This window comes from Oryx dammah, unplaced genomic scaffold (assembly GCF_014754425.2).
Source record: "Oryx dammah isolate SB20612 unplaced genomic scaffold, SCBI_Odam_1.1 HiC_scaffold_1, whole genome shotgun sequence".
Lineage (NCBI taxonomy): Eukaryota > Metazoa > Chordata > Mammalia > Artiodactyla > Bovidae > Oryx > Oryx dammah.
The window spans coordinates 21,993,951-22,066,039 of NW_024070185.1; the positions used below are offsets into that span (position 1 = coordinate 21,993,951).

The 72,089-nt window shown below is 39.9% G+C and overlaps 3 protein-coding genes across 4 annotated transcripts; 2 read left to right on the forward strand and 1 right to left on the reverse strand.

The window, feature by feature from the left end:
• Positions 1 to 8,882: 8,882 nt before the first annotated feature.
• On the forward strand, positions 8,883 to 13,811 carry CDKN2B (cyclin dependent kinase inhibitor 2B). The gene is given in 3 exon segments (XM_040238273.1): positions 8,883 to 9,265; positions 11,653 to 11,742; positions 11,744 to 13,811. Coding segments are annotated over 3 exon segments (531 nt in total). The 5' UTR covers positions 8,883 to 9,130; the 3' UTR covers positions 12,050 to 13,811.
• Positions 13,812 to 19,811: 6,000 nt separating this feature from the next.
• On the reverse strand, positions 19,812 to 23,120 carry LOC120865211. The gene is made up of 4 exons (XM_040242267.1): positions 23,086 to 23,120; positions 22,345 to 22,986; positions 20,885 to 20,977; positions 19,812 to 20,089 (listed from the first exon to the last, which is right to left on the reverse strand). Exons 1-3 carry the CDS (start codon positions 23,118 to 23,120, stop codon positions 20,914 to 20,916), a joined length of 741 nt encoding a protein of 246 aa, XP_040098201.1. The 3' UTR covers positions 19,812 to 20,089; positions 20,885 to 20,913.
• Positions 23,121 to 23,214: 94 nt separating this feature from the next.
• Positions 23,215 to 47,605, forward strand: LOC120862141 (cyclin-dependent kinase inhibitor 2A-like). 2 transcript variants are annotated; one of them, XM_040238261.1, is made up of 3 exons: positions 23,215 to 23,299; positions 44,512 to 44,818; positions 47,401 to 47,605. In XM_040238261.1, the coding sequence occupies exons 2-3, from the start codon at positions 44,515 to 44,517 to the stop codon at positions 47,424 to 47,426; spliced, it is 330 nt and encodes a 109-aa protein (XP_040094195.1). In that variant the 5' UTR covers positions 23,215 to 23,299; positions 44,512 to 44,514; the 3' UTR covers positions 47,427 to 47,605. The 2 variants fall into 2 exon arrangements, with proteins under 2 accessions (XP_040094195.1, XP_040094185.1); XM_040238251.1 differs by lacking the exon at positions 23,215 to 23,299 and adding an exon at positions 41,216 to 41,341.
• Positions 47,606 to 72,089: the final 24,484 nt, after the last annotated feature.

Below are 72,089 nucleotides of genomic sequence, written 5' to 3' on the forward strand. Positions count from 1 at the left end.
GGCTAAATAACAATATTCAAGAGAAAATGAAGATAAAGTAAAATTCTCAGTTGATTTTTTTTTTTTAGCATATTTCAAGAAATTTAGCAACTATCTCTACTTTGAGAAAATGCTTTTCAGGTAACTCAACCTTTCATTCCCTTTCCTGATATTCCATCTACAATAGTAAGAGCTGTGAAATTCACTAGATACTAACATTAAAACTAGACAGTCAATATAATAGAAAGAGAGAGAACTTCATGTCACAAATAATTACTGACTCTGATACTGCTGTATTATTCATCATGTCTAACTTGAGCAGTAAGTCCTCTGTAAATTCATGTTGGTGAAAATGTACGTAAATATTCTGATCTAAGAAACTATGTTTAATGTATAAACACAAAGGCCTAAAAATATAATCACTGACTGGGTAGCAATAAAATCCGCAGCACTCAGACTGTGTTTTTAAAATTCCAATTGCCACTAAAAAATAATCAGTGCTCCTTTGAGAAATGGTTGATATCATGTATAGTGAGGGAAATACACAAGATAAAAGTAGAATATATTATCATGCCAGAAATAAAGGATTCTGTCAAAGACTACTGTAGTCATGTTAAAAAGACTCAGGAGCCAAATTTCAGGAGCTCCCATTGGCCAAAGATAGGGCTTGAGGATCAGTAGGAATGATAATTACAATAAACTGAAACATACCAATTACGTTTAAATGCCTACATCTACAATAATTTAAAAATCAGTAATCACCTTTGGAAGAGGTTAGGGACTCAACTCATCATTTTGAAAACTTGAAAATAAAGTATTCATTCTGTCTCTTAGATGTACCTGAGGGCAACCAAGTAGATAATAAAGAAAAATGTCTCTTTATAGAAGTAGCCCAGCTAGTAGATGAAGAAGTATTGAAAAGATTAAAATATCACCATTTTGCAACCCCTAAGGAAATTACAGATATAAGAAATAATTATTAATGACTGTCGAAGTTGTAGAAAAAGAGACAATCAGATTATCTGCCTCTTGGTGGAAGTTTATAATTCTACTTATGAAGTATTTTTGCCAAAATATCAGGCCTGAATGACACCCAAACTCTGGATATAATAACAAATGATAAGAAATACAAGTGACAGAGAAAAATGTGAAATGTCATCATGAAGAAGCACTCTGCAAAGTCCAGACTTTAGAAAACTACAAAATTAGGAACCCAATTACTGCAATAAATAAATTGAAAGAGGGAAAAAAGAAGAAAGAAAGAGGGGAGCTGATAAATTAGAAGAGACAAAAGAGACTAGTAAAAACTTCAACCAATTTCAATGTGTTGATTTTACTTTCATCCTTATTCAAATAAATAAATAACTGACAACAGTTTTTTATAAAGCAATGAAAAGTGATATGTGTAAAACTTGGAAGAGACTCCATATGAACTGAATTGTTCATATGTTAAATCTCTAACCCCCAGTATCTCAGAATGACTGTATTTGAAGACAGTGCATTAAGGTGATTAAGTTAAAACAAGGCTCCTGCGGTGGACTATAATCCAATCTGACTAGTATCTTTATAAGGAGAGGATTCTTGGACACACAAAAGAGATACCAGGAACTTGTATGCACACAGGGTGACTATGTAAAGCTGTAGTAGGAAAGAGACCATCTGCAAGGCAAGAAGAGTGAACCAAAACTAAAAAATAAAACCATGTTGTTAAAGCCACCTTGTCTGTGGTGGTGCTAGCAGTAAAGAACTTGCCTGCCAATGCAGGAGACATAAGAGATGCAGGTTTGATCCCTGGGTCAGGAATATCCCCTAGAGGAGGGCATGGCAGCCCATTTCAGTATTCTTGCCTGGAGAATCCCACGCACAGAGGAGCCTGGTGTGCTACAAGTCCATAGGGTCCCAAAGAGTCAGACATGACTGAAGCAACTTAGAATGCACACACAGCCCCAGAAAACTAATACTGATGATAAAATGATATATATGCCCATCATTCAATTAAACTTATAACCATATATGGAGATATAGAAGGAGCTGTACTGTGGGTCCTGGGGCAATAAATCTCAACTGGTGAAATGGAGAGAATTAAGTCTCCTGGTGAGATGTGGGTCATATACACAGTAGCTTGAAAAAGCCATGAATATGATTCTGTATTTCTTTCTCTCCCAACTTAGAACCACCATCTTAGATTAAAAAAGAAAGAGACAGTTATGAGGGCATAATTATGTCACTAATTCTCTTGGTCACTCAACTGATTTTATTCATCCTTCTAAAGTGAGTTCATATATAGTGTTGCTTCAATCGTGTCCAACTCTGCGGGACCCTGTGGACTGCAGCCTGCCTGGAGCCTCTGTCCGTGGGATTCTCCAGGCAAGAATACTGGAGTGAGCTGCCATGCCCTCCTCCAGAGGATGTTACAACCCAGGAATCAAACCTGCATCTCTTATGTCTAACTTGCATTGGAGGTGGGTAGTTTACCAGTAGCTCCACCTGGGAAACCCTGTAGTTTCATGAACTAGAATACAAACATCTTCACTAGGGATCTGAATTGTTTACAATATTGGAACTGATTCTACTCCTTCCCTTCTATTAACTTCCAAAATTCTATGTCAATTTACTGTTTACTTTCTCTCCCTTCTCACTTGCAAATAATCCACTCTATTAAAAGGCAGAGCTATTTCAATTCCTAATTTCAGTTGCCCACTCTGTTCCCATCCATTTCATCTCTTAAATGTGTTCAAAGCAATTAACAACAGGTTATATTTCATCCTAGAGACAGCTGGGTTTCAGGAAGAGGTAAAGTGTTTCATTATCTCCCTCTATTGCCCAAGACAAATGTGCTGCTGTATTATGTGTGAAATATCATCTTTGAAGTCTATTAAGGATGTGTTATGAGGTGAGCCATCTGGAAAACACAGTGTAGACTGAAAAATAATTATAAGCCAGTTTGTTGTGCTTTCTTTCCAGTTAAGCCTATCATGACAGCTGCAAAAAACCCTATGTAGTGTAAATGGTAGAGGCTCTGAAGCCACACAGGTTAGACCATACCTCCAATGATTAGCTCGTATGCAAGTGACTTAACTTCTCTTTTGTCTTTCCTGTAAAAGTGAGATACAAGTGCATGTTGCATAGGAATTTTATGAGGATTGAATAAAATAATACTCATAAAGCATTGGCAACATAGTACACAATAAGTGTAATTTCTCCTCTCATCTTTCAAATATAGAGGATATTTAATATTGTCTACATAGAATTCTCTGTGTAGATTATCCAATAATACTTGGAAACCAGGCTGAGCACGTTGGTTTTGTAAAAGACGTCCATTGAGCTTCCACTGGTTTCCTTTAAATTTCAGGGGAGCAAGGGACTTTGGAAAACCAGGTTTGCAGCTTCCTCAGGAATTCTCAGTCTGGAGTGGGTTAGGACCACCAGATTTTGCTTAATAGAGAAGTGCTGTCCATGGTGCTAGTAACCGCGCATACCCCTGGCAATATTTTCCCTGTGCAAAGTTCTTTTCCAGTCAGTCTGTTTAGTGCACATATCTGCTTATCAGAAGATTATCAGTCATTCTGCTCTTTGGACTTTCCCTGTCTTAACATTCTTTATCTACATCTTCTTCAACAACAACAACAATTCTCTTCCATCTTATCAACTTCAAATAGTTTTTATTTTTTAGACACTTTGACCGTGCCTTACCATTTAAGAAGACAGCTCAAAAATTGGCTCATGCTCTATTTTACTAATCTTTTGTTAAATTTTAGAGAAATCTAAGGCTTGAAGCAAGGATACAGGAAACAATCAACTTCCAATGCATTTTTAAAGACTCTCTTCAGCTGCAACATCTCTAAGAAAATTCCCTGTATTTCTTAAGTTCCCCTATTCCTAACTCCCAGGGTACCTTATAGATGCATCTCTCAGTAAGATTATTACATTAAATGGAAGCTCTTTGTTAGTTTTGACTGTCACTAGAAAGAGTTTCTAAAATCTAGGAGCCTTTTTAAATTTTTTTAAGCTCTGACCATCTTGTACCAACTTCACTCTCCCTCTCTTCTCCACAGGTCATATCTACCTATGCTGATGAAGCATGCAATTTCAGAAGACTAGACTAAGAAAGTCTATCCAGTTTAAGGAAATTTTATGAACTTAGCTATCATGGTCAACTGGGTTTGTAATTTTGTGCCATAATTTTATGCAATCATACTAGCACTCATTTTAGAATAGAGTTAAAATTGTATACTTATATAATAGCAGTGATAGTCATAGTAGTATATTCAAGCACTATATTCATCCATCCCTACATCTACCTTTTCAAAAAGGAAATCTGCAAGTAATCTGTTTTTCTACATTTGAATTCTTGAGTACCCGAATAATCATATCCATCACTAGTAGCGTTTCCTTCAATTCCTCAATCCCAATGCTTCTTGCCCAGTTCTGTGTCTATTCATGAACTAGGATTCTATTTCATCCTGGATGGCCCTCCTCTGAAACCTAGACATTGCTACCTCTCTGACCATTGCCAGGAGTAGCTTATCACATTTTGTAACCCACATGAGAAATTTATATTTTCCACCCTTACAATTCTAATACCTGTGGCCTGGAAATCCAGGGTCCTAGAGAGAGAACAATTTCACCATGAGATGTTGGAAGAGTCCCAATTAAATTCTAGATGCTGCCCGATCACTTCAGACCCTTCATGCTAAGAGACCAGTTAGGATGTAAAGGAATCATCTTTCCTACAGGGGATAATTGATCCTGTTTATCAGAAGAAGATGGGACTTCTGAATCTAAGAAAAGGAAAAAAGCATTTGATATTCAGATAACCCATTGGAATATCTTTTGATATTTGTCTGCCCAATTGTGACAGTAAATATACAAACATACCAACCATGATCTGAAAAGAGCATGAGGACTAGTCACAGCTCTCAGGAAAGGGGGGTCTACTTGACTTGCTAAGTTAGACACCTAGATCACCACATGTGCTAAGAGGGAGGGAATCTAGAATGGGTACTCGAAGAAGGAGACAAGGATTATTAGCACTGGCTGGGCAAACAGCTGCGGCAAGAAAGGCTGGATTTTGTCCCCCTAACTTCACAAGTATTCTAACTTGCTGTAGAGGTGAACAAGACTTCAAACAAGAGGCTATACCAAAGGAGAAATTGTAGAGCTGACAAAGATGAGACTGCTGTTACAATAGAAGTGGGAATAAATTTTTTACATTTATTTAAACAATTTAAAGCTAAAAAAAAAAGTTCACCCATTTTTCACACAGCCCCTACTCCCTGTCTCTTGCAACCAACAATCTGTTTTCTGTAGTAATGAGTTTGATTATTTTTATTTTGTTTTTTGAGGGAGGGATTCTGTTTCATTTTAGACTCTGCATATAAAAGAGATCATATGGCATTTGTCTTTGTCTGACTTATTTCACTTACCATAATGCCCTCAAGTTCCATTTATAGTATCACAGATGGCAAGATTTAAATCTCTTTGTAGCTAAAATATATATTTGGCAAGTTGCTTATCCATATATCCATCAGTGGACACACAGGTTGTTTCCATATCTTGGCTATTGTAAATAATTCTGCAGTGAACATGGGGATTTATGTATCTTTTTGAGTTAGTATTTTCATTTTCTTCAGATAAATATACAGAAGTAGAATTGCTGGATCATATGGTGGTTCTATTTTCAGTTTTTTGAGGAAGCTCCATACTGTTTTCCACAGTGGCTACATCAATTTATATTCCATGAATTGTGTACTGGGGTTGCCTTTTCTCTACATCCTCACCAACACTTGTTATTTCTTGTCTTTCTGATAATAGTGATTTTAACAAGTTTGAGATGATATCTCATTGTGGTTTTGATTTGCATTTTCCTGATGATTAGTGATGTTATACATCATTTCATGTTCCTGTTGGCCATCTGTATGTCTTCTTTGGGAAAATGTCTATTCAGACTTTCTGCCCATTTTCTAATTGGATTGCTTGGGGTTTTGCTATTGAGTTGTATGAGATCTCTATATATTTTGGATGTTAGTCCCTTATCAGATAAATGGTTTGGAAATATTGTCTCCCAATCATAGGGTACCTTTCATTTTGTTGATGATTTCCTTTTCTGTGAAGAAGCTTTTTAGTATGATGTAGTCCCACTTAGTTATCTTTGCTTTCGTTGTCAGAGTCAAAAAATCATTGCCAAGTCCTGTGTCGAGGAGCTTACCACCTATGAGTTTTACCACTCCTTACCACTCCTTTACCACTCCTTACCACTTTTAGGAGTTTTATGGTTTAAGGTCTTACATTCAAGTCTTTAATTATCTTGAGTCAATTTTGGGGTATGGTGTAAGATAGCTGTCAAGGTTCATTGTTATGCACGTGAGGCTTTACAGTTTTCCCAACAGCATTTTTTGAAGAAACTTTCCTTTCCACATTGTATATTCTTGGCTCCCTTGTCATAAATTAATTGACCAGATAACTATGTATTTATTTCTGGGCTTCCAATTCTATCCCATTGATCTTTATTTCCTTATTTATGCCAAAGCCATTCTGTTTTAATAACTGTAACTTTGTAATGTAGTTTGAAATCAGGAAAGTGTGATGCCTCTTGCTTTGTTGTTCTTTCTCAAGATGGCTTTGGCTGTTTGGAATTTTTGTGGTTCCATAGAAATTTTAATATTATTTGTTCTATTTTTTTGAAAAATGCCATTGGGATTTTGATAGGAATTGCATTGATTCTCAAACTCTCTATTTGTTGGTTTAAAATTTAGGACCAATATCTTGTTCAACTGTGAAAGGTAGTATATAGCATATGCTGAACTAAGTATTCTTGAACTAAATTTAATTGCTGGATTCATTAGCGGGAAGATCCAACACTCTTCCCTCTAATGCCTTGTTGCATCTGGCTGTGTACTAAATTTCAGAGTAATCAGGCTGTTCGGATGAAGATATTTTTGTCTGAGCCCATTTGCCACCATATCCGCCAAGATCAGTCTAGTGATTCAGCTCCTCAAGGTAACTTGCAGAGACCCAATGCCATTCATTTCAAAGTCTCTGGCTTCCTACTGTCCATCTTTTCTCTTCCTTCTCCCATTCAACCTGCACACCTGTAATCTCAAATACACTGGGCATGGGAACTGGCTTCTAAGACAAAAAGAGTTATTCATGTTTTTCATCCAACAGCAGACTTCTGTTCTTCTGGCCAGACTAGGAATAGAATCATCACCACCAAATAAAAGGACAAGGTTGTGTTTTTTTTCCCCCTAGATAAGAGTAGAGGTTCAAATAAGAGTGAAAGAGGAATTAAAACCGTGAAAACTAAGAAATGAGGGTGTGGTGAGAGAGAAAATAAAATGTTATTAATGTTGCCCCCTTCCTTTCCCCATCCAGGTGAATTTCAACCCTGTTGAGACTCAGTCAGCAAATCTATAGGCCTAACCACCACACTTCCATGCCACCCCACCCTTCCATGCCACCCCACCCTGTCCATAAAGAGCTCTTCTTTATTCTACAGTGGATTGGAACCAAGAGCGTCCAAAATGAGATACACTATAGAGGAAATATGTGGAGTCTCTTGCTTCAATTGTCCTCCCTTTGTGTTTCTCAGCACTCTAAACCAAAAAGGATGTCCAAGATAAGAGCTGTTAAATGTTAGGGGCATTATAATGTAGCTCCTCACCAAAGTTTTGTGAGGAAATACAAATACATAACTTGTGGTTCTCTTATTTCAATAGCGCATCAACTGTAATTTTTTTTTAACCTTTAAAGCAATGCATCTGTTAATACAAACTCACGAAGATTAGGAAGAAAAGCAAAGCACTTGGCCTTTAAATCTTCAGAAGCGGGTTTAATGACAGGTTCAGCCTGTTTAATGACAGGCTCAGCACCACACCCCTGTTTTATTATGTTTCATTATTACTGCATAATTTCCTTTATTACCCATGATAAATGGAAATCAAATACTTGCTGAGGTGGGCTTAAATAGGTAAGAGTGCAAACAAAAATAGTTCAAATATCATGAAACTGAGATCTCAAGTTCTTAAAATGTATATTTATATTTTTTAAGTGTCCGACGTACCAAGCTCTGCAACTCTCAAACTAGGTGTGTCGGGGGGGGTGGGGGAGGGAGGGTGTAGTTGGCTAAGTTTTTTGTTTTTGTGGGTTATTTTTATTTTTTAGTATTGCATCCATAATTTAAAGATAAAAAGAATAAAAAGCACCTTCAAAATATGATTCGCGGGATTTTTCAGTCAGACCCATTTTTGGCTGAGTCAAATAGACACCCCCTTCCCAACCGCTAAATTTGATGGAAAATGTGAAGCAAGTGAAATTCAAGTACAGCCTGAGGATGAATTTAACCTGCCTGAGAGGGGCAGAGCTGTCTCTTTAAGACATCTTGAGACAAGGTTATTTCAAATGCCCGGCCTTTTGATTACACAGGCAGAGACTAACCTCTCCAAGTGAGAGCGGCTGGGCCGGGACTGAAGAACTAGAAATCCTCTGCTCCGCCTACCGGAAGGAGGAGATCAGGAGCTGAGTACACTGCTTCAATTGCTCCAAAAAACTTAACCCAGAATTGCTGGGTATCCCACAGGCAGTAGCACAGCGGGCTCTGCTCGGCGTTGTCCGGCGCATGCGGCCGGGCACCTTCTGGACTGCTCTCCCCCGCCCCTACCCTCCTGGCCTGTAACGTCAGCCGCGGGCCGGGTCTCCGCGCCAACACAGTGGGACGTGCCCGGACCCGCAGGGGGCGGAGCCTAAGGAGGTTGGAGAGCGCCTCTCGACAGCCCAGCTGGGAACGGGTTCAGTCCCGGCCGGCTCTCCGCTCCGCCGGAGGGAAGCTCCGCGGTGAGGGCTCTGTGACGCGCCCGCACTGTGCAACCAGAGCGGGTTCGCGTAAGGTTGCTGACGCGCGAGGCGCATTTTCCTGGGAGCCATCCGGGAAAAGGCCGGCTTTAACTACCTTTCGGCCTTTGTACCGACCCCTCTAGCCGCAGAAGGACGGCAAAGAGGGGCTGAAGTTGAGCTAAGGTCTTCCCGAGTGGGGAGAGCCCTCCAGGGCGAGGTGGGAAGGGAGTGTAGGGTGTTGCGAAGTTCACGGCCAGCGGTGGATTATCCGGGACAGTTTGCGCTTGGGGGCTGCGAAGTGAGCGAAGAGGACAAGGGCATGCTCAGTGGTGGTGGCGGTGATGCGGACCTGGGCAACGCCGCGGCGCGGGGCCAAGTGGAAGCCGTGCGGCAGCTCCTCGAAGCCGGTGTGGATCCCAACAGACTCAACCGCTTCGGGAGACGCCCGATCCAGGTAGCTGGGGGCCCCGGGCCTCGCCGGCAGGGGGCGCACAAACACGGGGCCGCTGCCTCCGTGGACGCGGCTGGAACTGAGATCTCCACGAACAGACCTTTGTCTCTTTGCTGGAGTATGGAGCAGCAGGTTTTCACTCATCAAAAATTCTAAAAGAAAGGGACTGGAAACCTCACTACTTCAGTTTGCTTTTCTTTTTAATAGCGGGGGGTGGGGGGGTAGGCCAGTATTCGCTGTCCCATCTCATAAGAGATGCATGGGAAAGGTTCAACTGGGCAGGAAAGGAGAAAATGAGAGGCTATTTGGGGAGAACTACTTTGTCTTATCTGTTTGTCTTTAAACAAATAGCGATCAACTTTCAACGATAGAGATAATTAAATTACAAGTTACGCAATTTGGATTGGATTTAAGGAATCCTACATCACAGCACATGAAAAAAAAATCATCCTGAAGTTTTAAGCTGCGATATGAAATGTTATATTCTTTCCTCATGCAGGCGAATTGAATACAAAGTAATAAGTCAGGATTCCTCAACCACAGTACTTAATTCCTTTTATTTTACGTTAGCAGTGTTTCTTGAGTGTTACATAAGAAAAAATATGCTTCTATAGATTTTTATCATACTGAATGCTTGGATTACATAGACATTCCTTCAGCTCTGTTAAATGGCAAAGGGTCTTTATAATTAGCCTCTTGTTAAAATTCATTTATTCGATATGTTTAACTATTAATCCCACTTTAATCAGTGCTGATATATTTTTTTAATTTCTTTAAAATCTAAGGTAGTACTTTGTGTTTTACTGTTATCATGTAGTCAGCAGTATTAAATACTAAAAATTAGTATTCACCTCACAATCATCTTCCAGAACCAAGTCATTAGTAAGAAATTTTGTTAATCATGCAATTTTTAAATATGGCATTCATTCATTTTAAATTCATAGAAAATGTTGGAAGAAATGAGGGATTATTTAAAGCAGCAAAAAATATTTTAAAGTAGTCCTTAAAGACTTCAATTATATTAGTAACTGTAAAAGTAACTGCTTTTATTTGTCATTTTAATTCACCATATTCTGAGATATTAAGAGCCACTTTTTCTCCTCTATATATGAAATGCCCTTTACATCACTAATAGAAAATATATTATGGTTTTTAAGGGAGGAGATGGATGTTTTCAATAACTATGGAACAGTGAAAAAATTAGCATACTATATTTTGATTCCATGGTACATTTTAAAGCATAAACTCACAAGAACATATAATTTCATTTTGAATATTTATCAAAAATTGTTAAAATAAGAAAGTAATTGCTGGCATAATGTACATATACACAAATGGATACTGTAGAATTACTGCTTCAAAACATCGTTTTTCTAAGTTATGCATTGCTCTGATTTGACTGCTAAAATCCAAGATCCTTTTTAGATAGCAAAATGTTTACTATTTAACAATATAAAATCCTAGCACATTATAAAATACTGTACAATGCAAATATAGTGTTTATTTTATGTTACATCAAATATCCTCTAAACTTTAGCCCTTATCTATAATGTTAAATATTAAAAGTGGTGAATCATTGATTGAAAACAAATAGTTTGTTTTCATCGTCTTATAAAACTATACACGACTTTACTTTTCCCCCTTCTATCTCCCATTGTGGCTCAAATTATGGGACCATATATACACCCTTTATGAGCAAAGACATATAACAGTGAAAAGCAAAAGCCTTCCCACAGGGGATTTACTACAAGAAATAAAGTAAACCTTGTTTTAAATGTAGTTGTTTCTTATTTTCTCTCCTAAAGCATTACTCTAACGCCCAAAATAAATTATATCAGCTGACTGCCTAGTAAATTATTTAGATGGGGATTATGGCTGGGGGAGAGGGGAGAGCAAGCGAAATAAATTTAAGACTTTAAGTCTTTAAACTTAACTATGCCCATACATCATTTAACAACATAGATTCCCCTGTTTCAATGGAAATTTTTTTTTTTTTAATTTCCCACAACGGCGATAAGCTCTTCCTTGTCTTCCCACGTTCGGAGAATAAAACTGTACGAATTAGGTCTGAGTAGAGTATAAACTGGAGAAGGAAATGGCAACCCACTTCAGTGTTCTTGCCTGTAGAATCCCAGGGGCGGCGGAGCCTGGTGGGCTGCCGTCTATGGGGTCGCACAGAGTCGGACACGGCTGAAGTGACTCAGCAGCAGCAGCAGAGTATAAACTGGGGCTTCTGCGGGGCGGGGAGCTGGGGGGGGGGGTGTGGATTTGCGTCAGCAAATCAAGCCTAACTAGACTTCCGAGGCTTCTAAGGGCCTGGATGAATAGGTATTTTTTTTGAAAAGACTCTACTTGCCCCTGCGTCCTGACCACTCTGCTCTCTCTGGCAGGTGATGATGATGGGCAGCGCCCGCGTGGCCGAGCTGCTGCTGCTCCACGGCGCGGACCCCAACTGCGCGGACCCCGCCACCCTCACCCGACCGGTGCACGACGCCGCCCGGGAGGGCTTCCTGGACACGCTGGTGGCCCTGCACCGAGCCGGGGCGCGGCTGGATGTGCGCGATGCCTGGGGCCGCCTGCCCGTGGACCTGGCCGAGGAGCGGGGCCACCGCGACGTCGCCCGGTACCTGCGCGCGGCCGCGGGAGATTGAGGGCGCGCGTACACAACCGCCCACAACGACTTTCTCTCCAGTTCGCCACCCCACCTTAGTTGAAAGAGGGCTGCAAACGTGGAGCAGCGGAAGTCTTCCAGGGCGACTGGATTCCCGGCAGCGAAGGAGGAGCTGACTGGGAATAATTTTTTCTCCCCACCCCGACCCCACCCCCGATACCGCCCCTCGGCACTCACCGTGAAGCAAAATGAACAGAGGTGGGGCACATGGATTTCCAGTAGGAGCCGAGTGTGGAACTCCCAGGTTTGTTTTTCAGGGTGTTCTGGTAAAAAGCGGCATGTGAACAAGTCCATGAACAAACCCAAGTGCTGTGAATCTTCACACAGAAGGTGCTGGGGCGGAGTGGGAGGCGGCGGCAACTAGCCTTCGGGTGGGGGGCAGACGAAAACGATCGCCCCACTGACCTTGAAGGACCTCCCCTTAAGTCCCCACGTCGGGCGTCGGGCCCTGAGGGAAAATCTGGAGCTGGAGGACCACACGATGACAGGGACGGAGATCGACACGGGCTCAGTAGGCGACCAACGCTTTCTTTACAGGCTTGAGGACCCGGCAGTCGCGAGCAAAAAGCTACCTACTGGAAGCCTTGGGGCCTCTTGCCCAGCCCCATCAGATAGCGATGGGTGAGAGGGGACCCGGAAGTCACCTCGATTTGCCGGCTTATTCTAAAGTCCCCAGGTCGAGGTGATGCTGAACAGCTCTCCGAAAGGGGCGCTCATTTGCTGTTGTTACGGCGAGATTCCTGCAGTGTTCCCTCCTCGCAGACTGAAGTCCGGGTTGTATCGAGAGCGATTGTAGGTAGACTGTTAACTGTAAAGATTTGTTTGATCTCTATACGGTAGGATTCAGAGAGCCTACTTGAAAAGATTTCGTGATATTTTGTACTTCTGGGTTGTTCTCCAGTAGCAGTCTTAATTCGGAGACTTTAAATAACAAAGTAACTCGAGGCCCTTGGGAAGGAAGTGAAGAACTACAGCTTTTATGCGAAGCTGTGGCACAGTGCCATCTCCCAGGTTACTTCAGTCCTTAACCTATTTATTTCTTTGTTAAAGTTTGTTTCCTTTACTGGAGTGTCTCCAGGGTCAAACTATGAAATATTACAAATGTTTTTTTAGAAGATCCATGCCCTTACCCAGTAAATGATCTCAGGATATTTCCCAAAGGTTTGCTGAAAGAGTACACTGAATGTGAAACTGTTGAAAATACATCATGATGGTTCGTGAAATGTCTTAATATCTGCTGAACAAACTAAAGGTGTACTGTTTGGGGATTTAATTTCCAGTGTTGCTTGATTCATTACAGCATTGGAATAACTGATATTTCACTGTTTTAATGGTAAAAAGAAAAGTTGAGATTGGACACCAAGGTTTTGGCTTAAAACATGTGAATTCCATTCCTAATTTAAGGGAGTTGTGGAATCTGGTGACAACCTTATATTAATGGAAAGTAAATCAAGAATATATGGTTGGGTACTACAGGGTACTGTGAGATTCATATACATATATATATATGCCACAACATCATACATTATTGGAAAATCAAGTACCCCCTGATTGCAACTGAAATATTTATCATGCATGTAAAAATAAATTCAGATTTCAAATCCACCTGGTAGGTAGGTATGGCCAATGTGTTTTATCAGCCGCACAAGAAATACATATGTTAAATCTGTTTAAGATTTTACTTTGAAGGATACATGCAAATAAATATAGCTTTATATACATGAGCCCTGCTTCTGGCTCCATTTTACAATTACAGAAAAATATATATGTTAATTTATGTATCTAAACCTAAAATATTACCAAGGTTTGTAAAAATCTTATCACCTGACCTTCACTGCAAGATCTGGAAGTAAAATAAATTTATAATTCAATAATATATTCATTTGGCCTCATTTTTATATTTCTTTTTTCAGCTGAGTGAATGGATGAGAAAACGAGGATGCTTTACTCTGAAAGCAAAATCTATTTAAAATTTCCTATGTTCTAATGGCTAAAATTAGTGATTTCAAATATAAGGAATGAAATTAATTCTGAGAGCTCAAGATCCATACAGCTCCTAACAGTTTTGGGAAAGTGTGTTCATAGGAATGCCTTAATGATATTTTATTTCTGTGTTATGACAAAAACAACATGAATATGGTGTCCAGGACCAAATAAGTTCATTTTATAAAGCTAGGTAACTGACCTTCAGCAAATCAATAAAACTTATTTAACTTACACCAATCACACTGAGATTCTATATTGCCCTTCCTTTATGGGAGATGTTAAAAAACAAATTACTTGTGTGTTAATATGTAATAGTCAATAGGGATTTTTTTTTACCACGTCTGTAATTATCAATTATTTTAAAAAACTAACACATGCTTATTTTTCTTTTCCAATGTTCAAGATGTTGCCACTCTACCAAAAAAAAAAAAAAAAGAGCAATTAGAATTAGTGATTCTAAAACCTTAGAAACACTCTTGTGGACTACTTTCTGAAACAAATGGAAAAGCGAGTGTCATCTACAATATAAGAAAACTGCTTCGGTATTTACATCAGCAGCTAATCATAACCAAAATCTGATATGAGTACTAGGTTTTCACTATTAACAAACAATTTCATTATCTTGTGAAAACCTAGGTTGGTGTAATTTCATTGCATTCAGTTACCAGATTTAAAAAGACGGGAGGGTAAATACATAAGAAAATAAGAATATTTTAATTTTTTAAATTGAAGAAGCAACAAGAGTTGAATCACAATACTTTCAACATCTTTTCCTGTTCTATTTAAAATTCCAGGGAAGAAAGAGGGAATGAAGGAAAGAGAAATTAAATAGGAGACCTGGATTCTGGTATTGGTTCTTCAACTAATTCAATATATGATCTACTAAATTAAATGACATGACTAGCCCCAATTTACTCATCTATAAAAAATGGGAGTGCTACTAGATTATTTTTAAGCTCTCAGCCATCACTAACATTTTATCCCTTTATAAGTTTGTCATATACATGACTGTAATGGGGTCTTATATTTTATTAGTAATGATTTTGCCATGGTCTGTCTGAGCCAAGAAAAGCTATATAAGGGAAGAGAGAGAAGAGATTTATTTGCTGACCTTCAGCAAATAAAACTTATTTAACTTACACCAATCACATTGAGATTCTATATTGCCCTTCCTTTATGGGAAATATTAAAAAACATTATTTGTGTGTCAATATGTAATAGTCAATAGTTTTTAAATTCTGGAGCCCTGGGGAATGGGGGATCTTTATAAGTACCACCTCTACCAGTTAATTGAAAAGTCTGTCACTATTTCCATTATTTCCCCATCTATTTGCCCTGAAGTGATGGGACTGGATGCCATGATTTTTGTTTTCAATATGTATAAGTCAGCCATTTCAGGAGGGCAGAGAATGAGATGAAAAGGAATAGAAGGAGGAGAGGCATGTGGTGTTTTGTGGAAAGTGGATCAGTGAGTAGCTCAACAGAATTAATCACACCAAACCAAAACAAACTGTATATGATCTACACCCTGGTAGGGTTTGTGAAATATCTCCAGGCCTAAAATAATGGGAATCTGCTCATACGCTACTGTCTGGATTTTCTATAAAACTTTTCTCAGGATCAGCTTTTACAAACGGTATGTGTGCATGTGTTAGTCCCTCAGCCATGTTCAACTCTTTGCAACCCATGGGCTGTAGCTTGCCAGGCTCCTCACTCCATGGGATTCTCCAGGCAAGAATACTGGAGTGGGTTGCCATTTCGTTCTTCAGAGTATCATTGCGACATAGGAATCAAACCCAAGTCTCCTGCATTGGTAGATGGATTCTTTACCATCTAGGCCACTAGGGTAGGAGTCCTTTTTACTTTGTGGAAATAACTTGTATATATCAGCCCTGTGTTAATTATGTAATATAGGAAATTTTGCTTTGAAGCCAATACTACTGATGAAATAACACATAACTGGCATGGATTACATATTAAGCACAGTATTTCCCAACTGAGCACCCAATTCTGATTTTTAAGTTTTAAATTTTATTAGTAATGATTTTGCCATGGTCTGTCTGAGCCAAGAAAAGCTATATAAGGGAAGAGAGAGAAGAGATTTATTTGCTGACCTTCAGCAAATAAAACTTATTTAACTTACACCAATCACATTGAGATTCTATATTGCCCTTCCTTTATGGGAAATGTTAAAAAACATTATTTGTGTGTCAATATGTAATAGTTTTTTAAGTTTTAAGTTTTGAAGTTTTAAATCAATATAAACCAACTATTTTTCTGGGGGAAAAAGAAATGGAAAGAGAAGTATGAACATGATTCGATGACTGTCTCACAGACATCTACATTTTCTTTGAAGTTTACAAAGAACCCCAAACACCTGTTAATCCCCTTCCCATTCAGAAGCCCCTGACATTAGACCTCCAGCAGATTTATACAGTCAGTGCTGGCATGTAAAATGTTTTACCACAGAGTTAAGGTGAAAACTTTTAAGACCAATTACAGTAATTAAAACATGCCTCATTTCCGTTTCAAATTTGGCCTTCTCCCAAAATGCATAATCTGTTTTCTCTCTGGCATACTCTATATTCTGACAGGATTGGAGCTACTTCCTTTGAACTCTTTTCTTGTGTGACCTCTGAGTCTCCATTTCATTTTAACCAAACTCCTCTCTACTTCCCTATCCCAGCACAAATTTCTTCATCCCTTTGCTTTAGTTGAAAACTGCATGTGACTGATAATTCCACTTTCTTCTGACAAGATAATAGGTGTGGCTAAGAGTGGGAGTTAGAACCAGTCATGAGTGTCTGCTGTTTGAGTGGTTTTCAATATACCCCTAAACCAGATAGGTAAAAATTATCCACTGTTCTTCAGTTTTCACTCATCTCTTAATATAAGTAATTGCATTTTGTTTTCTTTATCAGATTAAGCTGTAAATGATTTTAGTATGTGTCATTACATCTTTAATAATATGTTTATAAGAGATAACATATAAACATAAAATAGTAAGCACTTTTTCTATTAACAAAGCCACAGGTAGGTCAACAGATTATCAATAACACACACAGTTTTCTTCTGTGAATTCTGGGAAATTGGCTTCTCATTCTGTCTGTGGGTTATGAGTTACTAAATTCTATCACCTTTCCTAGAACACAAGAGTAAGTACCCTGTACCGTCTTCTGTATCTGCTTCCAACATGCCAATTTAGAATTATAAGCTATAGCCTTGCCTAAAATATTTTGTCATCCTCTACTGCTCTCTAATCTCTGGACTGCCTTTGATAGTTAAAGATATTATATATGGATCTATTCCAGAGCTTCAGGAGCCTTTTGATCTATTTAAATTCCATCTTGAACAGAAGACTATGCCATCCCCTTTCTAGGGAAAAATTACATGACATTTCATTTTATATGTGCCCCAGGTATTTATTATATCTGTATAAATGATGGTGTTTTCCCCACCAGTCATTTGAAACCAACACGTAGGGAAGTGATTCTCAACCCTGACTCTCAATCATTTGTGTTCCAAATTTTGAAGTCACTGACCACTTCAGGATTACAAAATTAGAATCTCTAGTTTTGAAGATGAAAATTTCTGTAGTTGTTATTTTAAAATTCTGGTTCATACTAAACTTTCAAACAGTACAGAAAATAAACAGAATTAAGTAAATACCTCCTGAAGCTTTCCTACCCACCATTCTCACTATCCAGGAGTAACTACTTTTTTTTTAAATTAATCAACTTTCCAGAAATATAAGTACATATAATTGTAAACACCCCTTCCCAACATACACATTTAGAAAACCATTCTGCAACTTGTTTTCTTTGGTAGTAGATCTTTGACAACCTTCATTAGGAAATAAAGATGCACTTTGTTTTTTGTATAGTTGCATAGTTTATATTTTATGGATAAACCCAAATTTTTAAAAATCGGTTTCTTATTGACAAACATGTAAATTGTTTCCTGTTTTTTTGCTACTACATATGATGCTACAAAGAACCTTTTTTTCACCCCTATATGAGCAATCTGTAGCAATTCATAGAAGTGATATTGCTAAGGTTAAGGGTACATCTCTCTTTTTCCTCTCACACACACAAACACACAAGCATACAGTATATGTCTGCACATATATGTGTATAAAATCTTTCCATACTTATGTTTGTATATATGTGTGTGTGTGTATATCTCCAATAATATATACACATACACTTCTCATACTTAGATGAGTTATAGGAGTAGAATTGCAAAGTCAAAGGATAGTACATATATACATATATATGTAATACGTATTTCTTTCATACACATATAAACCCTACACAAATAGTATACATATTTCCATACCTATATTTATGTATGTGTATATGTACATACATAAACTTAGTGGGATTGCTGAGTCAAAGGGTATGTTTATGTATGCAGTTTTAGTAGATACTATAAAGTTGCCTTCCAAAATGAATGTACCAAGTTACAATAGTATGTAAGGATGATTGTTTTCTGACAACTTTCCCAACGTTATCACTCTTTTTATTTCTGCCATACCTATAGGTATATGTCTGTGTTTTTGTTACATTTCTTTACTAATCAATAAAGTTGAATATATTTTCATAGTTTTTTACCATTTAACTATTTTAATATCTTCTATTCTAAATTGCCCATTGTATTATTTGCTACCATTCTTACTGGGTTATTTTTCTAACTCACTTATGTATTCATATATTCTAAGAGTTAATCTTTTGTCATATATGTTCAAATAATAGTTTTAAAATCTTGCTTATAGTGTCCTGTGTCTTACACCTTTGGGATTTTTAGTTTGAGCATGGAAAATTTCTCACAGAATTTTGATAATCAAGAGATACCTAAGGGAAAAAGCTAGTTGTCTCTAGGACATCATGGCTGGGGGTAGTAGAGTTGGATGGTACAGACAAATCATTAGTAAAATGCCCACTCTTATCTCTGCCTGTGGAATGAATTCGCTGATCCAAAATAGAAATCATTTTTAAAAAATAAAACATCATTTTCCTCTGTTCAAACACTCAGATCTGTGAAGTCCAGTTTTAGGCCAAAAATGACCCATCAATAGCTCACTTCCTGTTGACTCTAGCCTGCAGAACAACAGAAAGGGCACAAGGATTTTAGTCCAAAGACTTTCTTAATGAGTCCAGCCTTGGCACTTGCCGGTCATAAAGTATCCAAGATTTTAGTCTGTCTAGGCCTCAGTTTTCTCACCTGTAAGACAGGGTAGTAATCCCAAATTCAAAGGGCCACAGTGAGGATAAAATAAGCAAAAGAAGCCAAAGTACATGCAAATAACACTGCCAAGCTTTCGGTCATACTGTTTTTGAAGAATACATAGCTAAAGTCATGTGAAACTCCAAACGTCTTTGGAATGCCACAAATTAATTGTATTGGTAAAGATTCATCTTCATAATTATATTTTGCTTCGTCTGAATATTAAAATTAGATAGAATCCCCCTGTATACCACAACAAAAAAAAAACACAGGTGTTGGGCAGCAAGGGAAAACCAAGATGGAATTTGAGGTTTTAGTTTTATATTCATTGAACTGTTCATTCACTACTATATAGAGCTTATTGTATAGCTTATCATTTTACTCTGTGCTGTCATTCAAATGGCATTCCTCTGAAGTGGGTATCTCTCCTTATCCCCAGAATAAGTTTAGGTGAAGAGGAAATGGTTATGGGTGAAGCTATACAGGCCAAATCAATACAGACAGGTCCCTGAATTTAAACGTGGGATCTGAAGTCTAAAACTTCCTTTGGGAAACTGAAGCTCAGCAGACCTTTTAGGAATAATAGGATACTGTGAGCTTTAATTTTATGTGTCAGCTTGGCAAGGCTATGGTATCCAGTTGTTTGGCCAAACACCAGTCAAGATATTGCTATAAAGCTATTTTTAATATATAATTAACATTTAAATCCATAGACTTTAAATTAAGTAAAGCAGATTATTCTCCATACTGTGTGTAGGCCTCATCCAGTTAGTTGAAGGCCTTAAGTGAAAGAGAGGTTGCCCAAAGAAGAAAGAATTCAGTCTCCAGGCTGCTGCTTTCTAACTCAAAACTGCAATATCAACTCTTCTCTGGGTCTCCAGCCTGCCTATTTGTCACGCAGACTTCAAGTTTTGCCAGCCCCCACAACTGGGGTAAGCCAATTCCTTAAAACAAATCATAGAAACACACACATTTGATTCTGTCTCTCTAGAGAACCCTGACTAATAATTTCAAGAAATGATAATACAGAAATGTGTAATACAGGTCTTCTCATCCTCACGCACCATAGTTTACTGACACAGCTAATAACACTACCTGGGTTCACTCTTCCACATCTCCAGGGTTCTTAAATGATACTAAGCTGCAATTGGGCTTCCCTGACAGCTCAGCTGGTAAAGAATCCGCCTGTAATGCGGGAGACCTGGGTTCGATCGCTGGGTTGGGAAGATCCCCTGGAGAAGGGAAAGGCTACCCACTCCAGTATTCTGGCCTGGAGAATTCCATGGACTGTGTAGTCTATAGGGTCGTAGAGAGTCGGACACGACTGAGCGACTCTCACTCACTCACTCAAGCTGCAATTGGGCAATATTTCTCCTCCAGGATTCTCTCTCTTATCCCCCATCTCCTAAAGTACCCCTCCTCTGTTTTCCATAAAACGAAATTCCCTCATTATAATTGTAAGTTTTTACAAGCCCATCTCTCCTACGAAATTGTTTTTTTTTTTTTTGGTGGGGGGAGGTGAAGGAGGGGATCATGGGCATAGTGCAAAACAGAGCAAGATCCACCTTCCATGGAGGTTGCATACTGAGAGACAAATAATTACTTATGTTAACTTCTGTAGGGTAAGCACTGTAGGGAAATATATATATATATATATATATATATATATATACAGTGCCTAGAGGAAGAGTCTCTGAGGGCGGATACCTGAGAAGAGATGTGAAGAAGAAGGAGCTAACCTTGTGAAGAGGAATGCACATTCATTCTGTCACACAAGAGTGGCAAGCAGCCTCAGCATGGAGCCTGGATGGTCGGGAAAGTCTGAGGGAGTCCTACAGGAGAGAGGAGAGGTGCATTTGTAATTTATTTACAGTGGTTATTTGAGCCTGGGGCTTCCCTGGTGGCTCAATCCTAAAAAATACTCCTGCCAGTGCAGGAGACGAAGGCGACACCGGTTCGATCCCTGCGTCGGGAAGATCCCCAGGCGATGGAAACGGTAACCCTCTACAGTATTCCTGCCTCATAAATCCCATAGACAGAGGAGCTTGGCAGACTCCAGTCCACGGAATTTCAAAGAGTCAGACGTGACTTAGCGACTAAACAAAAACATTTAAGCCTGGCCCCTGAGTCTCACTTCAACTGGCCAGTCAGGAGGCTGCGTCCTGTGCGGAAGTGAGGGATGGGGAGTGGAAGCAGCCCGAGTGCAGCTGGACCTGGCCTCACCGTTACAGTACGGTGGCTCGCACCATCCGAGTCCCACTTGCCTCCTCCAATAGTGAAGAGCTCGGCGTTTGCTCCAGAGGATCTGTCGGCTGTCTCACTAGGGATCCACTTCTGCAGCTCGGCCACTAGGCTCGGGCACAAGCAAAAAAAAGAAGCCACTTCAATGTGATCCACCTTTCAGGCTCCGAAGGCTGGGCCTAGTCCCACACCCTCTCTTCCACGCCGAGCGGCCAGGCCGCGCCTCCAGCCCGCGAGGCTCTGGGCCGATCGAAACCGACTTCGGAGCCGAGGAGCTGGGGACATCGGGTCAGCGCCGCCCGCCTGCAAGCGGCGTCCTGGGCTGGACCACTGTCTTTCGGGGAGCCGGCGAGCCCGCGTCAAAGCTCTTTCTAGCCCGGGAGCCGGGACCAGTCCGACTGCGCTCCGGAACTGGCTCTTGAGTATCCCCAGGCCGCCTCGGTGTCCTCGACTCAACCTCCCCCGCCCCCCCACCTCCTTTATGCGGCTCTTTCCTTTCCTTCCCCCGCTTTCCTGTGCCGGGTGGACCACAGCAGCACAGGGAGGGGGTTGGGGGGGTGTCCAGAAAGAAAGGATCAGTGATGTGTAAGAAAAGAGGGGGGAGGGAGGGAGGCGAGGAGAGAGAAGAGGGACCATGCTGGGGAGTCGGGCAGCGAGAGGGAAGCGTGTCCGAGCGTGGGGCCGGAGGGAGGAGGGGGGTAAGGCTGCGGGAGGAAGGACCGGTGGACGCAGGGACACCCGGAGAGCGGGGATCAGCCGTGGGGGAGGGGACACGGCGGGAGGAGGAAAGAGGAAGAAGCGTTCGCTCAGATGCTTCGCTGAGCGGGATGTCAAAACCGAAAATAAAATTGCCTGGTGAATGGACTCTTGGCCTAGCCCAGAACCCTCCGCAGCGCGTGGAGCTGGGAGGGGAAGGGGCGCCCCGACCCAGCGGGAGTTGGGGTTCGGCTCCGCCTACCTGGTCCGGCGCGGGGCCCGCCGCTCCAGCGGCGCCAGCGCCACGCAGTGTCCAGATGTCGCAGCAGTTTCCTTTAATTCCGCTGGTTTCCCAAATCTAGAAGTGGAGCGTAGCGCCATTTCTTTCAAAAACTGACATCCAGCCTCCTGAATGGCGGATAGAGCCAGGAGATGACTTTGCGGGTTTTTTTTTTTTTCTTTTTGTTTTTTAAATAATCCGGTTTGAAGAAAGGGAGGGCCCCCCACCCCAGCGAGGGGCGCGAGGAATAAAGGAAGGAGGTCAGGGAAGCAGGGACGCGAGCCGGACCGTGGCGGTTCCTGATATGGCCGGGTCAGGTGACGGATGTTGCGAGGGGGGCGGGCTGCCTGGAGATGCGTTGTGGCGTCAGGACCCGGAGCTGTCACCGCGTGGCGCTCCCGCGCGCTGGGTGGGAAGGTGGCGGGGTAGGGGAGGGGGGCAGTGTGGACAAGGCGGGAAAGGAGAGGTGCGCGGGCGAGAGAGGAACCTAGGAAGCTAGCCTCCCGCGCGCGCGCCGCCCGGCGCCTCAGCCCGCCTTTCCCGCGCGCGCTGAGCGCAGAATGGCTCTGGGCTCCCAGGAGGTTGGGGGCGATCGAGCGCGCGCCGGCCCGGGCGGGGGCGCGCCTGCGGGGCGGGGATGGGCGGGCTACTGCGCGTGGGTCTCAGTTTGCGATCCTCGGGGGGCGGGCGCCGAGCTGCCTACCTCTGAAGTCAAAAGGCGGCGCAGCGGTCGCCGAGCTCCGAGGCGGCGAGAACATGGTGCGCCGGCTCTCGATTACAGTGAGGATTCCGCGCGCGGGCGGCCCACCACGAGTCACGGTGCACATCGCGCGGCCAGCGGGTGAGTGGGCAGCGCCGAGTGTGCTGGCCGCTGTGGCCCTCGTGCTGATGCTAGTGAGGAGGCAGCGCAGAGCGCAGCAACCGCATCCTAGACCAGGTAGGAAAGGCCTCGAAAATCCCGGGGCGCAGTCAGCCCTTGGGTGATTTTGTTTGATGTAATCTATTGCACAGATAAGTCACCTCGGAAGAGGTTGGAGGAGGCTGTTACGGGGGTTGGAGGCTCCTTCCACTTTCTCCCCATACGGGTTACAATTTCTCCGAGGTGCAGTGCTCCCAGCATGTTGAGCCCGGAGCCCCCTTCACACAACCTCCTTAAGTTCTGAAACTCTGGGGGAAACCGGGAGATTCTAAACCTACTCTAGAAGTCAGTCACTCCTGACTGGGAATCAATAAACAAACACACATCCACACACAAGGTGTATTTCAAAAGCACTTTATTGTGCCCTGAAGGAAAGTATTACTAACGGTCTTAGATTTCTGGAGGCCGCCTTTTTTCTTCCTGCTGGGTCCACCCTTTCTCCTTGCAGTAGTGGAGGAGGTTTGAGGGTGGGGGCTCACGCCCTCAAATATTACTATTACTCTCGAAATAGTAATATTGATCGCAGGATCAGTAACTTCTAAGAGGAGCAATCACTTGCTTTTTCAAGTCAAAGGAGAGATTGACTTTGGTAGTGAGATGGAGATTTTTTTTAGCGGCCTGGTGTTATCTAAAGGAGTCGGGACAATGCCCACATGTTTAGAAGAAGCCAGAACTACAGTGTGGAGCCCAGGGATGACATCGATCATATTTTAATCATCTCAGGCCCCAACTAAAAGGCCCAAAATGAGGCCTACTTCTTGAAAAACAGAAATCTAGGTAGTTGTGTCCTCACATCAGATAATTCTTTACACAGTCGATGTAATTTCCTATGACCAGAATAGTTGAAAAATATATATATAGTTACAATATAGAGAGTCCTAATTAGAACCAGGATGAAAAATCCAAAAACAATTTAGTGAGGCTTCATTTTTGTGGCCTTCCTTGTGGCGTTATTTCCCTGGGAATATGTGTTTTGAAAAAAGCAAAGGCCAGCATAGGGGGGAATTAATTTTTTTATGTTAACGTTAGTAGATTTTTTGACATGTAACTGTAAAACTGTTAACACTATCCGTGTTTAATTAGGTGTCTCAATTCTATTGGCGAAAATCCACAAACAATTGATAGGGAAAGTACACATTTGCTTTTTCATATTTTTATTGTAAGTTCAGTTATTTTTGAGCATTAGTAGAAGTAGCTTGTAAAAAATTTCAAAGGGTGTTGCTGGATTTGATTTCAGTTCATTTTAAAACACTAACAGAATCCCATTTTTTAAATGGTGCTTTATCTGTACCAGCAAGCATTTAGCCACTATGATATGTTTTTTAATATCATTTTTAATTTTATTCTCTCTATAAAGCTATTTTATTAAATTATTAAGTTGCATCCAAAAACCTATAGTAACGAGGTAGAAATTTTTAACCTATGTAAACACTGTAATTACTTGATTTCTATTTTAGGAGTACATAGGATAATATTGTGATTATTTTAAGTTAGAGAAATATTCATTTTATAATATATTTGTTGTATAAAGAGTTAAAATATAAAAATGATAGGTTCATTGAAAATAGCCATTTATTTCTTATTATTAAGTATAAGTCAATTTTCAGGAATGAAAGCTATTTAAAAATGCATTGATCATATGAAAAGCCCAATTTTCAGCAAATATCTGATGTCAGAACACATGGCTTAGATAAAATAGAACATTTTGAAAATATGTGCAATTCTCCAACTTCGTATATGAAATTTTACACATATATAAAAAACATCTGGAAGTATTCATTATAAATGGCATGTAATTCTATATTTCACAATTATATATATTATGTCTACGGTTGTGCTGATTTAACAATATATGTGGATGGTAATTATGTTGGGACTCATACAATTCCTTGAGAGCCACAGGGCTAAAAATATAACTTGTATGAATTATTTAACATTAATGCTGACCTGTATGGTATTGTTAGTTTAACATAGTTTTATAGTTTTGCAAATATATTCATTATGACTTTTTTATATGACTGGAAACTGTATATAATAAAATTTCATGTTACTAGTTTCTTATCCATATATGCCTGATGAATTACACTAATTGACTTGTTACCTCTACCTTGGTGTATTTATAAAATAGTCATACTTTTCTGAAATTAAATATTTATTTGTTTACTGCTATTTGGGAACTCTTAGGGGTTTTCCCCTCCTTTAACGGCACAGTGTTCTCTCACGGTAAGCACTATACAGTTAGCTTAAACCATTATTCCCAATGTGTACATGATCTTTAGCTATCAGAAATAAGACAATATTCATTTACTTCTTTGGGGACTCGAATTTTAAAATGTCCATTCTCAACACAGCCTGTTGCTGTCTGCATCCACAATATTTTACAGGTCTGCTAATTACGTATTAGTTTATCCGTTCTCAACACAGCCTGTTGCTGTCTGCATCCACAATATTTTACAGGTCTGCTAATTACGTATTAGTTTATCACTAGTAACTACCATGATAGAGTTAAGCTAAACCATTTTCCCAACATGCGAGTGACTCCTGATAATAAAGTGATCTATATCATCTCAAAAAATACTTTCTTCAAGGAAGGCTGAACATTTGGCCCACTGTTTTTGCTTCTAAAACCTTTAGTCCTTTTTGAAAAGCATAACAACCTCATTTGCCCTACTCCATCCTGAAACACTCTAGGCCAGAGAATCCTCTCTGCTCCAAAATCCAGCCTGATAAAAAGTTTTAGTGGTGTTTTCTTTCTGTAGTTTAAATTATGTAAACAATGGGTATAGTTTCATTTTCTAAACATAAAATTCTAATATTGAATAGCTTAAAAAAAAAAAAACCTACAGCTCTCTAGATTCTGATTTTCACGTACCTGATGATGAATACTGTGTCTGTTTACTGACTGAAGATTAATGCACTTTCGTAAACACCTCACCGGCAAGAACATTTTTCACATTGTATATCAAGAGCTTCTAAATACCCATACAATTTTATTTAGCTTTTCTACAAGTAGGCATCATCTTAAGGAAAGAAAAATTCTGACAAAAATTGATACAAATAAATAGTAACAAGAAATTGAAAATTGCCTAAAATTTTAGCAATCACATTGTTAAATTATTTTGAATTATACTCTGGAATTAGGTCTGAAATATTTCAGATCTGGATCATTATAGGCAATCGTGTTTTTTAAGAATATTTAATAGAATGTAAAATTATTACATTATAAAATTAAGTGATTTTTTAAAAGCAAGATTTAAAGCAGTAACAGTAAACAATTCTTATTCTTGCTTCTCTCTCTCCACACACACACACAGTAACAAAATATTTATAGTGGCTTCCTCAAGATGGTTGGTGGTCTTTTATTTTTTCATTATACTTTTGAGTTTTCCAAAGTGCTATGACCATCACCAGTTAAAAAAGAAAGAAAAGATAAAAACCTTATTTTCCTATATTACAGTGAACTAAGACCTTACTTAGAAAGGATGAGGAAAGTATTCTGTTGCACAAATATTCTATATAAGAAGGTGACTTTAAGGTCTGGAGAGAGTCTGCAAGGGTTCTGACTCTAGGACACGCTGTCCCTATTCACAAAGTAGTTCGTTTTTAAATAACTGATAAATGGGTGGCTCTACCTGTTTCCAAGGCGCCTGGGTGTTAGGCCTCTCCGGTTCTAGCACTTGCCTCCGACTCCGGATCCCTTCTCCCAAGTCCTCTCTAGACGACTTCAAAGTGGGGTTTGCCACTTCCCAAAGCTAGGCTGGGGTCGCCACGGTTGTTGCCAGGACCTCAACGTGAGGTCTAGAAGGAAGTGAGACTCGAAGTTGCTCTGAACCGGCCCCTTCGCTTCTCAACCCCAGCCACCCTCCTTGACTCATATCCCCACCGAATCAATTCTTAGAGATGCTTCGGATGTTGTTGGCCGCTGGGGTAGGACCCTGCAGCCAGAGCTAGACGCTGACCCATTTATCACCCAACTCCGCGAACGCGCCCTTTCTACTTTTAGCCTTCCCTGGGCCTCGCTCCTCCTCACCACAGCGATTTCCGCATGTAATATTTCATCAAAGTAACAGAGCAGAGCAAGGGTTAAACGCAGAGCAGGACGCGGGCTGACAGAGGTGAGAGAGGCGTGAGGGCAAGTGGAGTCTGAGTGGGCTTCGTGGCTTTCAGAGGGGAGAAAGTATGACAAGGGACATCTCTGGGTCACCTCTCCAGCTTGAAATTGACTAGGCCTCCCCCCCCCCAAACCCGCAAGAGTGGGAGCGAGATGGGACAGGTTCATTCCGAGGTGCACTTCCAAGTTTTGGCGACTATTTCTTTACCTTCCAGGCTAGGGGGCGACCAGAGTGTTGACAGGCCTGGGTTTCTTTATTTCTCTGTCTGGGATGCAAGGTGGTATAAAGAACGGTCCGTAATATTCCAGTGATACGGTCTCGCAGTAGGTTTCTTCTTATACTGAAGCTTTCCTCGTATTTGAAAACTTTTCTCCTACGTTAAAACATTAAAAAGATATTTATCAGAATGAAAAAAAAAGTAAGTTTGAAAATAAGATCAACTTCTGTGTCAGCAAGCCAACTGATGGAGACAACCTTAGTAATAAATATTTTGTTTAGTAGGAAAAAGGAGCTCTTTTTAAAGACTACTCTACCTTAGAAAATGCCCACCAACTGGGGGCCTCCGCAGAGGCTCCGAATCCTAATTCATGGTCTTTCAAAGTTTGTTCAGCAATCCCATGTGCATTGACAATTGTTGAACTTACTATATGTCAATAACATTTGCTTTTTAAAGAAAGAAGGATCAAAGATAATCTCTGCTTGTCAGTGCAGTTTGCATAAAAACTGGAGTGATTGTTGCAGTTGGGCAGGACTACATAATCAGAAAGAAGTAATAGAAAGGAAGAATTAAAGTGTCAACTACAAGATTGAAAATTACAGTGCCTCAGAGGTCCTTTGGGAAAGAATAAGTTGATTTTTAAATTTTTATTACAAATGACTTTTTAATTCTTCTTCAACTAGCTCTCAGTTTCCCTCTCAGTTTCCCCCTTTACCTTTAAAAAGAAAATCTCAGAATTTATTTAAATGGTTGCACAGCCAAAGGTGTTTTTTTCTCAAGGAAGGAAAGTTTTGCAGATTGTGGAGGTTCAGCACTGTATGAACAAAGATATGTAATCTCTTAAACAAATTGAAACTAACAAAGCTATGCCATCAGAGTGGTGTAAATCAATATGTCTTTTCTTAAATTAATCATGAGAATAATCAGTGAAGTTAAAGAAGTAAGGCGAAGTTATCAGCAGCATCATTACCTGGACTGCTCTTTAAAATACATATTTCTGGAATTTACTCTCAGAATATCTAACTGAGCAGATTTGCTGTGGAGTCCCAATAACCTGCATTTTAAAGCATTTGAGGGGGATTCTGTTAAGAGATAGCTCCTTGGGACAAATATGACCAACATTGGGGTTTTTTTTTAACTTATTTTTGATTATTTACTATTAAATTGAAATTCAGACTTTTAGATAAGATTTAAAACTTTAGAATCACACTTTGGGTCCCAGGTAGGACATTGAGAATCTGAATAAATCATTGGAGGAGCTATTTTACCAAATGAAGGGGACCCTTTATTAGTATTATGTGATTCTCCATGTGACTTGGAAAAGATCATCTCTTAGATGCCAGGTCTCTACAATCAGAACACATTTGAGGGCAAAGAATGTAATAGGATATACTTGTGCATTAAAGCTTGTAGCACCAGACAGAAAATTTCCACAAAAGACATTAATGATATCTTTTTGAAGCACTATATATACTTACGGTTGTTTACAGAGGATGGATAGTGCTAGATAGAGTAATAAGTAATATGGGATTTTTTTTCATTTTATTTTATTTTCCAAATCAGAAACCAAGCAGTAAACATAACACACTAAAATCATGTAAGAGAAAGAAAAGAAAACATAGAAGTATTTTACAGGTTTAAATTATATTTATTTACGATCAAGGCAAATTACAGTAAAATGTACCCATAACAGAATAAAGCACTTATAGACAAAATGATGGGTCTTTGTGTCTGTAAAAACACATTGGTGAGGAGAAAATATATTTACAAATAGTGTAAGCTTTAAAAGAATTTGCAATTATAGGTAAAACTACAATATTATGCTTTCCCAATTATAGTCATAATTTTTCTGCTTTTAAACTACATTTTTCTAATGTTACACCTATTAGTTTGCTGGTTTATTGGGGGGAACTTACGTTTTACTTTCTTTTTTTGAGTGCCACCATTTTCTTGCTCTGAATCTCTCTGGCTGCCAGATCATCTGACTCAGCAATTGTACAACTCTTTCACCCAATTTAAAGAAACAGCAACTATCCCAAAACAGGGTATCCCCCCAGTTGCAAATCTTTACCAGCCTATAGAACTAGCAGTATATTTTAACTCTGAAATAATTGTTACATGTACATGCAACATGAACACTTTGAATTTTACTCCATTCGATTTACATACTGAATAGTTGAAACTGAATTTATTTTATGTAACACAATTTTTGAAAAGAAACTTGTTAAAACTTTCTTCTAAAAGTATATGGTCAAGTTTGCTTTCTCTTTTCTCTCAAAATAATTATGAGGAGATTATTAACAGTAATAGAGCACATCAACTTATATTATTTCATTTAATTGTCACATTTTCCTTTTGTTTTAGGGGTTTTATTCTCTTATTTCATAGACTGGGTTGCAAATGGTCTGTCAAAAGTCATTGACTAGTAACATGCCAAATTCAACTAGGTGTGCTTCTTGCACTAAATGCCCTAACTTAGCCCTTTATAACTGCCTCTTGAGTGAATACATGTTTTATATATATATATACATGTTTTATATATATATATATAAAATATATAATTATATATATATATGTTATATATAACTAGACATATAGTTTCAGTTCCATCTCTTATAGTTAGTTATTTTGTAAATTGCTTAACTCTCTTGGATCTACATTTTATTCAGCATCAGCTACATATATTCTAGCAAATATATATTGATTAGGTGAATGAAAAAGTTCTGAAAAATAAGGCAGTTTAATAACTGAAGTCCCTTCTAGGCTCTAAAAGCTATTGAATCTCATTATAAAACAAGAAGATTAACTTGTTTTAGAAATTTGTATCTTGCCCAGCATAAAACTAACTCAAAACTTCCTTATAAATTAAATTACTCACTTCCACTTCAATTTAAGATCAATAACTAGGAAACCTATGCAACCAGCATAAGGATCAGTTGAAGCACCAAGTAGAAATGTCACTTCTTGGAATATGTGGTCTGTGATTAGATTCCATTTCTTTTACTTACTAGCTGTGTGATATTAGGACTAATACTTAAAACTCTCAGTGCTTCCATTTTCTCATCTGTAAACCTGAGGTGGTACCCTCTAGTACTCATCCAGTAAGAGCTAGTACAAATAGCATATGTAAAGAGGCATTGTAAACTTTCAATCCGTCACATACATTTGTCAGTTTTTATTAAAGTGCCTAATTAAACTACATCCTTAAAAGCACATTAGTTTACTTTTACAGTAAATGCCTTCTTAACTATAATTATTTAGAGTAGCTAGGAATTCCTGAACTCTGTTTTAAAGAATATGCATATCATAATAAACATATGTATATTTATTCAAATTCCTGATGTATTCCAAGGTGTCAGGTAAGTTTATGCAGAAAATCAGTATAAAGTTTTAAAGAATCCCTGCATGATGGCCTTTGTAGTGTGATCCCAAACTTTTCTAGTATTCATAATTATTAAATAGGTATTAACAATAGTCATGAACCTCTGTTTTCTAAAATAAGAAATTAAATTGGTTTTAGAAAATTGAAAAAAGTTATTAACTTGCTTTTAACTTATCAAAAAATTTAATAACCCCAAATAATAATTTTTGGAGGGAACACACATAATGGGTTCTTGATTCCTTCAGAAAGATTGCTGCAGTGTATCTGAATCAATAGTTTTTGCAGAGATTTTCCTAAAAGTTCTTTGGTAAAAAATGTGCATGCATAGGGTTGTGTGTGTGAGTGTGTATGTGTATTTGAGCATGTGTGTGTGAGCTGACATTTATGGGGTCACACAGAGTCGGACACGACTGAAGTGACTTAGCAGCAGCAGTGTGTGTGAGTGTGTATGGTGGACAGAAAATGGGGAAGAAACGTTAAAGTGATCCTCAAAACCTTCAAAATGTCTGCCTTGGAAGATAACTTCCAACTATTCTTATTCACGTTTAGTAGGCTATCAAAGAGACAAAATATATTGAATATACTTCCTTGGGCAAAACTGACTTAGGTATATAAAATTAGTGCAGAGTAAACATAAAAAATATCCCATTATCATTTTTTTTGAAAAATAAAGTCTGAGAGTTATCTTAACCATAAGGTAGAGAACTATAAAAGTATATCTTCAATCTAGAGTCTCAAGGGAAAGGCATAAGTGGGAATGTTAAATGTGTAAGTGAAAGGTGCTAAAACATGAATAGAAAGCATTTTATAATTTATTCAGAATTGATGTATATGATCATGAAGTTGATTGATTCCTTCCAGAGCGGTTTAATCCCATAGTGGGTAAAGAATGTGACTCCAGGAAGAGTGATCCAACACAGAAAATTTTATTATGATCTTTTACAATATCAGACGGTAGTTTGGCTTCAGAATTTTCAGAAGTCCAGGAAAGGAAAAAAAAAAAAATGAAGATAACAGTTAGACTCTAGAGCCCCAAGAAGACAGTCTGCTCTTAAAGGATAGTTGTGGGGAGGGTGGTAACTAGGTCTCCCTTTGAAGAGAAAAGCTTCAATATAGATGTATTAGAATACTCAAGTTTTAGGCTACTGGAAATTAGAGTATCATCGTTAAACCCTATTGATCAACCATGAACACTCAACTTCCACCAAGAGTAAAAACTAAACACAATGTTACTTCCCTGTGAGTGTCACTTTCTCAAGTTGATACTAGCACATACAAGAATCTGCATATGGTATGGGGGAATACTATATGTCTTCAAGGTTAGCAATTAAGACAGCAACTCATGTTTGGAAGGAGAATATCTATCCCATCGAGGAGGAAAAAGAGGGAGGTTGGGAATAGAAGCTTAGAGGAGGTAAACTTTACAATTTTGCCTATAGTTTCTCCATTGTACTTTCTACTTGAACTGCAATCCAAGGAATGGTGGTGGGTGGCAATGAATGCAAAGGAAACACTGAATGAACATAGGGACACAATCCTTTGTTACTTCCCATGATTTAACGAAAGATTTTGTGGAAGCACTTTTATTATAATACAGCCAACATGATTACAAAGAAGCTCTGTTTTCAGGGGATTAGAATTCAAAGAAGACAGAATTAATCACACCTTTTGGAAAGGAGTTTGCTTGTTCAATCCACAGATACCTGCCAGAACATACAGTAATGAGAAAAAAAAATTGACAGATGGCCTAAATGAATAAGATGATAGTAAATGTCATATCCTTTTTATAAAAAAAAAGAAAATAAGTTCCATTTATTGAGAGCCTACTGTGTACCTGGATTTTTCTATATCTGACATTCTACATTCTTTATAATAACCCTATGAGGTATGTTTTATTCCCCACTTTGAGAGGTAAGGAAATGGAGGCTCAGAAAGTTTATGTCATTTATTCAAGTCCACAGAACTCGTCAATGAAGGATGAGGGCTACCTGAGTATAAAAACTAAGATTGTTCCATTACCCATGTTGCACTTGTGTCTTCTCCAAGATCATTATTTAAGGGTGTGGTTGTCATCCTCACCAACCACATTTGTCACGGTCAGAGTAAGTTGCTGTGGCCCAAGAAAGAACATGAAGGAGGACTGGGTTTAAGATCTGCACGAAACATTTACTTGCTGAGTAACCATGGCGATGCATTACCCCTCCATTTATAAATAAAAGGGGTAACTTTTTGAAAAACAATTTTTTAATGTGTCACAAGACTTACACTTTAAAAACCTGCAATACTATTTATTGCAAAACTTTTGAAAAACCTTAAATATCTGACAACAGGGGCATCAGTAGGTAAACATTTTCTCCCAAGTAGAGTATGTTGCAGCAAATTAAATGTAGTGTTTATAAAGTGATTTTGGAGAATTTGGGAAAATGCTCTAACAATGAGTAAGAAGAAAAGTTCATTTCAAAACTGTGTTATATGCACAAGAACTGAGCAAGGATAAAGGACAGGAAGGAAATATTTCAAAATGTTTTACTTGTTTCTCTGTAGTATAATTTTTTATTTTCTTTATAAAGCTCATTTCTTACCTTTTTTTGCATATGTGAACTATAATCAGGAAAAAGTCATTAAAAAATGAGAGGACTGGATTAAGTGACTTTGAGGGGACTTCAAGATCCAAATTTCTGTCACCATGTGTATTATTAGCCAGGAATAATCACACAGAAGCATGGTAATTCCCAAAAGTGGAGATCCTGTCACCTTGGTCTAGAATTCACAACCTGCTGGATGGCACAGTTCTCAAAGAAGAGAAAGCACTGCTGAGTTGTCCACTACATACTGTACAAATCAATCAGCAGGGAGACCGAGGGGGAGAGTGTGCATCTCTCAGACTCTCCCTTGAGCTGGAACTGCATCTCCTTGTGCATTGTGAGTTAAGCACTCTGGGCTTCTTTTTTTCTGATTTAGGAAAGAAGGATAATACTCTCTATCCCACAGGATAGTGGTGGGGTTAGAAATGATGTATCTAAAGCTGCTTAATGCTTATCACATAGTTGGGGTTCAATAATGGTAGCCATTATGATTTTCTTGGCAATTTGGAATGAATTTTCTCTTGTTTCTATTTCCTTCTTTCTCTCTCTTCTAATTATATGCTTTACTTATTTTGTCCCTCAGGATGAGGCTAATTCTAATATTCCATATTCTGTGCATATAAACAAATTATTCATGTATGCACACAAATACATATTATATACTTATATATACACATACTATATATATAAAAAGAGAGACACATACACACACATACAGTGCTACCTTTTAGTTTTTTCAGCTTGCTAAGTAGCCACAGATAAGCGTAAGTAATTCAACAAAAGAAACTTATCAACAAACAAAAACAGACATTTACAAAACAATTTAGTTAGAGATTAATCATTTTCATGATTTATAGAGTCCTCATATCACAAGAGTCCACTCTAGAAATAGTTTTAATAGTAAACTCCTTATATAGATCTAAAATCACATGTGTTTTGCACACACTTTGGAAAAGACAGCTGCTGTATAACATATACTTACAAGGTATCCTCAAAACCATCTTGGGAAAATGATGATAGGTACTGCAGATTCTACACCCAATTAATACTTTGGAAACCAGGACTGAGAAATTGGGACTTATCTATAATTATGCATCAGGTTTATAATAAGTTAAAGAGAATTTGTGTTTTGTGCTCTTTGCCCACATCCTGTTTGAGCAAGAAGATAAATTTTACAATAATTCAGAGTGCAAGTGAAAATTCATAGAGTCCCTGAAAGAGTGCCCTATTCATAACAGATACTCAGTAATTGTGCTGTATTGAATTTAACTAGAGAATAGTTTTTAAAAAGGGAGGGGGAGAAGAAAACATGCCTCCATCTTAAATTTTCCAAAGATATAATTTCTGGGGGCACATTCCCTATTTTTAACTAACCTGTTACAGAGATCTGCTTTATTTCTCAGAGATCTCCCCTTCTACTAAAGTTACATTTTATCCCTGTGGGAAAATAAATAAATAATTAAAGGAAAACCTTGTGTTCTTTGTCATTTTTCACCCAAGAAGGTTCTTTCTCATTTAAAATGCCAAGCTTGGACACTAAGCTCTTAGAATTCTTACCCAGGGGGCACTTTGAGGGGCAGTTTTCTTGGCTGAACAAGTCTCTTTTGAGGTACAGCTGTTATTGTGCCCACTTTGAAGATATCAACACCAGAATAAAGTATTACTTTCTCAAGATGATAAAGTTGGTGGTGGAGCTAGGCCTGGGCTTTTCTTTACTTTACTATCTCTTTGTATATTAAAAGGGGTGCCTGAAATTATTCTTCCATTGCTTTCAGTTCAGTTCAGTTCAGTTGCTCAGTCGTGTCTGACTCTTTGCGACCCCATGGGCCACAGCACACCAGGCCTCCCTGTCCAAGAGTTTACTCAAACTCATGTCCACTGAGTCGGTGATGCCATCCAACCATCTCACCTCTGTCGTCCCCTTCTCCTCCTACCTTCAATCTTTCCCAGCATCAGGGTCTTTTCAAGTGAGTCAGTTCTTCGCATGAGGTGGCCAAAGTATTGGAGTTTCAGCTTCAACATCAGTCCTTCCAATGAACACCCAGGACTGATCTCCTTTAGGGTGGACTGGTTGGATCTCCTTGCAGTCCAAGGGACTCTCAAGAGTCTTCTCCAACACCACAGTTCAAAAGCATCAATTCTTCGGCGCTCAGCCTTCTTCACAGTCCAACTCTCACATCCATACATGACCACTGGAAAAATCATAGCCTTGACTAGACGGACCTTTGTTGGCAAAATAATGTCTCTGCTTTTTGATATGCTGTCTAGCTCGGTCATAACTTTCCTTCCAAGGAGTAAGCATCTTTTAATTTCATGGCTGCAGTCACCATCTGCATTCATTCAACCCTGGAGCCCATTTATTCAGGCTCAACCCAGATATGTCTAGAAGTACTGTTAACTGAGCATACTGGCTCTGATAAGCTTTTTCCTAAGGAGATCACCTTAATGATTGGAACGTCTCCAGGCCCTGAAACACAACGTCTTTTTCCTGATAATACAGGTCTGAAGTGTATTACCACACTACAGTGTGCACACTGACATGCACAGATCAGAGTGTGTCTTCCTCCTCCTATGCCGTGAATGTAGACTCCCTTAAAGGGTACCTCCCAATTCCAGACCACCTTTCTCCTCCAGAGAATCAAACATGTTGATGGTTGTTACCAATTTACCCTCTTGACTAAGGACCCTTCTTTTTTGTGTGTCCACAATTATAGTGTGTCCACTATATGCCAAGTGCCTGATGTATAGTACAAACTCAATCTTTGTCAAATAACATTATGAATAATGGCTTTCCAAAAAACAACTTTTATTTGTCTAATAAAAGATATTGTTTACTTAGATGGTTAATATATGCATATAGTACAAAATTCCAACAATATAAGTCATAGAATATGAAAAGAAAGTCACATGCTTATCCTCTTACCCCTTTTCTTCTCCCCCCAGTTAACAGGCTTCTTTGTTTCTGTCCAAAGGTATTCTATATATTTTTTATTTTTAACCTCAAGCTATATATTGAATGGTTCTTTTATAACAATACTAATATTAAATACAGTAAAGAGATGTATGCTTTCATGTATATTGCCTCACTTGATATAACATGCTCATGAGATAGAAAGGTAGAGCAAAATAGAGTCCATTTTAAAGATGTGGACATTGAAGCTAAGAGTAGTCACAAAAGGTTTCACAGTGGAAAAGCATGTCATTACATAGACATAGATTACCATATGTAAAATTAGGTAGCCAGTGAAAATTTGCTGTATGACACAGGGGGCTCCAATCAGGTGCTTTGTGACCTAGAGGGGTGGTTTGGTGTGGGAGGTGGGAAGGAGGTTCTAGGGGAGGGGACATATGTATACCTATAGCTGATTCATGTTGTTCTATGGCAGAAACCAATACAGTATTATAAAGCAATTATCCCCCAATTAAAAATAAATTTTAAAAACATGTCAGATAGTGAAATCAAGACTGTCAGTTGTCAGACAGTCCTGTCACCAAGTCAGAGTTATATATCCAGTAACTTCTGTTTTCCTGATAAAATAATGGTTTCAAATGATGTGTGTGCATATCATGTATATCATACCCTGTGAATCCTGCCAGGGCTTGTAAGAACCGGAACCTAATTTCAGAATACTGTTAACACCTTCTCAAATGTCTTTCTTTCTCTTTCTGGTGGTGTGTTGAATTCATATTCACATCTAGAATTACTATTCTTTGATTTGTAGGGTCACAGGAGCACCATCATCACAAGGCTTCCTTTAATTTAAATAAAAGAGTCACGTACTCCTCTGATAGTGTCACTTACCCTCAGCTGGGTTCTCCAGGCTGAAGGAAAGGCTTCTCAGTTTCTAGGTCTGTCTTAGCCCATCCCTCTTTCTTCCTAACAGATATCCTAAATCTTCACCACTCTCACTTCCTAACCCACCATCTTATCATCACTGTAAACAAGCCAGGCTTCTTTGTTCACAGAAGTGTTTCAACTTCCTTCCTGCCCTGACCTTTTCTCCCTTCCCACATCTAGCTGAATCTCCTGCATCAAATTTATGATCACTCCCTGTGCTTTGTACTCCATTTCTTTCTGACTTTTTAGGTGCCTCAGGTCCCCAGAAATACCCTATCTTGCTTGTGTCCTCAATTTCTCTCTCTCTTTTTCTTCTCCTAACACTTCTTCCTGTCACCTGGTACTCTTCCTTTAGGGCACATGTGTGCTCAGGCCTCTTCCACCTTCCTTCTGCCTTCTCTTACCACACGTGCCTTGAACTATCGCAGCTAATCTGTGAAAGAGTGGCCTACACAGTGTCTCCACTTCCTTGACATCCCATTCACTCTTGGTTTTCCTTCTGATCCATGTAAGCAGCACTTAACAGACTCCTTTGCAGGCTTTTCTCTCAGGAGTTTACTTTTCCAGCTTCTCACATGCTGCTGCTAAGTCGCTTCAGTCGTGTCCGACTCTGTGCGACCCCATAGACGGCAGCCCACCAGGCTCCCCCGTCCCTGGGATTCTCCAGGCAAGAACACTGGAGTGGGTAGCTTCTCACATGCATCCCAGTAAATTACTTTCCGTTTTCCCAAACCTCTTTGTATCCACTTCTGCCTGGAACATCTTTATACTTTTATATCTTTATACTCACATTTTTTAAGACTAAGATGAGCTTTCAGCATCCGTGGAGACTTTGCCTAAGCCACAGAACGAGCTTGGTTCCGTTTTCATTTTCTTGTGTCATCCTCTGCTTCTCTTTGCTCTTCTACACATATTACATATAATACTTCGTTTAATCTCTACAACAACTGTTTGAGGCAAGTACTATTATCCCAGTTACACAGATGAGAAAACTGAGCTCCAAGTACATTAAGTTACTTTGTTATAGAGCGATTAAATGAAAAGTGTAGGTTTGAACCCAGGCGTTCTAACTCAAGCCCCATACATTTATTATCTTCCCCGCACCCCCCTGCCACACTCAGTGCTCTACCCTTAACCTCTGAGCTTGTTGAATGAACATTCATTTTTAGAGGTGAGCAATCGTAAAAAAAAAAAAAAAAAGATCAGAATTGAGACAAATTTTTATTTCATAGTGTAGATTTTCAAAACTGCCAACACAGCACAAACCTAAATAAGGCCATGTCATTCTCAGGGAAGAGAAGGAACTTTGAGAAGGGTAGTAACAGTAACAAACAAACTTTAGAATTTTTAAAGCTCTTTGACATGTATCATCTTATTTTATCAATCCATAAAATATGACTCCATTTTACACATGGGGGATCTGAGACTAGCATAACCAGCACAAGGATCCTGGGTTTTATATTTTATTTCTTCTGAGATTTTTCCCCTCAGGTCTGATCTAATATACATGAGTAAGTTGAGAGGTTGGTAGTTCTTTAAAAGAAAAACTAGGCAATCTTTCATATTATTACTAGTTACCTATTTATACAAGATTGCTGGCTAAGTATGGGGTCAATTTCTAGAACAAAGGGGCCACACTCAAGGATGCCATAGTCTTTAGCGAGCTCTACTGTAAGTGTTGGAGCTAGTGCATACCTGTCTAAAACCTGCTTTTGAAGAAAATCAACCTCTATATCTATATATAATGCATCCAGTGGATGTTTTTATATTGTTCGAGCACCCGTTTCCTTCATCAACAGTCCAATATATTGCATGAGAGTTTAAAGAGTTCCTGATGTAGGAATCTATAGTTGAATTTTAGAGGAATTTCTGAATTCCCTAAAAGTTACATGTGCCAGTGAACACACTTTTTAAATAAAATTGCATATTTTATTTTTGGAGGAGAGGGTATATAGCTTTCAACAGCTTATTCTCCCTGCCCTAAGATTAAGAACCATTATTTTAATGATGAGAACTAATTTTGATATTAGTCTAAAAAGCCAGACATATTACAAGGTAAATCTGTTCCCTCCATCTCATTACCACAACTGCTGTTTTCCCCTCCTCTATCATACAATACCTTAAGCAACATTAGAAGATGTTTACATTTCCACATCATTGTTGCTCTCCTACTTGAGAGGTGCCTGGAGGAAAATATAAATAACACATGATGCATTGTGGATTTTATAATGGACTTGACGTCCCATAAGTGTTTTAATTGTCATTATTTAAAACCTCATGTGTTGCCTAAGCTAACAGCCACTGAAAGTATAGTCAAGTATTATGGGTCTTCAAGAGGAGTCAAGTAGGAATTGAAATATAACTTTTAAAACAGAGCTGGGTTATCTAGCAGACAGATTAAACATTAACTTTTCATTAAATATGTTGGTCATTGGAAGATGTCCATCATTGTTTCAGTGATTAAGGTTTTCTTGCCTGCCCTTTTATATGTAATATTGATAATTCTACCCAAACCATTTCCTTCTCTGTCTCCTAGATTGCAAGAAAATCTTCAAAATGGATGTTAAGAGCTAATAGGCATTAGCTTAGGATGTGTGATACTGTTCTAAATGCTTATGTGTGTATCAATTCATTTAAAACTCAAAACAGCCCTAGGAAGTAAGGTGCCCCTCCATTTTATAACTAAGAAAAGTGTAAGGTTTTTCTAACAGGAAGGAAAGGTGGACAGAAGTGGCACCAAGACAGTGTGTGAGCCTGCTTTCTGAATCATCTCTGAATGCAGCCCTGTCCCTAGCGCAATGAGCATGTTTTCTGGTGTAGGAGGAATTATTGAGAACAGAGCCTACGAAGCCCAAGGATACCCTTGCCACTTTCCTATCTGCTTATAGGTAGAAATCTCCACCATCCCTTTTAAACTGACCTCATCTGCTCAGAGCCAGCCCGTATACTGGGCACTAGTACCAGGCATTGTGCAAGCCTAGGAAACTCTCCCCCGACATCCGTTTTACATGTGTGTGGAGGGAGGGAAGCAGCCTGGCGCGTGAGCCAGTTCTCCAGAAGGGACATTTGAGCTAGAATTTCTGGCATAATTGAGCCAGCGCTCGAAAACCTGGTGCTGAGCGTTGGAGGGGGAGTGTGTCCTCTCCTATGGTGGAATGGCTGATACCTATCCTGGGCTCTCGGCGCCAGGACAAGCTGGCTGTTTCTTCTGATTAAAAGAGGAAGCAATAACTTTGCCTATGACTCCAAACACACTGGTTCGAACTTGGCAGTTAGGAATCCTGTGCAGTTGTCTCATGCCACTTAGGGTGTATACGCGAGGAATTTTCACTTGGCTGGAGTGAACTCGCTCGGAGCCGCGCGTGCGCCTCTGATGGGAGTGGGGGCGCGCTGCGCGCGGAGACCGGCCGCGAGGACGCGGGGCGGGGGACGGGGAGGAGGTCCCAGGGCGCCCCCCTTTCGCGTTCCCGCCGCGCTACCGGAGCGGACGGCTTCCGGCCGGTGCCTCGGGTCGCGTGGGCGGCAGACCTGTGACCGAGGAGGCCCGGCGGGGGGCGACTTCATAGACGTCTTGTTCGTTAGGAGCAAAGGGCGCCTCCTGGAAGAGCGCGTGGAGGGCGCTCCCCGGGTGGAAAGACTCCTCGGGGGGAGTCGAGGGGCCGAGTCAGGGGGCCGCTTCCGCCAGCCCCGGAGGAGGAAAGAGGAGGGGCGGGCTGCTCAGGAGCTGCCTGGGCGGGCCGCCCGCGCTCGACGCAGGCGGGAGGAAGGGAGGGAGCGAGGGGCGAGCGTTGCGGAGCAGCATGGAGACCTCGGCTGACTCGCTGGCCGCCGCCGCCGCGCGGGGCCGGGCTGACGAGGTACGGGCGCTGCTCGAGGCGGGAGAGTCGGCCAATGCGCCGAACCGTTACGGCCGAAGCGCGATTCAGGTGGGTCAGCGGGTCTGCCGCGGAAAGGTGGGCGGCTGGGTGGGTGGATGGCGAGAGGCTTTGGAGGACGAGGTCCGCCAGTGAGTCGGAACCAGGTAAGCGTTTCTTGGTAGAGGGGAGACTTTTCAGACCGAGTTCGGGATCGGAGACCTCCTCTCGGCGACTCTCAGGGGCTCAGGACGGCCGCGGAGTTGGCTGAGAAGGCGCGTGGGGTTCAGATCTCTAAAATGGTGTGAAGATCTAGAAGGGAGAACCTATGTGTGTTAATATAGACCAATATGCGAAATTGACGAACGTCTGGAGTACGAGTATAAAGACAGTAAGACGTGCTGGACCACTTACCCCCGAACTTATAAAATTGTGAATGGAGCTGATCGACTTCTTTTTGGGGGGGAGGGGCGGTGAGAGGGAGATTTCAGTGGAAATCTACTGCTGTGTAAGTTGGAATAAAGGTCGATTGAAATTATTCAGAAGCAACCATATATCGTGTTTATTATTTTTTTTAACCGAGCAAGGAACGTATATGCTTGTTTAGGAAATAGACGTATATGAAAAAAAAAATAGTGCAATTATGCCTGAAATAATGCTGCCAATTTAGTTGCCACTTGAGTGTCTTTTACCTTTTGGGGCATTTTAAACTTACTTGGTATAGATTAATTTCCTGGGAAGTTTTCAGTTCCTCAGTTTAAAAATGTCATTTCTCTTCTCCTCTCCCCACTCCAGTTTTGTATGTGTGAGGATGAGTTGTTGTGTTTTGTTTTTTTTTTTGCCTTCACTTAACTTCCTAAATCTGGGGCTAAAAATGAATTCTTCCTGGCCGTCACTCCAGTTTTATTCCAGGTTTCGACAATGATTTCTGATTCTGAAAAATAATATTTATATGAAATGTACACTGCAAAAACTCCAGCATAACAAGACAAAGGAAAAGTAACTCAACCTGGAACTTAACAAGTGATTTCACAAGTGAATCGTCCTTTCCTCAAACTATGCTACATAGAACAGATACATTTTATATACTTTTAGATACAAAAATAAAAATAAAATATCCTCAAATCTGAGATTATTTGGGATTTGAAATGTGGAGAGATTTGGAGATAAAAAAGTTGAATGGTTGTAGAAGAGAAACATGAGTTCTTTTTTTAAAAAATGCATGCATGATTCATAATTGGATATCTCTAAAGTTTTGCCAGCAGTTTGCAGACTGGGCATTACAGCCTTCTAGTTCTGAAAGATGTTATATTAGACTTTATTGTTTAAATACAAAAAGAAAGTTAGATAATTAATTTTAAATTATTTTTAAATAGGATAAGGGCATTGACAAAAGGGATATGATTTTAGTTTTGAACCCTAACCAAATTTGTGTTTAAAAATACTTATAGAAAAATTTTAATGACTAAATTAAATTTATATCTTCAATTTGACTTAAGTACCCTAGAAATATTCATTTGAATGATTTTCTTTTTGCTTTGGATTGCTACTATGATTTAAATATTATGTTACTTTTCATACTTTAATACTGTAGCATATAATAAAACCTTTAACCAATTTAATTACTAAGACCAAGGACTTCATTTATCCAACTCATGTAATATATTTTCACCTGCATTATATACAAGCATGGAAGGAGACATACATATATATATGAGCTCTGGCACTTACGGTAGAGTTTCCAAAAGATTATGGTATCCTTGGGTGTGGCCCCTTTGTTTTGGAAATTAATTCATAATCCATGAGAAATCCAATAGTGTAAATTTCCCCAGTTTTTATTTTAAAACAATTCTTTCTTCTAATGCACTATGTTAGTTTTTCTTTTTGTAGCTGCAAGTTGGTTCACTTAAATTTTCTGTTTTTTTTTTTTTGAAAATTAAATCAGTTTCACTTTCTCCAGGATAGAACTCAACAAGCATAGTATAACTTGTTAAGATTCCTTGGTTTGAACAAATTAATTCAAGTTTAATACAGAACTCAACTAAAAATAAATAATTCCTCAATATAGTGTAGCTAATGTAACCAAATAATGGTTACCCTAAAAAAGAATTGTCTATCACTTCCACCCAATGTATAACATTCAAATTGCAAAGTTGCTGTGATTGTGGACAGTATTTCAAAATTCCTCTTTGGTAATGCTCTTGTATCATCAAAGATTATTTAGGAACCAAATGAGGTGAGCACCTCCTCGTTAATGAAGTCTCAGAGTGTGATCTTGGAAGGTGTCTTCCTATTTCTGCTATAACAAATTACCACAAATTTGGTATCAACATAAATTTATTATCTTATGGTTCTGTAAATCAGAATTCTAAAATGGGTCCACAAGGTTGCATTCCCTTTGGGAGTTCTAAGGAAGATTCCATTTCCTTGCCTCTCTCAACATTTAGTGACAGTCAACATTCCTTGGCTCTTGGCCCCTGCATTTTCTCTCTGACCTGTGCTTCCATTCTTATATCTTCTCTGACTGTGATCTTTTTATAAGGAAACTTGTCATTAAATTGTGCCCACCCTGACAATACAGGTTAATTGCCCACAAAATCCTTAATTTAATCATATCTGCAAAGTCCCTTTTTTCACATAAGGTAATATGTTAACAGCTTTTGAGTATCAGGAAATGGACATCTTTGGGGAACATTATTTAGCTTACCAGAAGAAGGAATTTTAGGACTGGTTAGACAAACTTTTTCATTTTATGCTTCAAATTGAAGTTTAACGTTCAGGGAAATCAAGGGTAGCTTAACGTTTTACAAGAATTAAGTTTTTTTTTTTTTTCATTTTTACTTTTAAACAATTACCATGTTCTGGGTTTGGACATACAGCAGTGAACCATACAAAGTCTCTGGGCCTTGCATAATTTCATATCAAAATAAAATACAGGAGATTAGGCTGTAGTAGAAGTTAGTTTGTTCCTCACCCTTTTGCTGTTATCTATGACTCTGGTAGTGTTCTGTTCGTAGCTGGAACCCCGCAAAATGTTGGAGAATATAACAGTGTGTACAGAAAAAAAAAAATGGAATAGGTAGGAGAACTGGCTAAGCGAGTCGGTAACTGAAAAAAAAAAAAAAAGTAACTAGATTCTTGCGGATCGTAAGCTCATCTGCAGGGAGTAGGGGTTCTACAAGTAGTTTCTTTAATCCTGCCCCTTCCCCCAGCTGTCCTGACCACTGTGCTCTCTCTGGCAGGTGATGATGATGGGCAGCGCCCGCGTGGCCGAGCTGCTGCTGCTCCACGGCGCGGACCCCAACTGCGCGGACCCCGCCACCCTCACCCGGCCGGTGCACGACGCCGCCCGGGAGGGCTTCCTTGACACGCTCGTGGCCTTGCACCGAGCCGGGGCGCGGCTGGATGTGCGCGATGCCTGGGGTCGCCTGCCCGTGGACCTGGCCGAGGAGCGGGGCCACCGCGATGTCACCCGGTACCTGCGCGCGGCCGCAGAGGGCACAGAAGGCGGTAGGCACGCCCGCGCGGACTCCGCGGAAGGTCCCGCAGGTGAGCTGGTGGATTCACGAGTTTGAACTCAGAGAGCTTCCGCTTCCCAGAGCATTTACTTTTCAGAAGAGAAAGTTGGACTCAGGAGAGGAGGCTATTTGATGTTAGCTCACCCTGCCAACCCGTGGGACAACCCCAGTCTCCGATCGCGCCACCACGTTAGGGCTGCGGACGGGGATATCTCAAGATGAATTTCCGCACGTTAAAGCCCATCGTAGAACCCGGGCCTCCATCCCCTAAACACACTGCACAACTAGACTAGATTGAGGAGAACTGAACACTCCGGAGGCTCCAGGTCTAGTGAGTGGCCCCTCTTTCCGGAAATGAGCTGCAGCCACATCCATTCGATGGCTCTCAGTTTTCTCATTAGTTTACCAAGATCGCTGAACCACCCTGGGATTTCCAAAGTCAGCTTCTCGTGTTATCATCTGGCAGAGACCTGTCATTCCCGACACTGTTGCAAAATGCGGTGTTTTCCAGAGCTCCCCCAGTGGTTTCTGAGGGCAACTGGAGCGGATACCTCCCCAACTCTGCGCACTGGGATTTGCTGCACTCTATGAGACACACTCTCTTAAGCTTTTCCCTCCCTTGATTGAGCATTCTGTTATGATGGGAATGTGGTCCCCTTTCCCTTTTCCTACAACCACAAGAACTTCTTTTCCCTTGGCCCCCTTTCCCCCACCTCATTCCTACCTGCCTAAAATACCAACTTTACTCTTAGTTTTCTGAAGACAGAATTATCTATCTAAAGCATTATATCAATACGAAATTACACGAAAATTTAAGGTAAACCATAACTTCAAAGAGACTGAACCCTATCCTGTTTCGGCTCACAACTGGGGTACTAGGCTCCTCATGCTCTAGGGGAGCTTAGGAGGACGGAGTGTAGCTCTGGATTTTGGGGAGATGTCTTGAGCGCTGCGCCTTGGGTAAGAGAGGCACGCACATCTTTAGCCTGCTACCCTCTCTCTCCTGAAATTGAAGCTTGCCTAAGGCAGTGGGATAGGAAAGTGAAAAGAAAGTAAAGTCTCTCAGTCGTGTACGACTCTTTGTGACCCCATGGACTGTAGCCTACCAGGGGCCTCTGTTCATGGGATTTCCATTCCAGGCAAGAAAACCGGAGTGGATTGCCATTTCCTTCTCCAGGAGATCTTCCCGACCCAAGGATTGAACCCGGATCTCCCGCATAGTCGGCAGACGCTTTACTGTCCGAGCCACCAGGGAAGTCCAGAGAAGGATCAGGGGCCAATCAGAGGGCTGTTGAGCGCAGTAAGAACTGGGAGGAGCTGAAGAGGAGAAGGATTTAGATGATCAAATTGGGCCACAGGCAAATGAATAATCAAACCTAAGATATTTAACCCATGTACGGATGATCCCTCCTTCCTCTCCCTACCTCGTTCCCTTCTTCCTACCCTTTCTTCTTTCTTATCTTTTTCAAAGTTCCTAGTGTGTGATCAGCCCCAGTCTAGGTCGGTCACAGAAATGAACAAGACAAAACAGGAGTCCTGCCCTCATTGAGCTTATATTCCGGGAAACTAGACTTTTAAGCAACATAACAGTGTATCTGGAAGAGTGAGTTTGTAAAACTAATGTGGTGGATAAGAGTGAAGTGTGAAGAGGAGGCGAGGCTATCTTAAGAGTGGTCAGAGAACCAGACTTATGAGAAGAGATTAGCCACTGGAGGCAGAGAAACTCTCAAGTGCAAAGACTTACTCCGAAAAGAACGTGGCAGGTTGAGAAGATGGGAAGGCCAGATGGAGAAAGCACACAGAGATCAAAGAGAAGGGTAGAGACCAGATAAGGTAGTGGACCAGTAAATCCAAAAAAGGATGTTAGATCAACCTGCTCTCCCATTGGCTGAGACTCCCCAATGCAAGACACCGTCTCTGGTCAGGGAACTATATTCCATATTGCCACAACTGAGTTCGCATGCCATGGTGAAGATGAAATATTCCACATGTCATAGCTAAGACCCTGGGCACCAAATAAATAAATATTAAAACACATACACAGATTTTGTTCTAGAAACGTTAGGGAGCTATTAGCCGCTTTGGGAAAGGGGTGTCTGGGAAAAAAGACAATAGGACTGGAACCGAAGATTCTCATACTACAGAGCACCCCTGAGCCCGAGCAACCCTGACCTCTCTGCTTACGCCAGTTCGCTGAATAGCTCTGAGTTGCAAGAGCTACCTGGGGACGTTCGAAGGGCAAGGCGGCGACACCTTCGCCCCCAGTCGCCTGGAGTTGTGTGTGGTAAACAACTTGGCACTAGTAATAGACCCGCTTTGTTCTCTCAACCCCGCGGGCTGTTCAACCGCTGTCTCCCTGCCCTCGTCGGGCGCGTCGGGAGTGGCTGGGGAGCCCGGAGCGGCCCAGACTGGCAGCGGACGCGCTGCGAAATTCCGGAGGCTAGTCAGTGCCGCGGCGGCTGGGAAGGTCCAAACGCCCTAGACAGACCCTGGACAAGGCGTCAGCATTGCCGAGGGGGTAGGGGGTGGGGGCAGAGAGGAGGAGGGAGGCGTTACAGTCTTTGACCCGTTTTCTCATGTCTTTCTCTCTCTCTCTCTCTCTGCCATCTACAGACAGCTCGGACCTAAAGAATTATTGAAATCATTGGAATACGAGAAAGAACATCACCCACGCCCAATTCTTCCCAGCTGTCTTAAGGCCAGTTCCCTCCAACTCCAGTATTCTTCCCTGGAGTAGCCTGGGGGCTACGGTCCATGGGGTCGCAAAGACTCGGACGAGACTGAAGCGATTTAGCAGACATGAATCAAATAAAGCTTTTTTTAAAAAAAAAAAATTGGAACGGCTTTGATTTTCCTTTCCCTTAAATTTCTCATATACGTTTTGCTATAAAAAGTTTTCTTAAAAAAAAAATTTGACACCGTTCTTGTCTTTTCATTGGGTTTTATGAAACGAGTACTCGTGCCCAGAGAACAGGTCTAAAAAGGACACTTCCTCTTTCAAGCCTCGCACCCGCTCTGGTTTTATTACAGCCATTTTGTGAACTAGGAAAACGAAGCTTAAATGGATTACATGACTTGTGTCAAACTGCCTGTGAGGGGTGGAGCCAAGGATAAAAAAAAAAACAAAACATGTTCTTTCCGTTCAGTCAAAATTTATTAAGCACCTATTATGGCATCTTGCCAGGAGTGTAGGTGGGAAGGGAGGCGAGACAGACATCAAATAATAAAGAAATTTTAAGGCCTGTTTCACTGAATCGTAGATGCAACATTGTTTCCGACACTCACCATTGTTTCACCTACCTCTTAGGAAAACCGCTGCAGTTAACAGTGTGTACGTGCGTGTGCACCGCTCAGTCCCTTCAGCCCTGTCGGACTCTTGGCTACCCCATGGACTCCTCTGTCTGTAGCATTTTTCCTGGCACCGAATACTGGAGTTGGGTTGCCGTGAAAGCATAGATCAATAAGAAATCCAGATTTCAGATGACGAAATCGCCAAAGCAGCAAATTTAGATTGATGAAATGGGGTTAAAAATTGATAAATGGAAACTCCAGGGGAGACCTCAGATTGAGATTTCCTTTACTTACCTGGCCCCAGAATCCGAGTCCGGTAAGGTTTTGGGTATTTTGCACGGAGTGTTACAGCCAATAGGTGCCGAAGCCAGCAGAACGTGACTCACAACCACCCGCCTCTTTCTGCAGCGAGCTGGGGACCTGCGTGAGAGGGCCCTCAGTGCCCGCCCAGTGCTCTGGGATTGGCGGGGTAGGGGCGTGAGTCTGCTGCTCTGACCACCACCCAAGCCAAAACCGGCTCGGCCTTCTCTGTCAGAGCAAGGGTGCTGCAGGAACGTGACTCCAACTTCAGCTAGGGCTGCCTTGCCCTCCGTGGCTTATTCATTTTTTATTGAGGTGCAATTCACATAAGATCAACAATTATAAATTTTATAATCCACTAACGTGGTATTGCTGCTAAGTCACTTCAGTAGTGTCTGACTCTGTGTAACCCCATAGACAGCAGCCCATCAGGCCCCCATCCCTGGGATTCTCCAGGCAAGAACACTGGAGTGGGTTGCCATTTCCTTCTCCAATGCATAAAAGTGAAAGTGAAGTCGCTCAGTCGTGTCAGACCCTCAGCGACGCCAGGGACTGCAGCCTTCCAGGCTCCTCCGTCCATAGGATTTTCCAGGCAAGAGCACTGGAGTGGGGTGCCATTGCCTTCTCCAAACGCGATATTGCACAACTCATAATGTTGTGCAACATCACCTTTTATCCAGTTCCAAAACATTTTCATCATCTTCATAGGAGACCCCCCATACCCAATAATCATGTTCACTGGACCCTCCCTGTTCCTAGACCCTCCCTGTTCCCAGACCCTAGCAACCACTAACGTCTGGTTGTCTTTGTGGATTTACCTATTCTGGACACTTGGTGATAAGTGAGGTCATACAATATATTGTCCTTTGTGTCTATCTTCTTTCACTTAGCATAATGCTTTTGAGGTTCATCCACGTTGCAGCATGTGTCAGTACTTCACTCTTTTTTATGGTTGAATAATAGCCCATTGTTTATCTGGTCATATGGTAATGAACAGTTGGGCTGTTTCCACCTTTTGGCTTTTGTGAATAGTGCTGTGAACATTTGTATACAAGTATTTGTTTTGAATACTTGTTTTCAATTCTTTGGGGTATATGCCTAGAAGTGGAATTGCTAGTTATAATTATACTGCTTAACCTTTTGTGGAACTGCCAAACTGTTATCCACAGCAGCTACACCATTAAATATTCCTACCAGCAATGTAAAAGAATTCCAACATCTCCACATCCTCCTTATTTTCTGTGTGTGTGTGTCTGTGTGTGTTTTAAGAAGGCATCCTATTGGGCATTAAGTATAACTCATTTTGGGTTTGACTTATATTTCCTTAATGAGTGCAGATGTTGAGTATCTTTTCATGTGTTTATTGATTACTTGTATGTTTTCAAAGGAGAAATGTCTTTTTGAGTCCTTTGCCCATTTTAAAATTGGGTTACTTTTCTTTTTGCTGTGAAGTTGTAGGAAATCTTTGTATATTATAGATCCTAGATTCTTATCAAATACGTGATTTATAAATATTTTCTTTCATTCTATCTGCGGTCATTTGACTTCCTTAATAGTGTTCCTGTGCACAAAACATTTTAGTTTTGATGAGGTCCAATTAATTTTGCTTTATGTTTGCTGTTTATGCTTTTGGTGTCATATCTAAGGTCCCATTACCAAATCCAAGGTCATAAAGATTTACCTCTATGTTTTCTTTTTTACTTTTTATTTCATATTGAAGTATAGCTGATTACAGTGTTGTAGTAGTTTCAGTTGTACACCAAAGTGATTTAGTTATACATATACACAAATCTATTCTTTTTCAAATTCTTCTCCCATTTAGATTGTTGCATAATATTGAGAAGAGTTCCCTTTACTATACAGTAGGTCCTTATTGAAGATTTACCTCTATACTTTCTTCTATGACTTTTAGAGTTTTATATCTCTTACTTAAGTCTTTGATGCATTTTGATTTTTTTTTTTTTTTTTGCATGTGGTGTAATGTAGGGTTCTATCTTCCCTTCCAAGTGGATATCCAATTGTCTGACACCATTTGTTAATGAGACTGTTATTTGTCAATTGAATGGTCTGGAATTCTTGTCAAAAATCAGTTGATTGCAACTACTGAAGCCTGTGCTCCTAGAGCTTGTGTTCCACAACATTCTCCAAAACATTCACCACTTTGAGGAGCCTGCACGCTGCAATGAAGAGAAGCCTCTGCTAACCACAACTAAAGAAGGCCTGTGCACAGCAATGATGACCCAGTGCAATCAAAAAAAATTTTAAGTAAATTTAAAAAATCAATTGAGTATAGATGTATTGGATTATTTCAGGATTCTCAATTATATTCCACTGAGATATATATGTATTTTTAATATCTGCTCCACACTGTTTTTATTACTTTAGCTTTGCAGTATGTTTTGAAATTGAGAAGTAAATATTCTATTTCTATTCTTCTTTTCAAAAGTATCTTGATCTAGAGTGCCTTGCAATTCCATGTATGGTTCAGGATCAGCTTTTTCATTTCTACCAAAAAAACAAAATAAGCACATTGGGATTTTCATAGGAATTTCACTGGATATGTAGATTACCTTAGGTACTACTGCCATCTTGACACTATTAAGTCTTCTAATTTATGAACAGAGGATGTCTTTCCATTCATTTAGGTCTTCTTTAATTGCACCTATTTGGTTAAATTTATTTCTAAATATTTTATTATTTTTGATGCTACTAAAAATTGAATTTTCTCAATTCCATATCTGGATTGTTCATTGCTAGTATTTAGAAATACAACTGATTTTCATGTTGATCTTCTATCTTGCAATTTCACTGAATTTATTAGCTCTAATAGTTTTCTTTGTGTGTGTGTGTGCGCGTATTCTTTATTTTCCATATATGATCATGTCATCTGCAAAGAGGGATAGTTTTACTTATTTCTTTCCAACTTGGATGTCTCTTATTTCCTGTTTCTTGACATACTGCTCAAGTTATAACTTTCAGGACAATGTTTCCTATACAATTTTGAATAGAAGCAGTGAAAGCAGGCATTGTCGTTGTTCCTGATCTTAGGTGTAACTCTTTCAGTCTTTCACTGTTGATGTTAGTTGTAGGGTTTGTTTGTTTCCATAAATGCTCTTAATCAGATTGAGGAAGTTCTCTTTATTCCTAGCTTGTTTAATGTTTTTATCATGGAAAAGTGTTGCATTTTGTAAAATTCTTTTTCTGCATCAATTGAAGATTATTATATTTTCTTTCATTCTATTAATATGACATATTATAATTGATTGGTTCTTATTTGTGGAAACCCTTGTGAGATAAATATCACCTGGTCATGGTGTGTAATTATTTTAACAGTCTGCTGAATTCAGTTTGCAAGGATTTTATTCAGATTTTTTTCCATTTATATTCATCAGTTCAGTTTGACTCTTTAGGACCCCATGAATCGCAGCAAGCCAGGCCTCCCTGTCCATCACCAACTCCTGGAGTTCACTCAGAGGCACGTCCATCGAGTCAGTGATGCCATCCAGCCATCTCATCCTCTGTCGTCCCCTTCTCCTCCTGCCCCCAATCCCTCCCAACATCAGAGTCTTTTCCAATGAGTCAGCTCTTCGAATGAGGTGTCCAAAGTACTGGAATTTCAGCTTCAGCATCATTAGGGGATATTGGTCAGCAGTTTTTTTCTCTTGTGATGTCTCTGGTTTTGGTATCACATAATATTGGTCCCATCAAATGAGTTAAGAAGTGTTGACTGTTTTTCTATTCTTAGAAGAGTTTGAAAAGGATTGGTATTAATTGTTCTTTAAGCAGTTCATACAATTCACTAGTGAACCACTGATCTGGTCCTGGACTTTCCCTTCATCAGAAGTTGGTGGTTTTTTTGTTTTGTTTTGTTTTTGTTTTTACTGCTGATTCAATCTCTGGTTATAAGGCTGTTCAGATTTCTTTCTTTCTTTTTCTTTTCTTTTTTCTCGAATCAGGTTTGATGGTCTGAATCATGTTTCTAAGAACATGTCCATTTTATTTAGGTTACCTAATTTGTTAGTGTACATTGTTCATAGTTTACTCTTATAATCTTTTTTATTCCCTTAAAATCGCTAGTAATGTCTCCATTATGCTGTGTTTAAATCATCTTTTTCTTGATTGAGGATTCACTCGAATGCTACAAATGATCAACTATTTCTCAGAGCTCCCATAAAGTCATTTCTGACACCGTTTTGGTGTTTCTGTGTCGGGACGGCCCCTGGAGCTTCCTCTTCTGCCATTTCCACTGATAGCCCTTCTGTCTTTTTTGTTTGTTTGTTTTGCTTTCCAGCCGAATGGCAAAATATACATCCTATGCGACTGGGACTCAGTCTTCCCCGCCCCACCTTCCCACTTTCTGTCCCCCACCACGTCTCTGAAGCCCCGTCTAACTCTAACACGGCTGTATCTGCGAACTCAGTCGTGTCCCACTCTTTGCGACCCCATGGACTGTAGCCCGCCAGGTTCGTCTGTCGATGGAATTTTCCAGGCAAGAATCTTGGAGTGGGTTGCCATTTTCTACTGCAGGAACATTCACCTAGCCCCTTCCAAAATTTTCTCCACCCTCTCGCCTTCCTCTTTTTTGCACTGTAAAAGGAGGCTCTTCTTTCCTCAACTCTCTCTCTCTCTCACACACGCACGCACACACACACACACACACACACACACACGCAGGCACACCCTGTTCTCCACGATTCCCGAGCGCCTCACGGCACTCAGCTGAAGGCCCCGAAGAGGCTCGGGCCAACAGGAGCGGGTCTCGGGCCCTTTACGGAACCTGCGCTCGCCGAGCGGAGCGGAGCGTGCACGTGCGCGTCTCCCAGCGCCATTGGGAAGTGAAACGCGGGGCTGGGCGGCGGCCTCCTGCAAGCGGCCCGAAAAAACCGGCGGCTTGCTGTGACTAAAGAAACAAACGAAAGAGAGCGAGAAGGAAGGTGAAAGGGAACGAGGAAGAGGAAAGGGAGAGGTTTTTAACTAGACCGTGGGCCCCTTCGCGTTGGCTGGCTGGAGGCCGCGGGACCGGAGCTCGGCTCGGAGGCCGACCGGGGATTTCCCGGTAATAACGGAAACTTCGGGGTCATCCGGCCGCGGAGGAAAAAAAAAAAAAAAGGTACTGCCGGACTGAGTCGTTTCTAGCGTCAGTGGGAAGCCCGCAGGGTGCGGCGGACCGAGAGTCCCAGGCTCGCGGAGAGCAGAGCACCCTGGGCTCGGCGGCGTCTCCCAGGTGCCTGCATGGCCCTGGCGGCCGGTGGGAAGGCCCCAGTTCAGTTCAGTTCCGTCGCTCAGTCGTGTCGGACTCTTTGCGACCCCATGGACGCCAGGCCTCCCTGTCCATCAATAACTCTTGGAGTTTACTCAAACTCATGTCCATTGGGTCGGTGAAGCTATCCAATCATCTCATCCTCTGTCGTCCCCTTCTCCTCCTACCTTCAATCTTTCCCAGCATCAGAGTCTTTTCAAATGAGTCAGTTCTTTGCATCAGGTGCCCAAAGGATTGGAGGGAGTTTCATCTTCCCCATCAGTCCTTCTAATGAATATTCAGGACTGATTTCCTTTAGGATGGACTGGTTGGATCTCCTTGCAGTTCAAGGGACTCTCAGGAATCCTCTCCAACTCCACAGTTCAAAAGCATCAATTCTTCGGGGCTCAGTTTTCTTTATAGTCCAACTCTCACATCCATACATGACTACTGGTAAAACCATAGCTTTGACTAGACGGACCTTTGTTGGCAAAGTAATGTCTCTGCTTTTTAATATGCTCTCTAGGTTGGTCATAACTTTTCTTCCAAGGAGCAAGCAACACCTACCCCCAGAACTCACGTGCGGAACTTAAGCAATAATGGTCAAGCAATAAACAAAAAGATATATATGTGTGTGTGTGTGTGTGGTTTTCCTGCTTTTTCTATTTGAATTTTCTTTGAGTGAATTGTTTTACAGTAACTTAGACTGTTTTCTGAATTCTCAGTAATCTTTTCCTTTAAATAGCTGACTAAATCAAGTGTTTCCCCAGTTCTGTCTGTAGATGGCTTGGTCCTAGAGAATTGTTTCTATTGAGGCATCACAGTCGAGGAACAAGTCTGCATTTATGTGTTCTGCTCCATGTACAGCTACCTGAAATTATTTATCTTCTCTGTTTATTTATATCTTTAAAGTATTTCTGAGCAAACAGAATAATCATTCCCTAAACTCTGCTTCCATTCAGGTGGACAATGTACCTGCCCCAGACCCTACCAGTTTACTTTAAAAAAAAAAAAAAAAGTGAGATTTGAAGGGGAAGAATGTGAGGAGTTCTGCCTCTGTAAGTAGTCTTCTCTTTCATTAATTTATGCAATAAATAATTATTGAGTACCTCTTGTATGTCAGGCACTGTGCCAAGCCATAGGACTACAGGACTCACCATCTCTAATGACAGATAAAAATAAAACATAAAGTACTGGTGTTGATCATAAATCTTCCAGTATTCTGTTCTACTTTCTGAGAAAATCTTTACTGTTACACAAACTTCTTAATAGACTGAAATCATAACTGTTTCCAGTCAAGTCGAATATCCTTGATTCGGTAAAGTGAATAAGAGAACAAATCAACATGTTAACTCTACCAAGAAGAAGTTACTGAGAGTACTATTTCTTTATTGGAGGAGAGAGAGAAAAATAGTGCTACCCTTATTATAAATTATATAATAAAGTGATTCTTACTGTTAATAACTCAAGTGAGAAAACTGTTGTCGCAGATGACATTTGAAGTTGGCAATCTAGGAAGCAAATCTCAGGATCCTTCTACTTGATAAAATCTAAGTCACCATTAGTTGCTATATAATTTTAAAGCTATTTTGACATATAAAAAGATTTTCTTAGTTGCCATATTTTCAAACTTTGTATGAGTGTGCAAGCTCAGTTGTGTCTGACTGGTCATGACTGTGTGCACTGTAGCCCACCAAGCTCCTTTGTTCATAGGGTTTTCCGGGCAAGAATACTGGAGTGGATTGCCATTTCCTTCTCCATAAACTTTGTATAGGAAAGAATAAATAGATTTCTATTGGCCCAGTAGTAAGAAGAAATAAATTTGGCCTTGGAAATTAAGGAGTCTATCTTTGTAGGTGGGGAACTGAGGAAACTAGTTTTAATGGCGCGATAGTAAGAAGAAATAAATTTGGCCTTGGAAATCAAGGAATCTATCTTTGTGGGTGGGGAACTGGGGAAACTAGTTTGCACAAAGCTAAATAATAATGACTATACAGTGGAAGTGAGAAATAGATTTAAGGGACCAGATCTGATAGACATAGTGCCTGATCAACTATGGATGGAGGTTCGTGACATTGTACAGGTGACAGGAATGAAGACCATCCTCAAGAAAAACAAATGCAAAAGCAAAATGGCTGTCTGAGGAGGCCTTACAAATAGCTGTGAAAAGAAGAGAAGGGAAAAACAAAGGAGAAAAGGAAAGATATTCCCATTTGAATGCAGAGTTCCAAAGAATAGCAAGGAGAGATAAGAAAACCTTCCTCAGTGATCAATGCAAAGAAATAGAGGAAGACAATAGATGGGAAAGACTAGACACCTCTTCAAGAAAATTAGCGATACCAAGGAACATTTCAAGCAAAGATGGGCTCAATAAAGGATAGAAATGATATGGACCTAATAGAAGCAGAAGATATTAAGAAGAGGTAGCAAGAATATACAGAAGAACTGTACAAAAAAGATATTCATGACCCAGATAACCGTGATGGTGTGATCACTCACCTAGAGCCAGACATCCTAGAATGAAAAGTCAAGTGGGCCTTAGAAAGTATCACTACCAACAAAGCTAGTGGAAGTGATGGAATTCCAGTGGAGCTATTTCAAATCCTGAAAGATGATGCTGTGAAAGTGCTGCCCTCAATATGTCAGCAAAATTTGGAAAACTCAGCAGTGGCCACAGGACTGGAAAAGGTCAGTTTTCATTCCAATCCCAAAGAAAGGCAATGCCAAAGAATGCTCAAACTACTGTACAATTGCACTCATCTCACATGCTAGTAAAGTAATGCTCAAAATTCTCCAAGCCAGGCTTCAGCAATATGTGAACCATGAACTTCCAGATGTTCAAGCTGGTTTTAGAAAGGGCAGAGGAGCCAGAGATCAAATTGCCAACATCTGCTGGATCATCGAAAAAGCAAGAGAGTTCCAGAAAAACATCTGCTTTATTGACTATGCCAAAGCCTTTGACTGTGTGGATCACAATAAACTGTGGAAAATTCTGAAGGAGATGGGAATACCAGACCACCTGACCTGCCTCTGGAGAAACCTATATGCAGGTCAGGAAGCAACAGTTAGAACTGGACATGGAACAACAGCCTGGTTCCAAATAGGAAAAGGAGTACATCAAGGCTGTATATTGTCACCCTGCTTATTTAACTTATATGCAGAGTACATCATGAGAAATGCTGGGCTGGGGGAAGCACAAGCTGGAATCAAGATTGCCAGGAGAAATATCAGTCACCTCAGATATGCAGATGACACCACCCTTACGGCAGAAAGTGAAGAAGAACTAAAGAGCCTCTTGATGAAAGTGAAAGAGGAGAGTAAAAAAATTGGCTTAAAGCTCAACATTCAGAAAACTAAGATCATGGCATCTGGTCCCCATCACTTGATGGCAAATATATGGGGAAAGAGGGGAAACAGTGTCAGACTATTTTGGGGGGCTCCAAAATCACTGCAGATGGTGATTGCAGCCATGAAATTAAAAGACACTTGCTCCTTGGAAGGAAAGTTATGACCAACCTAGATAGCATATTACCAGGGAAGTCCAGCATATTCAAAAGCAGAGACATTACTTTGCCAACAAAGGTCCGTCTAGTCAAGGCTGTGGTTTTTCCAGTAGTCATGTATGGATGTGAGAGTTGGACTATAAAGAAAGCTGAGCACTGAAGAATTGATGCTTTTGAACTGTGGTGTTGGAGAAGACTCTTGAGAGTCCTTTGGACTGCAAGGAGATCCAACCAGTCCATTCTAAAGGAGATCAGTCCTGGGTGTTCATTGGATGGACTGATGTTGAAGCTGAAGCTCCAATACTTTGGCCACCTGATGCGAAGAGCTGACTCATTTGAAAAGACCCTGATGCTGGGAAAGATTGAGGGCAGGAGGAGAAGGGGACGACAGAGGATGAGATCGTTGGATGGGATTACTGACTCAATGGACATGAGTTTGAATAAACTCTGGGAGCTGGTGATGGACAGGGAGGCCTGGCATGCTGCAGTTCATGGGGTTGGAAAGAGTCGAACACGACTGAGTGACTGAACTGAGCTGAACTGAAATAATAATGAAATAAAATGTTTTCCTAAGAACCATTGGGGAGAAGGCAATGGCAACCCACTCTAGTACTCTTGGCTGGAAAATCCCATGGACAGAGGAGCCTGGTAGGCTGCAGTCCATGGGGTCGCAAAGAGTCAGACATGACTAAGCTACTTCACTTTCACTTTTCACTTTCATTCATTGGAGAAGGAAATGGCAGCCTCCTCCACTGTTCTGGCCTAGCGAATCCCAGGGACGGTGGAGCCTGGTGGGCTGTCGTCTGTGGGGTCGCACAGAGTCAGACATAACTGACTCGACTTAGCAGCAGCAGCAAGGACCATTGAGATGAGATTGATGAAAGGAGGGAGGAGAGAGATGGCGACACAGTGTGTTTCTTTTTTGCCAGAAAAAATTACCTGATGTAAATACTTGCCAGGAAGGGGCAGTGGGTCCAGGCTAGAACCAAAGGTGGATATTTCTGGAGAGTTCAGTCAGAAAGTGATCCAGGGTAGTGAGGAGTTGATCACTGTGAAAGGAGAGTTATCTTTCAAATGGAAGAGCAGAATTAATAATTTCCATGCCCAGCCCTATATGAAGTAGATCAATCATGTGTAAAGGTTTCACAGTTTCAGTTGATAAGTGGTACCATTGCAGGAAATGGAGGGTTGATGGAACTGCAACTTGCCCCTGGGCAAGGTTGAAAGAGCTACCTTTGGGTGCCAAATGCAAATGAAATAATTTTTTTTTTTTCCTTTTCCTTGTATAAGAAAACACTACATATGACAGAAAACAACAAAATTCTGTAAAGCAAGTTTCCTTCAATTAAAAAGTAAATTAATTTTTAAAGAAGAAAATAAGTCATTGCTTTGTGGAATATGCTCTGGTTTCCATCCCAGAATCCTATTAGTATTTGCTACCGTGGTTATCAAGGAATTCAGCTATCATTTTGGACGTGCCTATTTATAAATTTATAGAACTGAGAGTTGAAATCAACCTTAAAGGCCATCTGATCCACCCTTCTCATATATAAATGCTGTATGAGAAGCCTCACAAATTGAAACTACTTCCTATTCTAGGTAACAAGAGTTTAGAATGTTGAGATTAGATGTATTAACTTGAGGAAAAAAAATAAAGAAAAAGAAAAAAGAAAATATTACCAAGTGTTGGCAGAGGAGTATAAATAAACATGGGGGGGGGGCAGTAAAATTATATAACATCTACAGAGGAAAATTATCAGTATCCATGAAAAATTTAAGGGGCATCTTTTGTATTCAGCAGTTGCTCCTCTAGAAATTATTCTGCAGATACATTTACACGTGTGCAAAATGGCCTATGTATAACAATAGCCACTGTAGCTTTGTAATAACAGAAGGTATTAAACAACCGCAGTTGCCATAAATGAGGGATTAATTAAATTTTGAGTTTTCCCTAAAATTAGTAATGAACAGCTATTAACAAGAATGTAGCAGATCTAGCAAATATGAAATGATTTCTAAGGTACATTGTTGAGTGAAATGAAAGCACAGAACTATGTGTGTAAAATACTTCAAATTAGATTTTAGGTATATTTGTATATGTGCTTGTATATACATGGAATATTTCAAGAGACACAGAAAAAGTTGCTGACTATTGTCTCAAGGGAGGGAGGTAGATGACTACAGGCTGTGTGGAGGGAGATTTACTTTGTACTGAATACAGTTTACTGCCAGTTTAAAAAACAAGGGTATGAACTATCTAATACAAATAAAACAAACACCTAGTAAAGTAAATAAAGTACTGGTAGAAGGAAGTATTTTTGTTGAACTCACCACATTCTGTTTTGTAAGAGAAATTCTGTTACTGTCAAAATTGCATTTACAGGAAGAGAACAAAGAAAACCTTAGGGTAAGTCATTTCAGTTAGTCTCTTATCTAAGCCTTAGTTTCCTTATTTGTAAAATGGGTATGAGGATGACTACTTTGGAGAGTTGTTGTCTGAAAGCATAAAGAATATAAATTATTATACATACTAAAGCACACACACACGCATATTCACTCACTCACTTTTGGCTCAGACTTCAGTTTCCCCAAAGCAGTTTCCAAATGAAGACCAAGCTGGGCTTGAAGCAGAAAGAATTTAGGCATTATTCAGGCATATTCTCACCAGCTCAGGATTTATCATTAGCAGTAAATCTCATCCCCTTGGATTTCATTCACTAAACAAACATTACCAGTCAAGTACTGTGCTGGCTGCTTGGATACAGTGATGAACAAGACAAAATTGTGCTTTAAAAAATATTATGCAGTTTATACATGAGTGTGACTGCCTTCAAATAATATAGAACAAAATTAATGTTTCACTTTGCTGCTGCTCTTCTGCCCACAGGTAACTGCTGATATCTTCATCAAAGTGAGGACAATACTTTATGATTTATGGTTTTGTTTGGTGTATATTGTTTCCCCCCTAAAAATAGCTTTATACAGTATGTACTGTTCTGTTACTGTCTAAAATATCAATGAGGTTTTTGCAAAGAATCAGAAAAATTCTTGCTTATTCTTTTAAATTGTTGTAGGTATCATATGCTTTCCTTGTGGCTCAGCTGATAAAGAATCTGCCTGCAAAGTGGGACACCTGGATTTGATGCCCTGGTCGGGCAGATCCCCTGGAGAGGAAATGGCAACCCACTCCAGTTCTTGTGCCTGGAGAATTTCATGGACAGAGGAGTGGGACAGGCTGCAGTCCATGGAATCACAAAGAGTTGGACATGACTGTGCAACTGACTTTCTATTGTATGGGTAAATGCACCATTTAATCATTCCCTTACTGATAAACACTTAAGTCATTTTCTGTTTTTACTAGTATAAAATGGGCTACTAATCCTTGGTGAAAGTGAAGTCACTCAGTTGTATCCGACTCTTTGGACCAACTCTTTGCAAGTCGGTGGACTGTAGCCTACCAGGCTCCTCCGTCTGTCCTTGGGATTTTCAAGGTAAGAGTACTGGAGTGGGTTGCCATTTTCTTCTCCAGGGGAATCTTCCCGACCCAGGGATCAAACCCGGGTCTCCTGCATTTTAGGCAGATGCTTTTACCATCTAAGCCACCAGGGAAGTCCTATCCTTGGTTATATATGCTGCAAATGTTTTCTGCCAGCTTGTTGCTTGTGCTTTTGCTTTATGTAATTTAGATTACAGAGTTTTAAAACTTTAATGGAAATAAATGTATCAGTTTTTTAAAAAGCAGTCTTAACAATATTGTTGTCTTAAGACCTTTGACACACCCAAGATTGTGAATACATTCTCCTACATTTGCTGTTAATACTTGACATTTACTTATTTTGTTGACCTGTACTTTATTTTCCCTTTATGTGAAATTGTGGTGTAGCATTATAATGCCCTTCCCCCAAGATGTCCATGTCCTAATCCCTGGAAACTGAATATGTTAAGTTATAAGGCAAATGAAATGAAGGTTTCGGGTGGAATTAAGGTTGGTAATCAGCAGACCTTGAGATGGTCTAGATGATTTAGTAACAATAGTTTCCTATTGTTACTAAAATTTAGTAGCTTAAAACAATACATGTTTATTTTCTTACAGTTTTGAACTTCAGAAGGCCAAAATCAGTTTCACTGGGCTAAAATAAAAATGTTTGTATGGCTAATTTTTTCCTGGAGTCTCTGAATGGAAATTCCCTTTTCTTGTCTTCTAGTGGACACTTGTATTCCTTAGATAGGGGCCCCTTCCTCTATCTTGGAAGCATAAATCTCTCCAATCTCTGCTTCTGTCATATCTCTTTCATAACATCTCCTTCAATCTCCCTCTTATAAGAACACTTATAATTACGGTTCACCCAGATAATCTAGGATAATTTCCCTATTTCAAAATCCTTAATTTAATTACATATGCAGAAGTCCCTCTTTCCAGATGGCAGTAATCATAGATTCCAGGAATTCAGACTTGGATATCTTTGGAGGACATTAGTCACTCTCCCATGTATGGGGAGATTATCCAGATGGTCCCAATGTAATTATATAAATGAGAGCGAGAGGCGTAACAAAGAGCCAGAGAGTTAGCAGTGGGAGTCTTAGTCTGATGTTGATGGCTCTGAAGATGAAGTAGAGAGGGCAGTAAGCCTAGGAATGTGGGTAGCCTCTAGAGAGTAGAAAAAGTGAGAAATTATCCCTCAGAGCCTCAAAAATGAATTGATTTAACCCAGTCAGACCCATTTCAGAGTTCTTAAATTTAACTTTTAGAATGAGCACTTAGCATGAGATTTATCCTCTTAATAATTTTTAAGTGTCCAATACAGTCTTGTTAACTCTAGGATAGATAACAGTATATTGTATAACAGATCTTCAGAACTTATTCATCTTGCTTAACTAAAACTTTATGCCTGTTGATTAATAATTCATACCACCCCTCTGCCCCTTGGCAACCACCATTGCACATTTTGATTCTATGATTTTGATGATTTTAGCTACCTTATATAAGTGAAGTCACGTAATGCTTATCTTTCTGTGACTGGTTTATTTCTGTTAGCATAAAATTTTCAAGGCTCATCCATGTTGTTGCATGTTGCGGAGCTTCCTTCTTTTTAAAGGCTAAATAATAATCCATTGTATGTGTATAGTATTCTTTCTCCCTTCATCTGTTGATAGACATTTATGTTGTTTTCACATCTTGGCTGTCATGAATGGTGGTGTAATGAACATGGAAGTACTAATATTTCTTTTAGATCTTGGTTTCAGTTCTTTTGGATAAATACCTAAAAGTGGGATTGCTTGGTCATATGGTAGTTCTATTTTTTTTTTTTTTAAGAACCTTTATACGGTTTACCATAGTGGCTATACTGTTTTGTATTTCTACCAACAGTGCACAAAAGTTCCAGTTTTTCCACATCCTCACCAACTCTTGTGATTTTTTTTTTAAATAATAACCAGGTATGAGACGATATTTCATTGTGGCTTTGATTTGTATTTCCTTTACATTTATAGACTGTGGAACATTTTTTTCATGTACCTGATAGACATTTATGTATCTTCTTTGGATAAATGCCTATTCAGGTCCTTAGCTCATTTTAAAATCAGATTTTGGTATTTGGCTATAGAGTTCTCAGTTCAGTTCAGTTGCTCAGTCGTGTCTGTCTGACTCTTTGTGACCCCATGGACTGCAGCACATCAGGCTACCCTGTCCATCACCAACTCCAGGAGCTTGCTCAAGCTCATTTCCATCAAGCCAATGATGCCATCCAACCATCTCATCCTCTGTCATCCCCTTCTCCTCCTGCCTTCAGTCTTTCCCAGCATCAGGATCTTTTCCAGTGAGTTAGTTCTTCACATCAGGTGGCCAAAGTATTGGAGCTTTAGCTTCAGCATCAGTCCTTCCAATGAATACTCAGGACTGAATATTCAGTTCCCTTAGGATTGACTGGTTGGATCTCTTTGCAGTCCAAGTGACTCTCAAGAGTCTTCTCCAACATCACAATCGAAGAGCATCAATTCTTCAGTGCTCAGCTCTCTTTATGGTCCAACTGTAACATCATGACTACTGGAAAAGCTGTATCTTTGACTAGATGGACTTTTGTTGGCAAAGTAACATCTCTGCTTTTTAATATGCTATATAGGTTGGTCATAGCTTTTCTTCCAAGGAGCAAGCATCTTTTAATTTCATGGCTGCAGTCACCATCTGCAGTGATTTTGAAGCCCAGGAAAATAAAGTCTGTCACTATTTCTAATGTTTCCCCATCTATTTGCCATGAAGTGATAGGACCAGATACCGTGATCTTAGTTCTTTGAATGTTGAGTTTTAAGCCAACTTTTTCACTCTCCTCTTTCACTTTCATTAAGAGGCTCTTTAGTTCCTCTTCACTTTCTGCCATAAGGGTCGTATCATCTGCATATCTGAGGTTATTGATATTTCTCCTGGCTCTCTTGATTCTAGCTTGTGCTTCATGCAGTCTAGCATTTCTCATGATGTACTCTGCATATAAACTAAACAAGCAGAGTGACAATATACAGCCTTGACATACTCCTTTCTCAATTTGGAACCAGTCTATTGTTCGATGTGTGATTCTAACTGTTGCTTCTTGACCTGCATACAGATTTCTTAGGAGGCAGATAGGGTGGTCTGGTATTCCCATCTCTTTAAAGAATTTTCCACAGTTGTTGTGATCTGCACAGTCAAAGACTTCAGCATAGTCAATGAAGCAGAAGTAAATGTTTTTCTGGAATTTTCTTGCTTTTTCTATGATCCACTGGATGTTGGCAATTTGATCTCTGGTTCCTCTGCCCTTTCTAAATCCAGCTTGGAACATCTGGAAGTTCACAGTTCACATACTATTGAAGCCTGGCTTGGAGAATTTTGAGTATTACCTTGCTAGTGTGTGAGATGAATGCAATTGTGTGGTAGTTTGAACATTCTTTGGCACTGCCTTTCTTTGAGATTGGAATGAAAATGGACCATTTCCAGTCCTTTGGCCACTGCTGAGTTTTCCAAATTTGCTGGCATATTGAGTGCAGCACTTTCACAGCATCATCTTTTAGGAGTTCTGTGTGTGTGTGTGTGTATATATATATATATGTATATAAATTATATAGTTTGCAAATGTTTTCTCTGAGTCCACAAATTACCTTTTCACTTTCTTGTTTCTGTTGCTATAGAGAGGCTTTTTAGTTTGATGTAGTCCCAGTTAACTGTTTTGCTTTTCTTGCCTGAGGTATTGTTGTCATATACAAAAAAAGTCATTGTCGAGACCAGTGTCACCAAGCTTTTCCCCTACAGTTTCTTTGAGGAGTTTTACACTTTCTTATCTCTTCTCTAAATGTTAATCCATTTTGAGTTGATTTGTGTACATGGTATAAAACAAGGGTAAGGTTTCATTCTTTTGCATGTGAATATCCAGTTTTCTTAACACCATTTTTTGGTGAAATTGTCCTTTCCGTATTGTGTATTCTTGGCACTTTCATTGAAGATCAGGTTGACCATATATGCATATGTTTATTTCTGGGCTCTTTAATCTGTTCCATTGGTTAGATCTCTGTCTTTATGCAGGCACAGTACTGTTTTAACTTCTGTAGCTCTGTAGTATATTTTGAAATCAGGAAGTGGGGTGTTTTCAGCTTTGCAAGATTGCTTTTTATATTCATGTCCTTCAGTGTTTCCATATGACTTTTAGGATTGTTTTTTCTACTTCTGTGAAAAATACCATTAGAATTTTGGTAGTGGTTACATAGAATCTGTAGATCACTTTGGGTTGTATGGACATTTTAACAACATTAATTCCTCAGTTCATGGACATGAATATCTTTCCATTTGTTTGTGTCTTTATCAGTGTCTTATAGTTTTTATAGTGTACAAGTCTTTTAACTCCTTGTTTAAATTTATCCCTAAATATACTAAATATGTATATTTATATGTATATTCCTAAATTCCTAAATATGTTTTTATGCTATTGTGAATGAGATTGTTTCTTTAATTTTCTTTTCAGATTGTTCACTGTTAGTATATTGAAATGCAACTGATTTTTGTATATTGATTTTGTATCCTGCAACTTTACCAAATTTATTAGTTTTAATACCTTTATGGTGGCATCTTTAGGATTTTCTGTGTATATATATATATATATATATATATATGATCATGTCATTTGCAAACATGGATAATTTTAGATCTTATTTTCCAATTTGGATGCCTTTTATTTCTTTTTCTTGCCTAAAGTGCTCTACCTCTAACTTCTAGTACTATGTTAAATAGAAGTAGCATAGCAGCCATCTTTATCTGTTACTGATATTAGAGGAAAAGCTTTCAATTTTTTTACCATTTAGTGTGATGTTACCTGTGTGCTTATCATATATGGCTTCTGTTATGTTGAGGTAATTTCCTTATACTGAGATTTTTTTTATCAAATGCTTTTTGTGTATCTATTGAGATGATTCTATAATTTTTATTCTATATTCTGGCCTTATGGTGTGACATGTTGATTTGTATATGTTGAACCATCCTTGCATACCACTTGGTCGTGATTCATGATCCTTTTAAATAGCTGTTTAATTTGGTTTGCTGGTATTTTGTTTAGGATTTTTGTATCTGTATTCATCTGGGATATTGATCTGTAGCTTTCTTTTCTTGTTTGTTATCAGGGTAATTCTGGTACCTGGCTTTGGTATCAGGGTGGCACTGACCTTGTAAATGAATTTGGATATGTATACTTCTCTTTGAGTTTTGGGAAGAGTTTGAGACAGATTGGCATTCATGTTTTTATTTTGTCATCTCTCTTTTTTTTTTCTAGATCATCTGAGAGTTTGTCAATTTTGTTTATCTTTTCATGATATCACCTCTTAGTTTTGCTGTTTTTTTCACATTGTTAATCTGTTCTCTCTTTTGCTTATGTTTTAATCTTTTTTATTCCCATCATTTTGATAACTTTAGGCTTAATTTGTTCTTCTTTTTATAGCTTCCTGGTGTATAAAGTTAGGTTGTTTGAGTTTTTTTTTCTTTTTTAATATAAGCATTTATGTCAACAAACTTTCCTCTTTGTACTGCTTTTGTTGTCAGTCACTTCAGTTGCTCAGTCATCTGACTCTTTGCAACCCCATGGACTGCAGCACACGAGGCTTCCCTGTCCATCACCAACTCCTGCAGCTTGCTCAAACTCATGCCCATCGAGTTGGTGATGCCATCCAACCATCTCATCCTCTTTCATCCCCTTCTCTTCCTGCCTTCAATCTTTCCTAGCATCAGAGTCTTTTTCAGTGAGTTGACTCTTTCCATCAGGTGGTCAAATTGTTGGAGCTTCAGCTTCAACATCAGTGCTTCCAATAAATATTCAGGACTGATTTTCTGAATATTTTGTTGTACCTCATGTATTTTGATATGTTCTGTTTTTGTTTATCACAAGGTATATTGCAATTTCCTTTAAACCTAATTGTTCAGGATTATTATTGCTTAATTTCCACATTTGTTAATTTTCCCATTTATCGTCTACTGTTGACTGCTAGTTTCATTCCATTGTGGGCAGAAAAGATACTTGGTATAATTTCAGTCTTCTTAAACTTCTTAAAACATGTTTTGTGACCTAAATATGAGCTTCCTGGAGAATGTTCCATGTGCACTTGAGAAGAATGTGTATTCTATTGATACAGTGTGGAATGTTCTTTATGTCTCTTAGGTCCATTTAGTCTATAGTTTTGTTCAAGTCCAAAACCTTTTTGATCTTCTGTCTGAATGTTCTCTCCATTATTGAGAGTGGAGTCTTTTACTGTTATTATCTTGTCTTGTATTGCTTATTTCTCCCTTCAAACTCTCAATGTTTGCTTTATATATTTAGATGTTCTGATGTTTTATATATATATAGGTATATATATACATGTATGTATGTATATATATATACATACATATGTTTATGCATGTATGCTCAGTCATTCAATTTTTCCAAATTTTTTGTGACCCCATGGACTGTAGCCCACCAGGCTCCTCTGTTCATGGAGCTTTCCCAGGCAGGAATTCTGGAGTGGGTTGCCGTTTTCTTCTCCAGGGCATCTTACTCAGGGATTGAACTTGCGTCTCCTGTCTCTTGCATTGGCAGGCAGATTCTTTACCACTTAGTCGTGAAAGAAGCCCCATCTTATAAATGAGGAAGCAAAGGCTTAGAAAGGTGCTAACCCTGGCGCAATCATATATATCCAGTGAATGGTAGAGCCAGAATTTGATCCTAGTTCTGTCCAGGAGAATGGACTATGCTCATTGAGCCTGATATTGCTCTACAGTGGGAGTTCTTTAGGCCTTTCTCAAAAAGGCATTTGGGATTAAAGCCACCTTTGCTTCTTATTCCTGTTTTCATCAGTCAGAAACCTCAGTGTAAGTAAGCATTCCTGACCAATTTCCTCTCTCTACCCTTTATGCTCATAATGCTCTATAATCTCTTGTCCTTAAACCAAATCTCTCCCACCTCCCAAACTTTCCACTGTGTTCCTAATATTCCTACTCTGTAATCAGCTAATGCTACGTAGGCTCAATTTCTTTTTAGTTTCTGCTTCCTTCTTGAAGAGTATAAATGTAATCCACCTCTCTCTTGAGGACATGGAATTTCCTGAAGGTCTCTGATATGACAGTTTTTATTCTCATTAGCAACTCATTTGAAGTCAGGAGGTGAATTTGAGACCCCTCTTTGTTTACATTGTATCTTTCCCAACTGTTGTAGATTGAATTTTATGTCTGCAAAATACATATGTTGAAGTCCTAGCCTCTAGTATCTCAAAATGTGACCTTGTTTGGAAATAGGGTCATTGCAGATGTAATTAATTAAGGTGAGGATTAGGGTGAAGCCCTAATTTAATATGACTGATGTCCTTATAAAAAAGGGAAATTTAGGCACAGATATGGACATAAGGAGGATGCCATATGAAGATGAAGCAGAAACCAAGCCAACAGACACCAAAGATTGCCAGCAAACTGCCATAATCTGGGGGAGAGGAATGGAACAGAGTCTGCCTCATCACTCTCAGGAGGAACCAATTTTACAGACACCTTGACTTCTAGCTTTTTAGAACTGTGAGCCAATACATTCCTGTTGTTTATGCCATCTAGTCTGTGATACTTTGTTATAGCAACCCTAGCAAATTAACACACCAACTCTCTGGTAAAAATCTTGTTTCACTTTAAGGCTCAGATCATTCAACCCAGCTCATCCTTCAGATCTCTGTTAAATGGTTAGAGTCTTTGATATAAGTGCTCACAGAATGATTTTCATTCTTTTTGGAACACTTATTTACCTCAGTTTGCAAGTGTGCAAAAGTTAGTTGTTTGATTGATATTTGGCTTTACTGCTTGCTCCAAAACTCCTTGACTCCAGGAAAAGTTTCTGTTGTGCTCACCATCATATCCCAGGGTAGGTGCTCAGCAAATATTTGTTGAATGAATTAAAGCACTCCATTGTTTTAGAAGTTAATTCCTTTTTGAAATACAAATAACCTTTGGCAAATATAATTCACCAAACCTTATCAGTTAACTGATATTTAATATGTACATGAAGGTTAGGTCCAAAAGGACTCTGAGTTTTGTGTTATCAGATAATTGCTTCCTAAATGACACTTGGCTTCTTTTTGAGTCCTATTTCTTGCTTTTGTCTACTTTCGATGACTATTTTATTGACTTTTTTCTGGCTGATTTGAATTTTTTATTGACAACTCTGTGGTCTTTAAAATCTTATCTTTTAACAGGAGTTGCCTCAGATACTTTTAGATTTCTAGGCAGTTGTTGTCACATCTTAATTTGTTTGTAGCCATTACATGGTGTCTTGGCCATACTCCTACATTTAGGCTTGTTTATCTTCTAGTCAAGATTTTAGAACATTAAGAGGTAGATGGCCTACCATTATTTTTAGCCCTAGATGTAGGGAACTTGCTCTTTTTCAAATGGTACTAACAATAGCTAGTGCTATCTTGAAATTAGCCAAGGATGCACCATTATGCAACTTGGGGCAGATGATGCCCTGGTGATGTCCACTAAAAAAAAAGTCACAACACAGAAATTGAGAGTTATGTTTTATTCGGTGGGGATTTTTTAGGACTTCAAGCCAGGAAGACAGTATCTCAAGTAACTGAGAGAATTGCTCTGAGGAGGTAGGGGGAAGAGTCAGGATATATAGATGTTTGCAACAAAGGGCAAGTAATCTAAACATCAGAAGTATTTTTGTGAATTAAAGAAAACCAGATATCTCAAATTAAGGAATTTAACGCTTTTCTGTGTGTGAGAAGATGCAAGAATGTAGGCTCCCTGAACTCATTCCTTTCATCTGCATCTCAGCTATCTGGGACCAGTCTTTCTTCAGTGCTCACCTCAGGGGGCTGCCCAGATAGCAGGTACTATACTTCCTGGGTTCCCTTGGGGCTCAGAAATTCACATTTGGTGGACTAGAATTGCTGATGATTATGACATCCTTGTTTACTGATATGGCAGGAAATACTCTTAATTCTCAGTGATATAAAGAAGGCTGAGTACCAAAGAATTGATGCTTTCAAATTGTGGTGCTGGAGAAAACTCTTGAGAGTCCCTTGGACAGCAAAGAGATCAAACCAGTTAATCCTAAAGGAAATCAGTCCTGAATATTCATTGGAAGGATTGATGCTAAAGCTGAAACTGCAATCCTTTGGCCACCTGATGCGAAGAACTGGCTCGTTTGAAAAGACCCTGATGCTGGGAAAGATTGAAGGCAGAAGGAGAAAGGGACAACAGAGGATGAGATGGTTGGATGGCATCACCATCTCGATGAAGATGAGTTTGAGCAAGCTCTGGGAGTTGATGTTGGACAGGGAAGACTGGCGTGCTGCAGTCCGTGAGGTTGCAAAGAGTTAGACACGACTGAGTGACTGAACAACAACAAAATGACAAGGTAATACAAGAGAATGACAATCTATGAGGTGTTTCTTGAGTTTTTTAAAATAGGTGTCTCTTCCCAGCTGGAGTAGGGTGGCAGGTATTGTGTAGATGTTTGAGAAATGATGGTGGGTTAAAATACTAGACAAAATCAGAGGGAAAAATATCAGAATTTAGCTGCATAATTAGTACATTGTAAAATTTTAGTTTCCAGGTGGTGCTAGTGGTAAAGAACACACTTGCCAGTGCAGGAGACAAGAGATGCTGGTTGGATCACTGGGTTAGGAAGATCCCTGGAGAAGGAAATGGCAACCCACTCCATTATTCTTGCCTGGAGAATCCCATGGACAGAGGAACTTAATGGGCAATAGTCAGTTCATGGGGTTGCAAAGAGTCGGACATGACTGAAGTAACTTAGCACAGCACAGTACATTGTGGTATAATAAATATATTCAGTCCTTGCTGGCCCCACTTCCTTCTTGGCACGGAGCTGCTAAAACCCTCAAAATCTCCTGAGAGATGATTGTCTTTTGTATGCTAATGAGATGACTCCTGACTGAGGCTTCTAGATAGCTTCAGATTCAGGGCTAGAAAAATCAAGCCAGAGTAAGAGGGTTGGACCTTTCAGTCCCCTATCCCCGCTTCAGAGGAGAAGGGAACTATAGACTGAATTCACTCACCAATGACCAATAATTGAACTAATTGTGTCTATGCAATGAAACCTCCATACAAACTCCTAATCAGTGGGGTTCAGAGAGCTCAATTGGTGAACATGTTGAGGGCCTGGGAGGTGGTATGCCTTGAGAGGGTGTGGAAACTTTATGTAGCACTTCAGCAAACCCTCATTACCACCACCACCTGTCAATACCTTTTCCTATGTATCTTTTCCATTTGGTTATTCCTGAGTTGTATCCTTTATAATATATCAGCAAACATATTTGTCATTTGTGTAGCCCAGTGCCAAATTAATACACCAAAATGTAGTATCATCCAGCCCCAAAATGTAACAAAGTACTGATATATGTATGCTACAGAGTGGCTGAACCTTGAAACTATTATGCCAAACAGAAGAATCCAGTTACAGAAGGTCACATATTGTATGATTCTTTTCATATGAAATGTCCAGAATAGGCAATTCCATAGAGACAGGAAGTGAATTAGTGGTTTCCAGAGGCAAGGGGAAAGGGGGAATGAGAAGCAGCTGCTAAGATATGGGGATTCTTTTGGAGTGATGAAAATCCTCCGGAGTTGGATTGAGGTGATGGTAGCACAGTTCTGAATGTATTATTTAACCACTGACTTATATACTTTATTAGTGTGAACTTTAAGGTATGTGAATTGTAATATAATAAAGTTGTTACTAAAAACAAAGAAAAAATCCACAAAGACAACACCATCCCTCAAAAAAATCCCTGAACTTTTTAGTGACTTCCATTCCTATATCTGTCTCTTTCACCTCACCTACTGCTATTGTCCCACTGGATCGTTTTGCTTCAGCTGCACCAGCCTCCTTGCCGTTCTTCAAATACGCCAGGCCCTCCCCAGCTTAGGGTCTTAGGAGTCCTCTCTCTGGACTTCTCTTCCCTGGAGACTAATTCTCTTATCGTGAGGTGTCATTTTCTTATGCTGACTGTTCTATTTAATATTGTTTACAACCTTCACCCTTCTCTGCTGAGCCTACCCTATTTTTCTTTTTCTCTAGTACCTCTACTTTCAGAATCTAGAGGTAGACCTTATGGGTTTGATCCTGGACTCTGATGCTGGGAGGGATTGGGTGCGGGAGAAGGGGACGACCGAGGATGAGATGGCTGGATGGCATCAAGGACTCGATGGACTTGAGTCTGAGTGAACTCCGGGAGATGGTGATGGACAGGGAGGCCTGGTGTGCTGCGATTCATGGAGTTGCAAAGAGTCGGACACGACTGAGCGACTGAACTAACTAATGCCACTGTTAAACTGTGTGTGACTTGGTCAAGTTACCTAATATCCTTGAGCCTTGGTTTCCTCATCTACATAATGGGGAATTTAATAGTATCTGCCTCATGGATGTGTTGTAAGAATCAAAGTATTTAATACTTGTTAAATGAATAGCATATTGTCT

Bases quoted from the DNA above. Each gene is read 5' to 3' on its own strand.
- LOC120865211 (XM_040242267.1), bottom strand. From the start codon at position 23,120: ATGTTCTCGCCGCCTCGGAGCTCGGCGACCGCTGC. The intron at 22,987-23,085 runs GCCGCCTTTTGA...CCCGCCCCGCAG, and splicing joins CGGAGCTCGGCGACCGCTGC to GCGCGCCCCCGCCCGGGCCG. The intron at 20,978-22,344 runs GTAGGCGGAGCC...TCTCTCCTGTAG, and splicing joins CGGGCCCCGCGCCGGACCAG to GACTCCCTCAGACTTTCCCG.
- LOC120862141 (XM_040238251.1), top strand. From the start codon at position 41,216: ATGGAGACCTCGGCTGACTCGCTGGCCGCCGCCGCCGCGCGGGGCCGG. The intron at 41,342-44,511 runs GTGGGTCAGCGG...TCTCTCTGGCAG, and splicing joins ACGGCCGAAGCGCGATTCAG to GTGATGATGATGGGCAGCGC. The intron at 44,819-47,400 runs GTGAGCTGGTGG...TGCCATCTACAG, and splicing joins CTCCGCGGAAGGTCCCGCAG to ACAGCTCGGACCTAAAGAAT.